Source organism: Hypomesus nipponensis, chromosome 1 (genome assembly GCF_054491055.1).
Source record: "Hypomesus nipponensis isolate SF chromosome 1, ASM5449105v1, whole genome shotgun sequence".
In the NCBI taxonomy this organism is placed as follows: domain Eukaryota; kingdom Metazoa; phylum Chordata; class Actinopteri; order Osmeriformes; family Osmeridae; genus Hypomesus; species Hypomesus nipponensis.
The window spans coordinates 12826861-12894819 of record NC_140361.1 but is presented as its reverse complement, the minus strand read 5'-3'; the positions used below and the strand labels follow the sequence as shown (position 1 = coordinate 12894819).

At 43.3% G+C, this 67959-nt stretch overlaps 8 protein-coding genes and 1 pseudogene across 20 annotated transcripts in view; 3 read left to right on the top strand and 6 right to left on the bottom strand.

Moving 5' to 3' along the window:
• Nucleotides 1-2937, bottom strand: part of LOC146302625 (uncharacterized) — a 3760-nt gene extending 823 nt beyond the window's left edge. Inside the window, exons 1-6 of one of the 10 annotated variants that reach the window (XM_084695460.1) lie at nucleotides 2748-2937; nucleotides 2480-2566; nucleotides 1458-1800; nucleotides 1143-1285; nucleotides 995-1055; nucleotides 1-682 (exon numbers count right to left, since the gene is read on the bottom strand). The exon at nucleotides 1-682 is cut by the window's left edge and continues 823 nt beyond it. In XM_084695460.1, the coding sequence (XP_084551586.1) occupies nucleotides 1-682; nucleotides 995-1055; nucleotides 1143-1285; nucleotides 1458-1758 (1187 nt within the window). In that variant the 5' untranslated portion in view covers nucleotides 1759-1800; nucleotides 2480-2566; nucleotides 2748-2937. Of the gene's footprint in view, nucleotides 683-994; nucleotides 1056-1142; nucleotides 1286-1457; nucleotides 1966-2438 lie in introns of all 10 variants that reach the window. The other 9 variants (XM_084695408.1, XM_084695400.1, XM_084695417.1 and 6 more) reach the window with 9 other exon arrangements.
• A 1737-nt stretch (nucleotides 2938-4674) lies between these two features.
• LOC146302624 (macrophage migration inhibitory factor-like) lies at nucleotides 4675-5729 on the bottom strand. The gene is made up of 4 exons (XM_084699113.1): nucleotides 5559-5729; nucleotides 5345-5468; nucleotides 4924-5096; nucleotides 4675-4826 (listed from the first exon to the last, which is right to left on the bottom strand). Exons 2-4 carry the CDS (start codon nucleotides 5450-5452, stop codon nucleotides 4724-4726), a joined length of 384 nt encoding a protein of 127 aa, XP_084555239.1. The 5' UTR covers nucleotides 5453-5468; nucleotides 5559-5729; the 3' UTR covers nucleotides 4675-4723.
• Nucleotides 5730-7478: 1749 nt separating this feature from the next.
• On the top strand, nucleotides 7479-8119 carry LOC146302623 (uncharacterized; annotated as a pseudogene).
• Nucleotides 8120-9418: 1299 nt separating this feature from the next.
• On the top strand, nucleotides 9419-14329 carry faf2 (Fas associated factor family member 2). Its single transcript, XM_084695388.1, has 11 exons — nucleotides 9419-9610; nucleotides 10244-10312; nucleotides 10525-10659; nucleotides 10851-10927; nucleotides 11045-11183; nucleotides 11354-11439; nucleotides 11569-11660; nucleotides 11856-12033; nucleotides 12450-12621; nucleotides 12703-12846; nucleotides 13016-14329. Exons 1-11 carry the CDS (start codon nucleotides 9419-9421, stop codon nucleotides 13196-13198), a joined length of 1467 nt encoding a protein of 488 aa, XP_084551514.1. The 3' UTR covers nucleotides 13199-14329.
• Nucleotides 14330-14432: 103 nt separating this feature from the next.
• rnf44 (ring finger protein 44) lies at nucleotides 14433-24622 on the bottom strand. Of its 4 annotated transcripts, XM_084695379.1 has the most exons (12): nucleotides 24555-24622; nucleotides 24317-24409; nucleotides 21776-21969; nucleotides 21428-21662; nucleotides 21038-21205; nucleotides 20377-20550; nucleotides 20106-20267; nucleotides 19807-19922; nucleotides 19509-19596; nucleotides 19207-19328; nucleotides 19004-19103; nucleotides 14433-18911 (listed from the first exon to the last, which is right to left on the bottom strand). In XM_084695379.1, the coding sequence occupies exons 3-12, from the start codon at nucleotides 21880-21882 to the stop codon at nucleotides 18849-18851; spliced, it is 1335 nt and encodes a 444-aa protein (XP_084551505.1). In that variant the 5' UTR covers nucleotides 21883-21969; nucleotides 24317-24409; nucleotides 24555-24622; the 3' UTR covers nucleotides 14433-18848. The 4 variants fall into 4 exon arrangements, with proteins under 4 accessions (XP_084551505.1, XP_084551506.1, XP_084551504.1 ...); XM_084695380.1 differs by lacking the exons at nucleotides 24317-24409; nucleotides 24555-24622 and adding an exon at nucleotides 22692-23168; XM_084695378.1 differs by lacking the exons at nucleotides 24317-24409; nucleotides 24555-24622 and adding an exon at nucleotides 22696-23161.
• Nucleotides 24623-29023: 4401 nt separating this feature from the next.
• On the top strand, nucleotides 29024-39077 carry cdhr2 (cadherin related family member 2). The gene is made up of 30 exons (XM_084699112.1): nucleotides 29024-29081; nucleotides 29388-29453; nucleotides 29549-29688; nucleotides 29783-29833; nucleotides 29935-30024; nucleotides 30390-30479; nucleotides 30562-30678; nucleotides 30864-31007; nucleotides 31270-31345; nucleotides 31429-31547; nucleotides 31642-31848; nucleotides 31967-32122; nucleotides 32695-32859; nucleotides 33013-33074; nucleotides 33168-33423; nucleotides 33833-34072; nucleotides 34306-34375; nucleotides 34502-35095; nucleotides 35243-35314; nucleotides 35614-35663; nucleotides 35746-35897; nucleotides 36048-36144; nucleotides 36393-36481; nucleotides 36675-36743; nucleotides 37099-37234; nucleotides 37471-37592; nucleotides 37693-37809; nucleotides 37949-38032; nucleotides 38573-38630; nucleotides 38759-39077. The coding sequence occupies exons 1-30, from the start codon at nucleotides 29024-29026 to the stop codon at nucleotides 38903-38905; spliced, it is 3894 nt and encodes a 1297-aa protein (XP_084555238.1). The 3' UTR covers nucleotides 38906-39077.
• A 1726-nt stretch (nucleotides 39078-40803) lies between these two features.
• gprin1 (G protein regulated inducer of neurite outgrowth 1) lies at nucleotides 40804-43737 on the bottom strand. Its single transcript, XM_084699050.1, has 3 exons — nucleotides 41680-43737; nucleotides 41455-41595; nucleotides 40804-41235 (listed from the first exon to the last, which is right to left on the bottom strand). The coding sequence occupies exons 1-3, from the start codon at nucleotides 43735-43737 to the stop codon at nucleotides 40804-40806; spliced, it is 2631 nt and encodes an 876-aa protein (XP_084555176.1).
• A 2986-nt stretch (nucleotides 43738-46723) lies between these two features.
• adirf (adipogenesis regulatory factor) lies at nucleotides 46724-47554 on the bottom strand. The gene is made up of 3 exons (XM_084689979.1): nucleotides 47476-47554; nucleotides 47115-47177; nucleotides 46724-46827 (listed from the first exon to the last, which is right to left on the bottom strand). The coding sequence occupies exons 1-3, from the start codon at nucleotides 47552-47554 to the stop codon at nucleotides 46724-46726; spliced, it is 246 nt and encodes an 81-aa protein (XP_084546105.1).
• Nucleotides 47555-48014: 460 nt separating this feature from the next.
• On the bottom strand, nucleotides 48015-57478 carry sncb (synuclein, beta). The gene is made up of 6 exons (XM_084699111.1): nucleotides 57383-57478; nucleotides 56262-56395; nucleotides 52872-52901; nucleotides 52509-52615; nucleotides 50582-50671; nucleotides 48015-48741 (listed from the first exon to the last, which is right to left on the bottom strand). The coding sequence occupies exons 2-6, from the start codon at nucleotides 56380-56382 to the stop codon at nucleotides 48709-48711; spliced, it is 381 nt and encodes a 126-aa protein (XP_084555237.1). The 5' UTR covers nucleotides 56383-56395; nucleotides 57383-57478; the 3' UTR covers nucleotides 48015-48708.
• Between the last annotated feature and the right edge of the window lie 10481 nt (nucleotides 57479-67959).

The window sequence follows — 67959 nt, the reverse complement described above, 5'->3', positions numbered from 1 at the left end:
TCCTCGAAAGGGACGGTCCAGGCCAGGTCTCTCTTCCTTCCGGGATACTTCCATGGTTCGTCGTGGAAGTTTTTCACATGCATCCTTAAATAGGCCTTTGTTCGGAACTTGCGATGGCAATGTTTGCAGGTGTGCTGTTTTGGGGAGTTTGCTGAGGTAGTTCCCTCGTTCGCCAGGTAGTCGGGGAGATTCTTCTTCTTCTTGCGTGGAGAGCTAGGGGTAACGGTTTGACTGCTGGTGTTCGGTTTCCTTTCTGTTGTCTCCGTCTCCTCTTTTACCCGGCAGCACATCTTAATATGCCTTCGGAGAATACTTGGGAAGGGGAATATGTCGTGGCAGTTTGGACACTTCTTGTGAAACCATGAGTGCACTTTCAGGCCGACTTCTGTCTCAAAAATTCTCTTGCAAAATTTGCATTTATAACTAATTTGTCCTTCAATTAAGTTTGGCGGTTTCATCTGTGACATGTTGGTATTTTGGGATCTTTTGTGGTGCTTCGATTTGCGCCTTCTTTTATGCTTTGGTGCTTCAGAGTTGATGGTGGTTTCACACTCTTCTTGCTTGATCCTACCTAACATTGCCTGATTTTGACCACAGGCATACTCTGCCGCGATCAGAGGAAGGTTGAGCTGTTGGATGCTGTCTCTGAGTCGCCCCTCCAGGCCACAGTCTGCTTCCATCCCTAGGGAGAAAGGAGAGAAAGAAAATCAGTCAAATTACCTACTAGTACTCAATTATTGATTGGTATTTCCCTTCCTTCTCTTCTAACATGAAAAGATTTTGTATTTGTGTTAGATATTTTCTTCACTTCTCTCCATACAGATATGACCAAGGCCTTTAGCTGTCTTGGTATTATCAGAACAGATATGAAAGAACAGTCTAGTTAACCTGACCCTTGAGTAAGTACAGAGCATAAATATACGAGCAATATGTGGATTTAATTCAGAACGTATGTTGCAAATATATATATCAAGTAATAAACTGAGGAACTCACTTATACCAGGAGGACGTGTTGTAAGGGCTGTTATCAGGTGGGGTTCAAAGTCATCTTCGACCTGAAAACATAAATAATACAAATTCCTAACTATTCCTTAAATTCAAATGACTCCTGAGATGACCACCTGTCATTGTTAGTCACAGACCTCCTGTTTGATGTCGGGCATGCGCCACAGTGTCACAGTCAGCGGCTTTAGCGTCACACTGGGACACTCGTTCTCCTGTCCGGCATTGGAGGACGAGGCCACGAGCTCATCACTCTGGACAGGAGCGCACCAGTAGTCAGGAACTGTGTGCGCACACACGTCGCGCACACACACACAAGTGTGAGTGTCAAAAAGAAAGTGAAACAGACGAAATGTCAAAAAGGCAAAAGTGATATGCGTAACGGACCAAGTGTGGAATTACTCCAACCAGCCCATCCATCACCGAATAACGACAGAAGAAGCGTTTCAAATTACCATCATCTCGTGTATCTGGATCTGTCATCATCATGTTTTTGCTAAAGGTCTCCACGTCAACATGCAGTTCCACTGCTGGTATCTGTTTCCCCTCTTCAGCATCGCCCCTCAGCCTCCTCTCTGCCTTGTCCAGCTTGCCCCGGAGCATAGAGATCTCCTCCACATGCTGAGTCAGCTCCAACTGCTGCTCACACAGGCTGCTCTCGAAGATCTTGGCGATCTCACACACGGCAGTCTTCATAACGGCATCCATGATGGTCCCCAACTGCATCCTAAACGCCCTCCTGGCATAGTCTGACATCTTGACGAGCTGTGTGACTTTGCTGGCGGCAGAGCTGTCAAACTAAGTTAGTTCTGGCATTAAAAGATGGTAATATTAAGCCATACATATAAGTGTGATGCTGGTTTGCTGCCCTACCTCATTGTATAGTGAGGTTTATGTATCTGGTCATGTTTACTGTGGCCCTGAGAGCTCCATGCATTGCAACTTTTTCCCAAAAAACTAATGCTAAATAGACAAAACGTTCAGCATTTAGAAACCGCGGTCCAAATTCAGACAACAGACAACATGACACATTACAGGCAACACAACACATGACAGAAATGTGCTACAAATATTAACACAACACATTACAGACAACCCAATAACGCGTTACAATTATAACAAACGACATGGGAGGTGTTTTCAGAGGACACTTATGTAATGAACACGTAATACTTATTTTTAAGATACATTTTAGCACACACACCACTGACTTTTGATCATGAGCGGTTGTAAGTCACTACGTATCCTTTTTTGTTGTCTGTAATTGCTGTGCGTTTCTGTAATGTCGTGTTGTCTGAATTTCACGGGCGTTTTCTAAATGCTATTTTCTTTTTCTTTCATTTCTTAAATTCCTTGTGTTTATGTTCCTTGTTTTGTTTATTTGCGTTCTTAAATGGCAGTGCGTAGAGTTCCGTACTGGCTGGCATGAAGCCTACCTGTGCGTTAATTGGGTACCAGGGCCACTGTAGATACGTACCACTATGGAATGAAGCTGGTTAGAGCTACGTCTGCAGTTAGCCTAGCTAACCCCTGGCTGGTTAGATTTTTGAATGTTTCACTATGGCTGAAATGTTCATTCAAATGCAAAAAAAACAAACATACATAATCAGATTTCAAAGTTAGTTATAAAATCTAAGCCAGCTATAGCATCCACGCACGCTACGTAAACAGCTAGCAAATACATTGTTGTTGAACCCCTAGAGTACAGTATCAGCTAGCCTATTCAATAATAAAATAAAACATACACCTGATAGAATAAAGACCGTAGAAGACGCTGCACTTTAGAGTTTGTCGTCGACGTTTAGATATATCAGAAGCCAACATTAACCACGAACTACACTAATTTCACATTTTAACAGTCCCAGAAATTCGGTCACCCCACTGTCCCTCCGTTTTCCATGTGTTAGCTTCTTCTGTCTTCTTCCAATTCTTCGACGTTATGTTGCGTTACCGCCACCAACTGGGCTTTCCAGAAAAATGCATGCATGGTGCCTCCTACGTTTGAACGTTCTGACTTATTCTGTCAAATATACAGTTTATGCCGATTGCTAACATACTTGTTGCGGAATTTGTGTAACACAGTTAGATGGGTTCAGATTGTGTCAAAACTACAAACAAGTCAAATAACCATAACACTTGGAGGTAAACATAGGCTTTTACATCTCTGTCAAAAAGACTGCCATCAAAACCTGTCAAGGGATTGGCCTTACTGGCTCCATTGAAAATGAATGGAAGGCATTGCGTCACTCGCAGAGTCCCTGTAGTGGACATGCACTTTAAGGGGGACAGTATCAATTGAAAAAGACAGTCACACCTGTCCAAGAAACTTTCTAAAGTTGCACCATTATTATGAGCACATAACTTCCCAATTCCAAGATAGCACGAGTAGAATTGAAGTATGTATCTTGCGGTAACACGTACGGTCCAATCAGTTCGTTGTGGATGTATCACAATCAAGGATGGGAACAATCCGTTTTAGAATGTTTTTTTGTTGTTGTTCCAGAGACATTCTCTGGTTGTCCCCAAAAAGGGCAATGTTTCCGCAATCAACACGACAAGGGAGACATTTGTCAAACCATTACGACCGTTAAAATGCGTAAATTTACCAGATCAACGTAACAACTATATGCATTTAGGCCTACTGATAATAAGCGTAATTTAATGAGCTGTCTGAAACCGTTCTGATCATAGACATTGGTTCTGACAATAGCCTATGGACAATATTCTCAACAGGAGATTCATAATAATAGCCCAAAAAAGAACGTGGCAGCAATTGAAAATTGTAGGATAAAATTCAAAACACTGAAGACGCCATGATTAATGTTTTTGTCTTCACATCTAGGAACAAAAATTATAAATTACTTCAAAATAACTTTGCCACACACATGTATTAACTGATAGGCTAAATGCTGAGATTAAAAATAAAAGGGAAAGAACCATGACTACAATAGGGATTCACTGAAATGTATTATTGCACAGATCGAGCACAAACTTTCAGATCAGAAGGTGAATCAGGCATTATTATTTGCAAAAACACCAAGCAGCATATGAGAGGTGGGGGCAGGGTGACAACCAGCCCCAACACCAAGCAGCATTCTTGGAAAGACAAGTAAAATAACACAAATACCACTGCTACTACTGCTACTACTTCAAATAATAATTATAATACTACTGCTACTACTACTTTTGTCTTCTAGTACATAATTTTTTTGTTCTTTTTTGGGGGGTTAAACATCTTGAAATAAAAATCAAGCATTATTGTTTGCAATAACACCAAGCAGCATATGAGGTGGGGGCAGGGTGATTCCCAGCTACAACACCAAGCAGTATTCTTGGAAAGATAAGTATAATAATACAAATACCACTGCTACTACTGCTGCTACTACTACTAATAATAATTATAATAAGATGCATACAAATTAAATCAATTCAAATAACAAACATACAACAATCATTTAATAAGGGCTAATCTATGCCATTTTATGTCACAAACCAATGTGAGTTGCTAACAACATATGTTAAGGTTTTGATGCTTTAGTCTGAGCATTCACTTTTAGTGTATAAGCAGTCGACAAAAACGGTTATTCAATTGGGTTCTGTGTTCTTGAGCACAGACAATGATTAGTAGTTTACTTATATTTAAATATAAAACTTCACATGAATGATTTGATGAATGAATTTTATTACATATCTGGAACTGAGATACCAAATCATTTTGGTGTTATTCACATAAAGGTATGGGGTTGGTGGATAATATCACGCTGAAAACTGAGTTGTCATGGGCCACATTCTGGGGATTGAAGTCAAAGAAGTCGATGTACATCCTAAAACAAAGGTTGACAATTTTTGTGAATGTACAGGTGAGAGAATGTGAGTGGGTTACTTTAAAGGGTTAAAGATAAATAAGGAGGAGGAGTGTACCTGTTAGATGGAATACCAAGGTGTTTCTTTAGCAATCCACACAACAGTTTTGAGTACTTCATGTTCTGTTCCTCATTAATTCTCCCAATAGTACGGATGTCACAGTGGGCACAGGGCTCTGACGTTCCCCCAAAAGTCATGGTCTGGCTTCCAATGATGTTGATGCAAAAGTACTAATGGGGATAAAGCACATAGGAGACAACTGAACAGAATGTTTGGCTCTTATCCAGCACATAGTTGGCCTTGTGGATATAAGGTCAATTTAAGGTTACAAAAGAAGTGGCAACTGCAGTTACAAAGTGAATCACAACTGTGAACTATGGACTATTATCCCTTGTATTAGTAGGATTTCAGAAGAGCAGCATGTACAAGAGCTAGGCATATCTAAAAGCAGCCTCGCTCACAGGATTAGGAAACTCACCTTTTCTGGTAAACACATGGCTTTGGCCAGTTCCACGGTCGCCTCAGAATAAAGTTCTTGCGGGACGTCTTCTTTGGCCACATTGGTATGCACAACGAAAATAGGCATTATTGCTGTTATGATACTGAAACACAGCCAGGTAAGACAAACAGTTTAGAGTTGTTTGAAGCATCCTATTTAAATGTTGGCATGTGGGTAAGGAGTGATGTCAGACCTGGTCAATCCACCAATCGAAGTTTTGTATTAGCGGGCAGTAATATGCAAACCTGTACATCTTGTTTCGAGTTGGGTTTGGAAATAATGTCAGTTCAGGACAAACAGGTTAAAACACTTCATGTCACGGCCACAGCCGTGCCCCCCTGGTTTTTGGTTTTGCCCTGCCCTAGTGTTTCCCTGTCTCATTGTCTTCACGTGTCTCGTTGAGTTCTCGTTAGTTTCATTGTGTCCACCTGTGTCTTGTTTGTTTCTGTGTATTTAGGTTCCCGTTTTGTATCCAGTCTTTGTCTTAGCATTACCCTTTGTCGCTGCGTGATACCCTGTCTGTGTCTCAGTTTTTGAGTATTAAACTAGTGATGGGGGAAACGAAGCTTTTCGAAGCAACGAGCTATTTGACACAATTGTCTCGAAAAAGTATCGCTTTTTAGAAGCGTTTGATACATCTTCTCCATAGGGACATCTGCTGGTCAGTTTGTGATATGGCGACTGTATCGAGCGATGGAAGGAATCAAGTGACGTCAAGTCCTCGAGACGTCAGTCTCATAATCGTCATTGACAACTTGATAAATAAAGGTTATGTGACAAATGTTTCGATTTGCAAGTGTTAAAAATATGTTATCATATATATTGTTGTATTATAAACAACGTAACGTCTTTGCTACCTTACGTTTTTGAAATTTAGTTTTAGGTTCTTATTACATTACTTTCACATAGTCCAATTGCGAATGGCCTCGTGGTAAGAGCGCAACCCTTCAATCAGATGTAGTGAAATCGCATCCCCCCATCCCGTTTAGTAGAAGTATATTCTAATAGAATATATTATTGTATGACAATGTAAGCTAGCGGTTAAGGTTTAGGAACATGCTTTTGCAACCGGGAAAGGGATGGCCACATTTGAAGGCTGGTAAAACTAGAGAAAGATGTAGGTTATATGCTTGTGTACACCTACTATCTCATATCTGTATTTATCTCTGTCTATCTAGCTCTGGCAATCTATCTGTATCTGGTTCTGTCAATGAATGTAGTGTCCGTAAATAGGCCCATGTCACCTCTTTATAACCTACGAATATTAGTGATGTCTGATGTCTGTGAGCCTCGCTCACAGGATTTGGAAACTCACCTTTTCTGGTAAACACATGGCTTTGGCCAGTTCCACGGTCGCCTCAGAATAAAGTTCTTGCGGGACGTCTTCTTTGGCCACATTGGTATGCACAACGAAAATAGGCATTATTGCTGTTATGATACTGAAACATAGCCAGGTAAGATGAACAGTTTACAGTTATGTTTGAAGCAACCTATTTAAATGTTGGCATGTGGGAACAGGGAAGGAGTGACGTCAGACCTGGTAAATCCACCAATCGACACCCGAGTTATGTGTTAATGTGGCAGTAATATGCAAACATGTTTCATCTTGTTTCTAGTCGGGTTTGGAAAGAATGTCAGAATCAGACTCAAAATGTGTTTTTATTTCAATCTAACTTTACACTAACACTGAAATTAATGTGGCAGGATGGTACATACAATAAACATATACAGATCATAAAACAATATGTAAGATGTAACATGTATGATGATAAGATGTAAGAAAAAATATAACATAGGTTAAAAGACTTCAGGCCTATTTAGGGACACCTGCAGGCATTGTGTGTGTGCTTGTGGAGGGAGGCAGGGGTAAAACCTGCCACGTAATTTTGTATTTATTTTAAATTTTCATATAAATGTAGTTATGGAATTTTAAGAAGTTGAAGGTGAGGTGTACAATATTTGTAAATGTTACATAAAAAATGGAAACAAATATTTTAGAATAAAGTGCCACTCAACCTCATATTATTTAAACCTAACATCAAATATTCATTTATTTAATCATGTATTCACACAATTTTGTTGTTGTTTGTCTTTGTGTCTTTGTCTGAAATAACAATCGGGCATTATCATCTTCAACACCTCCCTAGAGACATACCATGTGCCAGCCTGTCCCAAGTCCTCCACCATCATCCCTGTGACCAAAAAGCCCGGGCCAACTGGACATAATGACCACAGACCCATCGCACTGACCTCTGTAGTAATGAAGTCTTTTAAACGTCTGGCGCTGGCACACCTTAAATCCATCAAAGACCCTCTACTGGACCCCCTGCAGTTTGCGTACAGAGCCAACAGGTCTGTGGACGATGCAGTTAATATGGCCCTCCACTTCACCCTACAGCACCTTGACTCCCCAGCATCCTATGCCAGGATCCTGTTTGTGGATTTCAGCTCTGCCTTTAATACCATCATCCCCGCTCTGCTTCAGGACAAGCTCTCCCAGCTGAACGTGCCTGATTCCACCTGTCGGTGGATCACAGACTTCCTGTCTGACAGGAAGCAGTGCGTTAAGCTGGGAACACAAGTCTCTGATTCCCGGTCCATCAGCACTAGATCTCCCCAAGGCTGCGTCCTTTCTCCTCTGCTCTTCTCCCTGTACACCAACAGCTGCACCTCCAGTCATCCGTCCGTGAAACTCCTGAAGTTTGCGGACAACACTACCCTCATTGGGCTCATCTCTGGTGGAGACGAGTCTGATTATAGGTGGGAAGCGGACAACCTGGTGACCTGGTGCAGCCAGAACAACCTAGAGCTCAATGCTCTCAAGATAGTGGAGATGGTTGTGGACTTCAGGAAGAACACCCCCCCCACTCACCCCCATCCCCCTGTGTGACTCCCCAGTCAACACTATGGAGTCCTTCCGCTTCCTTGGCACTATCCTCTGCCAGGACCTCAAGTGGGAACTGAACATCAGCTCCCTCACCAAGAAAGCACAACAGAGGATGTACTTCCTGAGGCAGCTAAAGAAATTCAACCTGCCAAAGACAATGATGGTGCACTTCTACACAGCCATCATTGAGTCCATCCTGACCTCCTCCATCACCCACCCTGGACACTCTGTTTAAGTCACTCCCCTCCGGCAGAAGGCTGAGGTCCATCAGGACCAAAACCTCACGCCACACAAACAGTTTATTCCCTTCCGCTGGCCTCTCAACAAGGCCAAGAGCTCACACTGACTTTAATGACTTCATGAAAACTATTTACATTTACATGTTTATGAAAACTATTTACATTTTGCACTACATTCAATTCCTGTAATATTTGTATTTTATATTGTAGTTTATATTGTAAATTGGCAACATATATTTTATTTTATGGCAACTTATATTTTATTGTATATTTGAGTTTAATTGTATTCCACTTAGTATTGCTAGGTAATGTACCCTTAGTATAGTTTGACCACATATTAAAATTTAAGATTTAATGAGAAGCCCTCAGGAGATGAAGAATCCACAGAACAATGCTTCACAATTCCCTTTATACCCAAGAACAACTGCAATCACACCACATCTTGACCCTTATTTATCAACATATGATTAGCAATGCTACAGTAAGTACGCAATGAGGTATGTAAGCCATCAAGTAGAGACTCCGTCCAGCAACTCCATATTTTTGCATATGAGAGGTGGGGGAAGTGTGACACACAGCCACAACACAAAGCAGCATTCTTGGAAAGATAAGTAGAATAATGCAAATACTACTACTACTACTACTACTACTACTACTACTACTACTACTACTACTGCTACTGCTACTACTACTACTACTACTACTGCTACTACTAATATTAATACTACTACTTCCACACAAAAAAAACATAAAGATACATAAACATAAAGACAAATAAAGATACATACAAATTAAATACATACATATTACAAACATACAGCAATCATTTGACAGGGGTTAATCTATGCACTCTTCTTTTCCAATAGCTTTAAAGACAAGTTATATATAACATGTTGTATTGAGATTTAGTTTTTATGTCACAAACCAATGTCATTTAGACAAGGTGTCCAATTATGTATGCACGCCTCCCATCTGATAGGTGGCAGTAGTGCATTTGCCTTTGACCACCGAGAACGCTTACGCTTGTACGTTTCGGTAAGGGATTGGCGAGGTAAGATGGCGGCGCCAGAGGAGCAAGAATTATCTCAGGCGCAGACTGAGAAACTACTTCAGTTTCAGGTAGACAGACCCATTTCCCTTAACATTGCCACCTGTAACATTCCATTTACAATAAATATGCATTGTGTATGTTACACTGTTGTGTTCAAGCTAAGTCACAAATGTTAAACCTGTTTTTGCTCAGATAATTTCGATACCCCTAGCTAGGCTATCGCTAGCTATGTCAATCTAGATGGCTAAGCTAGCTAGCTACAGACAAGCTGTCAGATAGCAAGCTATATTGGAGCTACAGTGACTTGCCATATAGAAAGGAACTCCGAAATGTAGTCTAACTGCAGATTTGAGAGGCTACTAAACTTTTCCTTCACTACAATTGCTTGAAAATATATATATCGGCTAACTGGTGCTGCTAAGCACACTTAAAAATAATTTGAAGTCGTGTACATTGAGCTAATCAGCATATTTAGCGATCTGGCTAAAGTTAGTGAAGCTAGCTCTAGAGAACCTAACGCACCTGTCAAGGGAAAATGCATTGTCAGTTAGTGACTGGTTACCGTTAGACCGCTTGTCACCTCTGGTCTCTATCTTAATTCATTTGGCATTATTATCCGTATTTGAGGTTAGCTTCCTAGCTAGTGTCTTTGTAGTTGAGTCGAGTTTTGCAATAAGTCTCTTCATTTGTTCAATTAACAGGACTTGACAGGCTTGGAGTCTATGGACCAATGTCGTCGCACATTAGAACAACACAATTGGAACATAGAGGTAAAGTACCTCAAGCTTCTGACTCGCAAGCTTGGCGACAGGGCAAAGTGGACAATTAGCTGTTTGAGTCCATCCATTAATTTGTTACTGCATAGTATTTTGGGGTTAGTACCTTGTGTCGATAAATTGGTAGCTATACACTTTGTATTGCTTTAATTAGACGAATACATCCTTTGACAACTTCACACAATGCATGTACCCCTCTATTTCAGGCAGCTGTACAGGACAGACTCAACGAGCAGGAAGGAGTTCCTAGTGTGTTTAACCCTCCACCTTCCAGACCCTTACAGGTCAACACAGCAGACCACAGAGTGTACAGCTACATAGTCTCCAGACCACAACCCAGAGTACGGTCATCATATTTATCACACTTAATAATAACCACGAAACATTTACATTTTTTTTATTTTTTTTATTCAACATTGTTTCCTTCTTGCCCATCTTATCACATACTGCCTGTTTAAGGTCACATGTCCCTGACTTCTTATGACTTTATTTGAACAACTTGTTTTTCCTCGTGGGAATTTGTATTTTTCAGGGATTGCTAGGATGGAGTTATTACATGATAATGCTACCGTTCAGATTTACCTATTACACTCTTCTGGACATATTCAGGTACTAAAAAGAGGAAACATAAATCCCCCCTCCCCCCTTAAGGAAGACAAATCAATCAATCCATCCTGCACATGTTTCGAGCCACAGGACAGTGGTTATGATGTTTCCTCTTGCTAGGTTTGCTCTGCGGTTCGTCCGACCGGACCCTCGCGGCCGTGTCACGGACCCTGTGGGAGATGTCGTGTCTTTCATGCATAGTTTTGAAGAGAAGTATGGTGGAGCTCACCCGGTATTTTACCAGGGTACATATAGTCAGGTGGGTCCCCTTTTAGACCCCCTTGCACTGAACCACTGACTCAGAACAACTGACTAGAGTTACACAAACCTCAGCGTGTACTGCCGTCCATCCACTGATCAATTGATGTGCAAATCTGTTGTTTGTGGGGTTGTTGCCACTCTGTTGTTATTAATCCCTGTGGCTTGTAGGCGCTGAATGATGCCAAACGTGAGCTACGCTACCTGTTGGTGTATCTTCATGGAGAAGACCACCAGGACACGGATGAGTTCTGCCGGTGAGCATTCTCTATGTTGCATCATTGGCTACTGTTCTGGATATTCCCCCCCATTATATTTACTTATTAGCATTTTTTTTTGTATTTGTATTTTTTAAATCGATATCTCTGTGATCTATGTTTTTCTAGTTCCACGTTATGTACGGAAGAGGTCATCACCTTCCTCAATGCACGAATGCTGTTCTGGGCCTGCTCCACCAGCAAGCCTGAGGGATACAGAGGTAGCCTGATGAAAATAAATATTCTGTCTCTCTCCCTTTCTCTCTGTCACGGTGTTCATCTGGAAAAACTGTTGAATAGTATGTGGGACAGGAAACTTAATATGCTATGCTAACTCTCGTATCCTCTCAGCCACGATGTAACCTTTTGGAGGGAATGTTTAATTGAAGAGTCCTGCCCCCTGTGTTGTGTGACAGTCTCCCAGGCCCTTAGGGAGAACACCTATCCGTTCCTGGCCATGATCATGCTGAAGGACCGGAAGATGACCGTGGTGGGGAGGCTTGAAGGCCTGATCCAGCCGGAAGACCTCATCAACCAGCTGACCTTCATCATGGAGGCCAACCAAACATATCTGATGTCAGAGCGACTTGAGCGGTAGGGACTCCGGCTGAATAGACTCCACTCAGTGTGGGACTCAACCTTCAACCCTGCCCGAGGCTTCAGATTTGAACAGTCAACGTGTTTGTTACAGAGCTATGTCTTATTGCAAACCCCCTCTGTCCTGGCAGTTCAGTTTCTCTTTTTAATTCGTTTTCAGTCCTCTCTTCTTTTTTTTTTTTTATGAGCAACTGAATTAAACCTGAGAAACTGGGTTAATGGCATGGACCAATGGGAACACAGGGAACCGGCAGACACTATCCCTTTTGACGTGTTAGTTGCAATACAGTGTTTGCTAGCATTCAGAAGGATTCGTTGCAGGGATGAGAGGAACCAGACACCCTTGTTGTGTAGTGGCACCAGACGACTTTCCATAAAGTGGATGTCCGTGTGTGTGTGTGCCTGTGTCCCAGGGAGGAGAGGAACCAGACGCAGGTGCTCAGGCAGCAGCAGGACGAGGCCTACCTGGTGTCTCTGAGGGCCGACCAGGAGAAGGACCGCAAGAGGAGAGAAGAGCAGGAGCAGAAGAGGCTCGAAGAGGAGAAGGTCCAACAGACTGTCCTCGCCGAGGAGAGGAGACGAAGGGTGAGAAGGCGTTCCGTCCTTCATCTATCTCTGCTGCCAACCCGTTGTCGATGTGCAAACGGCCGACTGCTTTCGTTTCAGAACCTGGAGGAAGAGAAGGAGCGGAAGTCGGAATGCCTGCCCCAGGAGCCTCCAGTAGATGACCCAGACAGTGTCAAAATAGTGTTCAAACTGCCCAACGACACTCGAGTAGAAAGGAGATTCCTCTTCGGACAGTCTTTGACGGTGAGTTTTATGTCGGTTGGACTGAATCACAGCATTGGGTGTCGTAGAACATCATTCTTGCATGCATGAATGAGGATAGCAGTAGAGACTGGGCATGAGTCTGTGCCCCCAGCTGAAAACTGTCACTTGAACTGCTTTCTAACCCTAACCGTTTTGTTTTTGTGGTCAGGTAATATATGACTTCCTGTTCTCGTTGAAAGAAACCCCGGAGAAATTTCAGATAGTCACAAACTTCCCCCGCCGCGTGCTGCCCTGCCTCCCCACCGAGGAGCAGCCCAACCCCCCCACGCTGAAGGAGGCTGGGCTCAGCCGCTCAGAGGTCCTGTTCGTTCAGGACCTCACGGACGATTAACACCCATCGATACCTCCTCTATGTGGAACTTTTTCTTTCTTGCCCCCCTTTATGTTTTATTTCCCTTTGTAAAATCGCCATTGTACGCAAGGGATCACAGACAACAATCTTACCTGGAAGAGTGTAGGTGCCCCCACCCCCATCCAGTCCAAATTTGGTTATGTTTACAGGGTTCCCACCAACCTGGAAAGTTCTTGAATTTTAAGAAAGAAATAAATAAATATTAAAAACTTGGACTTGTAAGTCCCTCTTTGTAGGCATCAGTGTGTGTTTGGTAGGTAGTGTCCTCCCTCTACCTGCAGTAAGCAGACCTCTCTCCTTGCCAGTTTACCCCCCCCCCCCCCCCCTGGCTTAGCTGCCAGTATTTTAAGTAGTACTATTGTTTTAACATACTTACTGGACTTGAAATCCATTCTGGCCATACAATACCATACTATGATTTTGTATGAAAACATGTTTTATCTAATAATGTTTTCACTCATAAAGGCTGGACCTCCTGTTGGTCAGTCCCTAAAACACTTCCCGGGTCAATCAACTGCCGTTGGTCAAGGAGAGCAGACAAGCCAGCCCATCACTGGTCTCAGCAGATGTCCTGGTCCTAGTGTCCTAAGTGTTCAAAGAACAGTGTTGTTACAGAATGACCGCATTTAACAACCATCAAGGGGCAGTTTAACCTTTTTTTGGAAACATGTTTGCTAACATGGTGTATGTCTGTGGTGTGGGAGCCCTGGTTTGAGAGGAGGGCTAACATGACCCCCTTCACATGCCCTGTACATAGGTTAGATGTCTAAGAACAAGCCTAAAATTCACTTTTGCTTTTTATTTTATTGTGTTTTCAGTTTTTTATGCAATCAAGTTGACTATATAATGTAATTGTTATGAAACGACCAAATAAGGGTTGATTGGTATGTCAGAGAGAAGTGGGCGGCCTGCAGTTTCTTTTGAAGTTTTAAAAAAGACAAAAAGATGCCACAGCTTTTCTATGTGGCTGTATCTATAGTAACAGTACAAGTCTGCCCATAGTGTGCCTGTGGTTATTCATAGATGCCTATTTTGCCTGTCTAACAACTGAATGGGCTGGTCATGTAAAGATGTAATTTTCCAACTATAAATTAAACATTTTAAAATGTTGTGGTACTTTTCATTGATATGTCAGGACCAGCATGGTGATGCGTTTTACCTCATGTTGTGGTATTCTCACAATTTAAACATTTAACATTGAAATGCTGACATCTTTACAGTGTGCAAATAAGTTTAATAACAACCAGATAACAAAAGCCACATAAGCCGGATGTGTAAGATGGAATAGTGTAATACTGGGCCTTTTAATCAGTCCAGTATGTAGCTTTCTTCAGAGTAGTGTCCTCTCAGGGAAGCTTCATCTTCACTCCATAATCACTGACATGCTGAGATACTCGTTTTAAGGTGGAATACAATGTTTACTGTTGGTTATAAATTCTGTGACTGTAAGTGAAACTAGACAGTGATAAGTGAAACTAGACAGTAGCAGTTATGTTGGTATACACGTCATACATTTATTAGTGAACAACCCTCTCAAATCAGCCACAACAATTAAAAAAAATATGATTGCACTACTCGATAAAGCAGAACTAGCAACTTTCATTTAAAAAAAGTACAAATCTTAAAAATTTCAATCAGTATACAGATGTATATATAATACACTATAACTAGTTAGAATTATGTTGAATGCTACAAACAATAGGATTCCAATGGAATGAAAAATTCTAGCATTAATAAGAACCATTTTCCTATATATAATATATATTAGCTTTGTTTTGTTTTTTATCTTCTCCAAATACAAACATGGCAAAATGAGGTAACTGTAAATGTGCAAGTACCAAAGCAAAAATATCTTCCTAACACAGAGAACACATGCCCCCAGGCCTGTTGGCAGGTGGCTAGCCAGAAAAATCAGGATAAGACTATTAGGGGCCAGGGAGAGTAGGAACAGTATACCAGTATACAAACCACTATCCCACCACAGCAAAAAAAGAAATAAACACAAAATAGTAAAAGAATCATTGGTATCTACGGAGCAATCAATAAATCACAAGTCCTAAATAACTGGTTTTAACTGCTTATTGGAACACGATTATTTGCACCACACAAGCTGTGAGATATTTCAATAATTGGGCAACAGAAAGACTACAAGACTATTTTATTTGTTCTTTTTTAATTTAGGTTATTACTAGATATTGCCAATCCCCTCCAAACCCCTTGAGTGCTGTTTTTCTGAATAGGATGTCTAGATGTTAAAAGTACATTTACAATATTAACAGTTAGAACAAGAGGTTACTAGGCAGGTGAAAATTAGCAATACTGAAATATGTATGACAACCTTTTTTTAGAGTTTTTTTTATTATTCCCTTAAAATATGATTGTAACCGACCATGTTCAGGGGTATAAGTACAACATGCTTCAAGAATACATAAGATCCATTGCAAACTATTGCATTCCTGCAAGTGACAGTATAATACCTAAACGGAACATCTAGCACCATTTCACTATATGGCTTTTAATTAACTATAGTTGTTTCAAAGCGTGAAGGCTAATTTTCAGTCTCTGTGGCAATAACAGTAACACAAATATACTCTTAAATCCCAGTTTCTTCCTAGTTTACAAGTTCAGGCATTATTCTTGTTTTTTCCTTATAAAATTAACTTAGCGTAATAAAATCTTGTAGTCATCCAGATCGATTACAAATGTGTGCAGTACAATGCATGGCAGTAATCAGCTGAGCAGTAAGATCCAAACCCCCGAACCCAAAGCCAACTAGAGCTAAACACCAGCTGGGAGCTGGTCAGACATGCAAGAATATTGTGCACCAATAAATAGGTCTGAACCCATTTCTAGATATCTTTCACTGAAAATACACACTTTTATTTGACTTTTTTTTTTCTTTTTCATGCAAACACCTTGAGTAGTTTGGAAGAGATTTAGGTAGGATAGTGTGCACCATGGCACATTTAAAACTGGATCACAACCGCTATGTCAGAACATGTGGTTCAAGTACAAGAACACAAACAAAATGTTTAACAGGTTTGAATAATACACTTGTAATGGTTTGCAGTGTACACATTGCCTCTTTTCTGTCAATAGTCATAGCTTCTCTATTTTCAACTCATTTTTTCTAGCATGCCTGTCTTTAAATGATGTAATATCCACCACATCTGGCAAAATTGGTATTAGTTAAATTGATTACATTAAAATATCTATGGCCTGAGGAAAACAGCCAGATGTAAATACACCCCTTTCATGGCATCCTTTCCACTGTAAATTGACTGTTTTCCTTTTTTCATATATACTGAGAGGCCCTGAGTGCTTTTATATATTTTTTTCAAACTCACAATATATGCCAGTGAACAGATATGTACACATAGAATATTTCTCAAAGCTGTGGGTTTAACTAAATTTAAAATGGCTTTTTTTTCTTAAGGTGGCACAAACGTCACAAAGAGACTCACATTCGCTATAAAACATGGCAAGGTCCCTTTACACAAGAAAGCAAGTCTCTGACCCAAGGGTTGCCTCATCAGTGCTTATTGGGGCAGGAATAGAAAGGAGTCTCCTACTTATACAATACATAGGAAAACACCCCAGATTAACATGTCGACTCTCTCTCTCTCTCTCCCCCCCCCCCTCCCCCCGAACTAGATTCAGTTTTGGAAGCCTGACCAAGATGAGCCATGAGCTGGATGTACAACAGTGTATTACACTACAAAACACTCAAGCTCCCACTTTGTCACTTGAATCCCTTCCTGATCAACATAGTTACAGTCAGCTGGCATGAGCGCCGCCCAGGACTTTTAAAAGGAGTTTCAACATTCTTATGTCTTCAAAACAAGACGATTATCTAAAAACCATTCACACTGAAGCTATGCAGAAGCTTATCTTTTAAAACACCAATACCATAGCCTAAGACCTGACCAATTTGCCAGAATAAAACACATACCATACACAATGTTAGTGCTCTAATATCCTTCACTCTGTTCTCGCTAAAAGATAAAATCAATAAATAACACCATTTAAAACCAGACTCATAGAACACGTGGAAAGTGTTTTTTTCTTTTTTTTTTCTTTAAGATTAGTAATAGGTTTGTGCTTGTCAAGGTCTTGAAGGCAGGTCTGAAATATTGAAGAGTATATATATATATATATATATATATATATGTATATATATATTGAATATTTGGCTCACAAACAAAGAGAAAAAAGCCTGGTCTTCCAAAAACAGGAAGCAAATGTTCACTTTAAAACTAGTCACTCATTGCACATATTGCTTCTGCACATACCAACCACCCACCACCCCCAAGTCTTCCAACAGCAATCTGTAGGGTAACTTCTCCTCACCAATACAAAGGTGAAAACACATGCTCACCTTGAGTTCTGGATCCCTCTGGCTAAGCTAGCAGTCATTTTTTTTGTTTGCTAGTTTTTTTTTCTCCATAATCTGATAAATATGGTGGCAATGCTTGGTTAAAATATTGCTAGTCTGAATCAACAGTCCATGCAAATCCTACTGTGCTGCCCTGAATCCAGTGGTCATACAATGCATTGTCTCTATGGACAGGAAAACACACGCGCGCAAACACACACACACACACACACACACACACAACAGGGGGACAATGAGAAGGTGGATGTGGCACTTGTAGTGAGGTTTGATGACCCCAGAAAGAGGGGTACGGTCCCCTCCTCTCTTCAGGGCCGAACTGAGGGAGGACTCCCATCACATCTCCACCCTTCCCATCCCTCCATCCAAGGTTTCATTTGGGAACGTGTAGAGAGGGAGGGGAGACCACTGAAACCACAGATGCATGTCCATCCTGTGCAGTCCATAACCTCAGGCTTAAGAGAAGCAGTACTACGAACCAGAGCAAGTCATACCTTCACAAAAGCATTCGCAGATTTGAAAGAAAAAAAGAAGAAGAAAAAAAGGATAGAACTATTGAAATCATCAATACATTATTGCGAAACATACATTATTAACAAGTCACTTGGCCTGTCTCCTACGCAAACATGCATCCATGAAGGTCTGGATTCTCCTCCAGCCAGTGGAATGGCCCAGTTTCCTACAGCCATGGTGAAGTATTCCTATTATTCGTCTGCTAATTGCACAATGTGTCCAGCCCACGTCACACCACCATCATAACAATTCCCATCAATCATGAAGAGCAATCAAAACCACCACATAAAAAAAAAAAAAAAAAAACTTATAACCCCCACCCGCAAAAAATGTAAACGGAAAATAAAAACACATCATAGGTAAAATCTTTGGAATCTGCAACACGGCGGGCAGAATAGGAGGAGAATGGCCACCCCGGGACTGGAGCTGTGCAGCTTCAGCAGACAGGAGCTCTCAGGAGACAATGAAGCACAGCAGAGGTACAGTACAACAAGCTCCAAGCACAATCCTAGATTGCTTATAGTTGAGGTGGGGCAAGAGTGGTGGGATCGGGTGGCATCTCTTTTTCTCGTTGTGTTTATTTCGTTTGTTTGTTCGTGTTGTTTTTTTTTGTTGTTGCCGGAGGCCCACGGTGAGGTGGGCAGGCGCGCACCAGGCTTGTGACAACTTTCTGGTTGGGTGTGGCTTGTTCATCAAGCGCTCGGAGCCCGGCCTCACTTGGCCTCACTCGGCCTCGCGGTGCACCTCGGACGCGTCCGCTCGGCAGATTGGACAGGTGCGGTTGGTCTGGAAGGCAAGGTCATCCAGGTGAGCCTCGTAACAGCACCCGGTGGAGCGGAGTGGGGTGTGTGTGTGAGGGGGGGGGGGGGTCTGCTTACCTTTAACCATTTGTCGACACACTTGGCGTGGAACTCATGGTTGCACGGTAACACCCGGAGCAGCTGCCTACACTCAAAGTCGCTAAAGCACACAACACACCTGAGACACACACACAGGGAGAGAGAAGGACCAGTGATATAGCATGGTGACGACTGTGATATCAGAGTAGCATGTTGGGAGTGGGAGACTTAGCGGGGCTCACAGCGTTTGTTCAGACTGATGGTTCTCCAAATTAAGCCTGTAGGACGGAAGCTGCTCTATGTCGGCCTTGGTGAGTCCGCGAGGCTTGGCTTCCCCGAGCCGCTCGGCCAGGTTCAGTAGTGCCTGGGGGAGAAGACCCAGGTTAGGACGAGACCCAGCCACACACCAACACACAGCATAACCCCAGAGAGAGAGTGAGTCAGCCCCCCCCCCCCCCCCCCAACATGCAGCTTTTCAGCTCTCGGAACATTCCAGAACTGCACGAGGAGGAGCAAAGGAGTGGAGACTTGAGGCCTAATGTACCTCGTAGTTCTCCATCTCCACATCGTCCACGTCCAGGTCCAGGCTGATGGCTGGACCCACAGCAGTAGGAGGCACAGGAAGCATCGACCTGAGGGAGGACAGGGCATTGAAACACCAGCCACACAGAAGGCTCTTCAGAAGAGCAACGCACGGCTCACAATCTGGCGGAACCCTGATGATGTGGAGATAAGTTCACAGACTGTACCTGTGGCTCCAAATGCACTACTGCATGGTTGTACTGTCAAGGGTGAACATTTGGCACGAGTTGTAACGTGTGTTTGTAGGATGAAGTACTTACAGGAAGTAGGGCAGAAAGCCAGGGTAGTAGGGCGGAGGGGGCGGGGGAGGGGGCAGAGGTTGCTGCAACCGATATCTCTGGCCACTCACTCGTCGGGGCAGCATGTGAGGATATGGCTGAGGACAGACAATTGCATCAATGCAATGGAATCCACTATAGATTTGACTGGTTTTTGCTGTCACTACCAACTGTTCCTAGGTGCTTTCAGCTAGACCAACAGACATTCCTTTACAAATATATACTGGAGCCAAACGGCATGCACTGTAATGAGTCAAACATGAAGGAAAGGGGGGTCTCACCACTCCAAAGGGCAGCTCCTGGTGCAGGGGTTCCTGGGGGAGATACTGGAGAGGCAGGGAGGGAGGCATCGCTGGTGGGTGGTGGGAGGGAGGGTAAGAGAAGGTCCCTATGGGGTGCTGGTCCCCTCGTAACTCCACGTCATTCTCCCCCCTCTGGAGAGGCTGAAGAGGCACACACACACGCCAGGACTGGATATTAACCCCACGTTCTACAGAGTGCTGGGGTCCTCCCGGTGATGTTGTGTGTCTGTGTCCAGGTCGCTGTACTTACCATGCGTGGGTGCTGAGGTTGTAAAGGGAGAAACTGGCTCAGAGGAGTAAGGTGTGGTGGCTGGTGGGGGGGTACGGGGGGGCTAGGGTGCAATATAAAATGCTCACTGGAGATCAGGGGTGGGAAGGCTTGGTAAGACACTGGCAAATGCTGCATTGTGCATGCTTGGATGAGCTGGAGAGAACAAGGGGGGGGGGGGGGGTGACAAGAAGAAAACCACAAAATAATACTGTTCATTAATAGAGTTGAGGGCCAACCAACATGGAAGCCAGGAACATACTACTTTCCCCTAAACTCTCTAAGCCAGTTGAATTCACAGTTGGCCATTATGAAGCTCTCTGAACATTGCATGGCAGGTGGAAGCATGTGGTAAAGCATTATGCATCACGGAACAAAGAAATACAGGACATGTTGTTAGGCCAGCTAAATGATGGTTCACCTTTCCAACTTCCCACTGACAACAATGCATAAAGCATAAAGCCATCCAAAAATGAATAACCCTCTACACAGCATGAAGCAAGGCATGTTGACTCAGGCTAAACAAAGTAGCTGAAACTAGCTACTACTTCTCCCTAAGGGCAGTGAGATAGTGAGGCATTGGGGTGGTATGGTACGCTATGTGGATGCCCCTGACATTCACGCTCTTCCTTTTCAAACTCACTGGAGGAGGAAGGCAGCAGAGCAGAGAGAGCTGTCCGCTGAACATTACCGAGCATGCTGGGAGCTGCTGAGCGTTGCACCCTGGGATTGGCTGCCCGGCGTGGATGGGGAAACCGTGGGTTGTCACCGTGGTAACTGTGTAAGATATCGGGACAGATCCTTGGTGCATCTTTGAGGAAGAAGGAAGAAGAAAGGGGATAAAGTTATGGGAGGATGAAGCACAAAACAAAATGACTATGCATTCAATGTACTGAGGAAAAGCCCAGTGTCTCCAAGTCTCTTTTAACCAGCACCCATTTTGGTGGGGAAGGCCAGGAGGGGGGGGGGGGGGATTGTACGTCTTTTAAAAGCATGATTGCCCCTGCTTTTGTTGCTTCCTGCTTTCGGTTACCTGCTCGTGTAGATCCACCATGATGGGGTTCTGCTGAGGGGGGGGTGCGGCAGGGTGAAGCATGCGTGGTGGTGCGCTGGTGTGGCTGTACTGACTGGAGTCATCTATAGGAACCTGCTGATGTTGCTGCTGCTGCTGCTGGGAGAAGAGTGAGTGGTGGAAGTTCTCATCCTGGAGCAAGGAACTGTGAAGCACAGGTCTGTCTCGTCTACCCCACTGTTGTCTCACTGGCGGGCTGGGAGAGATGCAACACTCCTCAATTAGCATAATTGATGGGTGGCGTTTATTATGAGCATGGTTGCTGGTTCTTAAGAAGTGTGTGCTGCTCGCCTTTGGCCAAATATTCACCTTCTCCTGAGATGCACGGGAGTGTTGCAGGGGTCTCCTAGGAACCGCCTCTGGTTTAAGGGGGCTGTGGGTGGCCGCCTATTCACTGCTATTTCCCATGGTCGCATTGGTGACGTCGTGGGGACGAGTCACGCTCTAGAAAAGGAGACCAGTGGCGCTGGAGGCACTTCTGTTTGGTAACCGATTGTCTTAACCTTGTAAAATGAGGAAAACCACGTTACATCATTGAATCGCATATTTACAGTAATTTATCATCAACAAAGTGCGATCTGCTCATTTAATTTATTTAGTAGAGAATTAAATTCACCATTTACTTGGTGCTGGCTAAGGCAAACACCGATTTCTGTTGAAGTCATTACAAGCAAATTGACAAAAGGGGGCGCTGTGGTCAACTTAAACAAAAACAAGGAGGGCCATGTGCTCGGGGAAGAAACAAAGCAAGCAACAACAAAGGATGAAGAATATTAACGTTAGCTAGACTGGCAATCTAGTTAGCTCGCCACATAACGTATAGACACATGTTCTGCATAGCAAATCATAGTAAACCCTTCCAATTCCATTTTCACGTTATGTGCAAAACAAGTTATCGACTTAGCTAACCTATATGGCCTACAAGCAAAGTGAACTATTAGCTACTGTACTGTTTCTGCCCAGCAGTGAATTCAATGTTGCTTCCACTGGCGACAACCATACGCAGAACGCTAGCTGGCAAGCTGTAATTGGGTTTCATTTAAAAGGTAGCTCTAGTTAGTTAATAAATACGTTTTTAGAATCACAAGTAAACTAACGTTAACTACTCAATATGAAAATTGCAAGCCAGCTAGCCTATGTGACTCTCGCCTTCCAGCTACCAGTACACAGACATTACCAGCTGGCCATTACTAATAATCAGCAACAATAAGCCAACTTCAGCTACCTACACTTGAGAGATGAGATCGAAGTGTTGTTTTGCAATTGCCTTTTTATCCTCTTTGTCTTGGAGTTTCAGTTGCGGAGACTGACAGGCAAAGGTGGAGTGGATACTTGTCCGATGTGCTAGCTTATTTGGCTAGCACTAGCTAGAAAGACGGAGCGAGCAAGTCTATTCTAATGACAGAGCTAGCCTAACATTAGCGTTCACTAGCTATTTGTTTACATAGACTTCCGTCCTATTGGTTGGCAAATAATAAAGTCAACTTTTGCAAGCTATGTAATAGCTTTCTTCCAGTTAACAAATAAATGTTAACGTTACTTTTCAGAATGAGTAAATATTCATACATTCCGATAAAAATTTAATTGGCAACATTCCTACGCGCGTGTGGTCACTAAAAGTAAACTGCATTGTTGTGATGAAGCCACTCCTCCTCTATCCAACTAATGCGCACAACCAATCACAAGGCAGCCACTATCCCAACACAACTTGGCTATGAAGTATCTAAACAAAACTTTACAAATCATGTTTATATCTCACATCTAAAACCATTGGTTTCAATCATCATAATTGACGGGGCAATAACCCATGCAACACATGTTTTTCTAGACTTGCCTGTGTGCAACAATAAGCTACGCTGTGATACAAATAAAACAATCCAATTAGCCCATTGCAATTTAATATATGATCATTAAATATTTATAAATAATTATGATACTCATATGGTATGGTACCTATGGTACTCGTATTTAGTTTGTGACGTTTTAAAATGTGTATAGGCCTACATGTTGTGGGATGTGATACTATGAACATATTACCCTTAATTGTGGAAATAGAATACATTAAAAATAATACAGACAATGTTTCTGTTCCATTGGTGTAGGCCTAGTCTTCATATTAGTTATGCTTGATTCCAAGAAATGTTACCCAGGGTCTGCGGTACGAGGTAGTATGCAACATAAACTTGATAACCTAGCCAAACCTCTGGATCCACCAATTATGTAAAAATGAACAGCACTCGTTGTTTGCCTCGATATAGCACGGGCTTTGTCTTAAGTGACAATAGTCTAAACCCACATTGCACTTATTGAAGAAAAGGGGTTTATCTTTCTAAAGCATTATTACATGCGTATCCGGTTCGCTTCACTGGGTGAACGGTTATTCAAAGACTAATGTGAGGATCTAAGGGAATCGGTTTTACAACTTTCCGTTCTTCGTGAATGTTTGCACAATCACAATCAAATCATCAATATTTTGCACCTGCATGAGGCCTGACAATTTCCTTCACTGCAGATCACTGCAATGAGGCAGACCGAACACACTGGGACATTTTGTCTCGTGAAAATATTTAGGCCTTGCCATAAATGTGGGCCTGACTGTAGCCTACATCAGACAGTATCTGAAGATTGATGATTATTAAGAGCAAGGGGCTACTTTCTACTCTGGGCTGAATGTAAACATAACGTCGCTCTCAAGCAAGCTGCAAAACAAGGAGGGGCTGGAAAGACATGGGGGAAAAGACGAACAGCAAAGCCCAGCACGTAGCTCCAGGAATAACTGAGAACAAGCTATCAGACACTGAAAAGCTACGAAACCTGTAGAGAGGGAGAAAAAGAGTCCCGCTTCGTTACCTGATTGTTAGTAAGCAAGCATTTGATTCACTGATATTTCCCCTTGTAATCCTTCACATCTCGTTCATATATTCGGTGCGGCATTGTCGTCAGCTGTTCAAGTATGGAACATTCGGTGGGTTTCACCATTATTGTAAAGAAAGGTACAAACATGAGACTTGCTACTTCAAAAACATATTTAAAGAAAATATGATATTGTACTTCACGATAGCAAGTGTATGCGATATTAGCTACCTACTCTAGACGATTGTTTATGACTGGTAAAGCAACCGGACACTTGTTTGGAGTTTCGGCAGGAAAACGTTGTACCCCCATTTAGCTGTTATTGTGAGAGAGCGCTTCATCCTGTCAATTTTACCGTAATGACTGTATTAGGGTGATAACAGCGCCACAATGTCATGTACAAGCAGATTGCAAATTCTCAGAGGACATTCACTTTATTTTCTATATCGTTGTCAAAAAACCGTAGCGTAATTGTCTTGTTATTTTACGGAGCCTATTTGGAGATCAATCTATTATCACCTATTATCGTTTGTTCAATTTTTACAATTCAACACAGTTTCATCACAGATATTTCATATACTAAATTAAAAAATGCAACAAAATACAGCACATGAGAAAATAAATCAGTTGTTGGTTATTTGAATTAAAAATAATAATTAAAAAAACGAATAAAAGGTGTCTTTGCTTCCCTCTAGCGGGAATGTTTTAAACTTTTCTTTGAATAAAGGTGAATAATCGGCCTTTATATCAGATAATTAAAGTGTATTTTTCGCCATCACATTGGTTTTATTCGCCATGAAAGTTTGCACAGACAATGAATTTGATTTGGTAGGAAGGTGCATACATTAAACATATAGGAATCTTAAATTAAAATACGAGGACTAACTATACTAAGGGTACATAATTAGCAATACTAAGTGGAACACAAATGTAAGTATAATATACAATAAAATATAAAATAAAATACCACCTCCACTTGACCTGAAATTAGCTGCTTGTATAGGCCTACAATAAATAGATATAACAAAATGATTCCTCAGTTTCCATCAGTTACACCTGACCCCTCCCATCATATATCTGAGATAGGCTGGTGTTGGCAACAGAAGCCATGACATTTCTATTTTACAGTAGTTGGAGACATGCATAAAACCAAGTAACAACTTAAATGATAAGATAATACCACAGTGGAGGAATGACAACAATTCTGAAAGTCTGTTTGGTATAGACCTTTTTCGTATATACAGTATACAGATTTAAAAAAAAAAAACACCAACAGAAAATCTGAGAATCAAATAAAAAAATAAAAAAAATAATGATGTGTGTGTATTTGGGGGAAAGTAGTTTGATTACTGTTTAAAAGTGAACCAAATATTAAATGATGTCACTACAGGAGTGGTTCACAGGCTGTAATTATGGTTTGTATAAGTGGGTCTTATGGTGTGGACCTTTGGTCTGCAGAATGGCGGGTCACTGTTGCCTGTCATAAAATGACAACAGTCAACAAAACAACAATGAAGTTGCCTGTCTTTTGGCTCAGGAATGGATATTACCTCAAAGCTTAAAATGGCACGGCGTACACATTTAACAAATCAGCTGGAAATCACATCTTGGTCAATGAAGTCTGTATATATATATATATATTTTTTTTTTGAGTCTTTGTTTCTGTTTACCGGAAAATGAGTGTTGACTGCCCATACTCTTTTATTTCCAGGCACCACCCATGTTCACACTGAGGGGAGTGGCAGGATGTGTCAGGAGCCAAAGTCTAATAGGATAAGATTAGACATGACAGTATTGGCAGTTCCTCTAAAACACTATAAGATCAGAATGGGTTTGTTAGCAATGGGGTAGCAGTCACAATCTTTCCCAACATTTTGACATTGCATGCCTTTTTTATTTTATTTTACACATTGACCTGTGGTTGAAATTTTTAGGGTGATATGTTTTGGTAGTACCCAGTACCTGGTACGTACTTCCTGTAGTTGTTGAGCGAGCCACATTACAGAAGGATGATCTCTCCCAAAGCGTCAACAAACAAACTTATTTTCTCTAAGCTCCTCTCAAAGCCATTAGTCTTAATAGGATGATTGACCTATAAGTACAAGTGGACTCGCATGGTACTTAGCATCATCTCTAGAATTTGACCCCCAAGGTCAACACAGTTTTCCCTTGACCTGCAAAGTTATTTTCTCTCATTAAACTCTGGTAATTTAAACTCATACAACTATTTAAATGTTTCATTTTTAATTTGGAAACATCTAATTTGTCGGAATAGAGCTAATTTATTAGTGTGCACCCACACAATACATTTACTTTGTTACATTTACATTTAGTAGACGCTTTTATCCAGAGCGACTTACAGTAAGTACAGGGACATTCCCCCCGAGGCAAGTAGGGTGAAGTGCCTTGCCCAAGAACACACTGTCATTTTGGCTTGGCCAGGAATCGATCCAGCAACCTTCAGATTACTAGCCCGATTCCCTAACCCCTCAGCCACCTGACTCTTTGTTGCAATTGATCAGACCAACTGAAATCGTGTTAGTCCTCAGATTAGCCAAAGGTGGATACCTATTTCCATAGTTGAACTGACTCCTCTCAGAAGTAAACCGAGGGGTTCATCACCTAATATTGTCTGTGTTCAATACTGTACATTTGGTCTGGAGACATTGTTGTCCTCCCTCGCCACAAAAAATGTGTCCAGCATCGCTTTTGTTTCAAAGAGAATTTCTGGCAATGAGCACAGGACAGTGCAGAGGATAATCCTTTGTGTGGCTCATGTTAATTATGAGGAGAGGTGAAAGAGGGAAAGGGGGTTTATGGGGGAAAGCTCATTAGTGTGGTAGGAGGGTCTTTACCAGTTGAGAGAGAGATAGTGGCCTGCTTGGTAGCCATTCAGTCTGTAGGATTTTTCATGACCCATTATGTTCTCAAACTGGATGTAAACACCACCCAGGGACAATGGAAACAACTCTTCAGACAAAAGAGGACTCCTACTCATCCTGGTGCACTGGTATGTGCCTGGACTATGGACCAGGGTAACATGACATGGCAAACAAACAGCTAGTGTCTTAGTGAAGGGTTATGAGTAGGGACTCATCCTCCCTGTACACCCATGGATACCTTTGAAATCAAGGGTGATTTGTGTGCACAGACAAGTGGTAAATGCTCATTTTCCATGGTGTGAAAGTAACGTTAGTAGAAGGTTTGTGTTAACTTGACTGTAGCTGCTGGTAAGTATCGCTGTGTCTGCGATGAACACCGATTTAGGAACAGAGATCTCATGTTCACTCTAATCAGCTTTGGCGTGGATGTACACTCACTGTGAGAGGAGTGCTGTGCTCTACCTTCAGTGTATGTTTGTGTTAATCATTCACATTTACAGCCTAAGGACCACAATCTCCTGAGCAGCAGAAACAGGCAAAGGTCTCATCGACGCACCTGAACTGTCCTATCATTCTGGGAGAAGCACCTGTCTGGTAGGTCTCAACGCTCTGTCATCTAGGTTTTACTATTTGTGTTTCACTCTTAAGGAAAAATAACTGTGACTTTTTGAACACCATGTCTGAGCAAATTGCTCCTTGGGTTAAGAGGTGGGTGTTTTGGTCGGGATGGTGGAACTTTTGAGAGTTATGAAGTATAGGATTATTTTTTATTCCATGAATAGATTGGATTGTTGGATGCTAGTTGATTAAAAAAAACTTTTTTATATCATATCAGAGGCAATTTAAAAGCCATTTCTGAAGAAGGCTTTAATCAGACTAGTGTACGTATACTCATGGCTGTACTTCCACATGCACATGCTGAAAAAAATAATTTGTATTGTTAATTAGAAATAAGAATATCAGGGGTATGACTTATACATGGAAACATTTTATAAGGCCTTGATATGCTGCTTGGTAACCTAGTCAAATATTAACTCCCATATAGCAGACTTTATAGCTGATCTCTGTCATCAAGATTTACTGATACTACATTGACCTGACTGACATTCATTTTGTGGGAGAAGCTTTCATGTAGCCTCTCAATGTTGAAGATTTGAATATCAAACACATTAGTTTGTCTAGATGTGAGTGGGCCCTACACATTTTCAAATCATGTTATCACTTTTCAGTGGGTTACCCACATAAATGTAGTCCATATTTGACTTCAGTATGGTAATAGGCTTGACAAAGGATTCTGGCAGGCGATACCGTAGCATTCAGTCTCGCACACGCAGACTGGACAACAGTTTCTTTCCAAGGGCCATCAGGCTTCTGAATAGACATTGAGATGGATTCACCTCACACTGGTCACTTTATACACTATCACTTTCAGCTACTGGTTGCACTATCAGTAATATTGCACGATTGTACTTATCTTGTCTTAGGCTACAATAGGTTTTAAAGGTTAGTATAGGTTATTATGTGTATTAGAGGTTTAGTATATTGTATAGCATATGATATATTATCTGTATATTTAGGAGGTTTACTTATTTAGCATTGATGTAATCTATGTTCTATGTACTTATATGTCATGTTATGCTAGGTTGCCTTGCATTGTCTTGCCCTAAGAATTTCTGTACCTTGTGTTGTTCTGTGCATCTGACAATAAAAGACTTGGACTTGAACTTGAGGATTCACACAGCTGTGATTCCCCTTGTGAAATGTGGTAATGCCAAAGTGAGATGTACACTGTATCGTTAACATAGGTATTTTTGCAGTGTCGATGGCAGGGATGAAGGGAAGCATTTTTCTACTCTGTGTCTCAGTCCTTCTTGCATGTGGTGAGTACACACTTACCATCCTTTATAGACATTCTGTTAACATGTCAGCCAAATTCAGATGTTCATGACAGTAGATCTCAATGTAATAGGAAACACAGTCAACGTATGATGCCTTGGTACATTTACTAGTGGTGTCTACTACTGGTGTCTTTTTTACTTACTTAACTTATTAAACTTATTATTATAACTAAATTATTTTGCCCAAGGCATTTAATGAACACAGGAATATTTTTACAGTGAAGGCATTGTTTCACAAAATAATAATGATTAGTCCTTTCTTATGCGGGTTTTATGCATTTTCAACAGCTCAAGCCAATGTCAGTCCTGACGTAATATTAACTCCCATCTCGTTAAGGGAAGACCTGGCTATAAGTAGGTGTTTCTGCCCTTGACACTTGAAATATCAGTTGGTATGGTGTTTATGTTTGAACTGCCACATCAAACATTTTCTCTGTTTCTCCCAACAGATGCTTTTGCATTTCAAATACAAGCTACAGATGCAGATGGAGATATCTTAACATACCAAATTCAAGGAGTAAATGCAATCTACTTCAATTGCGACTTAAACTCTGGGGCCGTAACAATTCGGACCTCTTTGGACAGAGAAGTGGGTCTTCCTTGAATGGGTTAGTTCTTATCTGAACCTGACCATGTATGTTGTAGTATAACATTCATTTTGTTTTGTGGGTTATCTTCTCTAGAATGAACCAACGTTCTTTATCACAGTTGTTGTTTCAGATGGATCATACAACGTGAGTAAACACAATTCTTTTAACCATTGAAAGCCCCATATAACCCATCAAACACATGAAAATGTCTTTAACCTTGTCCTATATTACCTTGTTTCCTTTAGGAACCAAAGAGCCTCTTAATTATTTTAATGGATGCCAATGACAATAGGCCCATATTTCAAGATGCACCATACAATACAGAAATCAGAGAGGTAAGTGAATACCTGGATCTTTACCATGGTAACACAGTGCATCGTTTTCCACTCACATTATTAAGTACGGTTTTATTGTCAGTATAACATGTACTTAACATTTAAGCAAATTGTGTAAAAGCCTCCAATCACATACAAACAGTTGCAAAGCACCACTCTTTCTCAGCCTCATATTCAGTGGTAGTGAGGCTCTTTCCTATTGGTATATCACTATATTTACTACTATTGTATTTGCAACATTGTAAATGATAGGAATTATTGATGTAATTACAAGTTCAGTACATTTGACTTCATTTTAAAAGCCTTTTTTGCTTGATAAGTTGACAGTATAACATCCTGAAAATCCTGAAAATGTGTGTTACTAGGACACTGTTGTAGGCACGGTGCTGTTTAAAGTGACTGCCACTGACGCCGACACAGGTTCATCTTCCATTGTGTCATACAATATTGATGAAGTAAGTGATTATTGCTCAATTGGTCAAACTTATTTAGAACTCTGATATGAAAATGTAATATATTATTTGATGTGTCCATTAGGTTGTCCCGATTGGATCCAACCCATTTCAGATTGCAAGGACTGGAGATGTCAAACTGGTTTCAAAATTGAATTACAACAGTCTAAGTACCTTCTACCAGTTAAAGATAAATGCCTCTGTAAGTAGGCTTCTGAAATCTGTCAGTTCAAAAAAAAAAAATCATTTTACTAATGTAACTAACCCAGTATGTCATACAGTTTGTAACAATGTTATGAAATTATAATGATTTTAAATGTTACATAATTAGGAATTGTAAGAGACTATTATGTTTCGGACTTGCCATGATTGTGTATTTCATAACAGGATGGTGGAGGAATTCTGAATGGTGAACATGTAGTCCAGTCCAGCTTGGCCTTTGCCTTTATCACTGTGGTGGATGTTCCAGACCTCAACCCACAGTTTCTGAGCCTTCCTTACACAGCAGGGGTCAAGGAGCACTCCCCTGGGGTACGGCTCATCCTCAACACTGACTTCACCAGTGAATGAGTGTGTAGCTGTAAATGGAATTTGTGGTCGGGGCTCGATTTGAAATCAAGATGCCATCTCTCCTCCTTTCTTCTCTAGCTATGGGAAAACAGTTGACTGTGAACTAAACACATTGGTGTTGCTGAATCCTAAGAAAACACAGCATTTGTTTCGATTCTACAGAACATGTTTTCCATCTCCTTCCACATCCTATTTCTGAAACCTTGTCTTGATTTCCTCCCAGGGGACGTCTGTGATTACCGTGCGTGCCATTGACAGGGACACAGGCATCAATGATGATATCAGCTACAGCATTGAAAGTGAGATCTTTTTTTCACAGTGTTTTCTGAAAGGCTTTCGGTTGGCTAGATTGTGATAGCTAATGCTGGTGTTTGCTTAACAGGTTCCAATGCAGCAGATTTGTTTGACATCTCAGAGACTGATGGAACCATAACTGTCAAAGGAGACATTGACCGCGAGGCTTTGCTTGACATAAATTACGAAGTAGTCCTTGTTGTGAAGGTGAAGTTAAACTATGTTTGATTCTTGATATTAGTATTATATCTTGATTATATTATTGAATCTTCATCTACCATTTTAAACATGTGCATTCCAGGCCACTGAGGCTAATCCAAACATTGAAGGGTTCCGGGCCAACATCTCTGCTGAAGTGTCTATCTCCATCAGCGACATTAATGACAACAAACCCCGGTTCTACAGCTGTGACGCGGACAGCTGCAATGAGACCAACACTTTCACCGTTGATGTCCCGGAGCACTCCTCGGGGGCTGTACTCACTATCACAGTCAAAGACCCGGATCAGGTCAGACTCAACACAGAAAATACGTCTTCTATGTTACTGTCATTAGGCATGCCTTTATTGTAAGGACATTTTTGCTTCGGTTCTCGCTTGATGCAAAACACCGACTGTGTTTCTTCAGGGAACGAATGGCAGGTTTGTGCTATCGCTGGATGGAGCTGACAAGCAGCCTTTTGCCGTGACTCCTTCAAACGGAATCTCAGAGGGTCTGATTCAGATTGTGATCCGGAGCCCCGAGGAGGTGGACTATGAGAAGACGACCTCCATGGTTTTCCAGGTACATGAGAGAGAAGGAAGAGTCATACGATGTATTTATTTTGATGACGCGACCAATCCTTATTTTACTGAATTAAATAACCACCATTCAGACATGCCTCCAATGTTGTTTTATGTGTTCAAAAACATTGGTTCTGAGTCATTTGGAACTGGAATCAAAACAACTTCTTCCAAATGGGGGTAGAGATATGAAACAGACTGACTCTGTTATACAACAGGTGGTCAAAACAAACAAAGTGGTTGGATGTTGCCCAATGCCAGAATTATCCCCGCTCAACTGCGATAGGCATTACCAGGATAAGATGAGCAAAGCACTTGAGATCGATTTTACCTAAGGTGATTAAAGAGGTTAAGAGGAAAGTGTCGCACGCTTCACACTTGGTTGAATGCTCCACAGTGGAGATGTACTGTAGGTCCAATAGTCATGTCTGTGTTGTCACTTGACAGAATGACAGGCTATGTACAGTATATGTTACTGGCAAGACTGTGAAGCTGACACATTGTAACACATGCATGTGTTAAATGGATTATTGCGTCCAATCTTAAACTCCCAGCATGTTTTCATCTCTGCAGGTGATTGCCACAGACCCCGAAAACACCGTTGACTGCTGCTCCACGGCAACTGTCACCATACGGATCCAAGACATCAACGACAACAACCCCTCATTTAGGCAGGACACCTACAACCTGAAGCTGAATGAACACAGCCCCAATGGAACCACCGTGACCACCATAACAGTGAGTCCAAAATCATAACATCAGTGATTTATAAAGTAAAAATGCAATTTCATGTGTCGATTGCTGTGTGGTCATACCCACCATTGGCCACATGTCCGCTTGTTACAACAATTTTCCAAACTGTGTGGTTAGGTTTGATTTTTTTTTGCACAGGCAGAGGATCCAGACACTATGGATGTTGACAATATTCTCTACAGACTTCTTCCAGATAGCATGTATGTAACCAATGCAAAAACAATTATCATTTTGTACACAGAGTAGTACTATTCATTCTTAAATTTGTATGTTTCCCCACTTTATATTTTCAGATTGAAACGTTTTAACGTGGAACCAAAAACAGGGAGAATATTTGTGGTAAACAGTGATCTGATTGACCGTGAGGTAAACTCACTGTACTCTGCAACGTTGCAAGCAAGAGACCAAGCCAACAACACTGGGACCACAGTTCTGGAGATTACACTTACAGACATCAATGACCAGCCACCAATCATCATCAGAGATTTCTACAACGAATTTGTGAAAGAGGGACCAGGCAAAGATGGGGAGCTGGAGATTTCCATATTCGTAAGCAAATGTTCTACTGTACCTTGCCTGCCATGTAAACAGTACTTTAGTTCTTTAAATTACAGGTTCCTTATGAGGTTTGTCTGTGCGAAAGAAACCTCAGGTAAAATAACTGTTGAAACCCTTTACATGTTATAGTTCTAAGTTCCAAGAAAATCCCGTAAGGGTTTTCAATTCTCCCATGAATCTTTTTAAGGATTCTATGTAAAACATATATATCTGAGAGAGTAGTTTCCATTTCTACATTGCCATAAGTGAGCAAACTTGGCAATTTTGTAGTTTCTTCAGCAATAAGCTTTGACCGAGTTCAAGATTAGATAACTGCAGTGGTTTGTTGTTTTGAGGAGACATAGCTTCAGAATGAATTTTCTGGATGTTCATGCATGGCTCTGTTTTGAAACCATGTCAGGCTACTGATGCAGATGATGCAGACTTGCCCAACAGCCATATCCGGTATGCCATTGTAAACAGTGAGTACAGTGGTAACTTCACCATCGATCCCATCACCGGCGTACTGAAGAACAACGCATTACTGGATCGGGAATCTATTGATCCAGACCTGAATGGGAAGATTGAGCTGAATGTGACAGCTACTGACCTGGGTGTGCCAGCACTGTCAACCTGGGTCAGAGTTCTCATCAATGTGGAGGTGAGTCCACAGAGGGACCACACACACAGTGTGATACATAACCACCCCCGAACACTGCTCTGTGAAATGATCTATTGAATTACTGTATATTCTAATATTGTGATGTCAATGGTGATCATGTTAAGAAGATGCGAAAAAGGCTTAGTTTGTATGATTTTTCTCGTGAAATAACGATTGTAAAATGTCTATATTGAAACTTCAAGAGGTGTTCACTCTTTTGCTTTGGATTTCAGGACATAAATGACAACTCTCCGATGTTTAATGAAACTTCATATACATTCACAGTCGATGAAGGAATGAAAGGTACAGACTGATTTGTTTGAACCCAACATTTACATGTGTCTACCAAATGTTCATCCGAAACCAGCCCCATGCTCTCGTCGCAGGCCACAATTTTGCCTGCTGAATCTGTTTCTTTCCACTGAACAGGTGTCTTTGTTGGCTCTGTCCTGGCTGAGGATCACGACCAAACCAAGGAAAACAACCGGATCTCCTTCAGCATCCTCGACGGCAGCTTTGGCAGCTTCATCATCAAGACAGAAGCGATCGCAGACGGAGTCTACAAAGGCGGCATTTTCGTTGATCCGGACGTCCAGCTGGACTACGAGAGCATCCACAAGTCCTACTCGTTGCGGGTGAGGGCGGAAGACCTGGGCCTGAGCACAGCCACTGTGATGGTGGAGGTGATCGTGGATGACGTCAACGACGAGAGGCCCGTGTTCAAACCCTCCGTGCCCCTCAGCGTCAAAGAGAACACCACCTACACTGGGGCTTTGGGGAGGTTCAATGCAACGGACCCGGACACCAACCACTCTCTGGTGTACCAGCTGGTGTCCACCCAGTGTCGCTGCCTGGGCCTTCTGGGCCCCTGCAAGGAGGACTGGTTCACCCTGGAGCCCTCGGGGGAGATCCTGCTCAACGAGGACTTTGTGATTGACTACGAGAGCTGTCAGGAGGTGTTGATAGAAGCCCAGGTGGTGGATGTTTACACAGAGCAAGGAGACAACAGCAGCATCACTACTGGTCAGCCTGAGATTTGTTTATGAAAAAAAAGGAGGTGTTCATTGATGTATTTCCCTTTGCCATTTTTCTATTTATATGTACTGTTTAGAACAAATGTATGAAGTTCTTCACATGCATGTATACACATACACTGTTCTTGTATTTCAGGAAAACTGGTGGTCAATATTTTAGACATCAATGACAATGCCCCAGAGTTCATAGAATCAGACAATGTTTTGGGTAAGTCATTTTACAACACCGTTTTGGATTACCATGGTAATCCACCATTTATGGGTTTAGGTGGAAATTACATTTGTAATTTTGCAATTTATCAGACATGATGTATTTGCTGTTTTACAATGACTGAATGATGTATCAATTATAACTGTTTACCTTTTTTACTGTATATCTGTTGACATTTGACTAAAGTATAATTGTTCAGGGTTTTTTTATGCTTTTAATGTTTTTAAACACATTAAACAATTGCATTTGGTATGTTGGGTTTCACGGTGTGTTAACCAAACCTTTTGGCCCTCCAGTTATAGTGTCAGAGAGCGCTAACAAAGGCACCACGGTCGCAGACGTTAGTGTGAGTATATCTTTGAAACACATTCATTGCACATCTGTCTTGCGGACTAGATATGAATTCAAGTTACTCTCCTCCAAAACAGGCACGTGATCGGGATTCTGGAATCAATAAACAAATGACCTTTGAGGTAACAGATGTGAAATTCCTGGATTCGAACAATCACACAACCCCCATGAGCAACGTTTTTGGAGCCCGCACCACACAGGAAGGGGACATATTTGTTGGAATTATTCAGTAAGTGTCCAACAATACCAATACAATACCATATCATGAAAACATGTTAAACAGATAAACGCTATGTGAGTAAGTCTTATGAAAGGAAAGACACAGCAAAGATACAACAAAGTAACATGCGAGTGAATGACAAACATTTGAACCACACAGATCTCTCCAGGCGCTTGATATTGAGCTTAAGGGGAAGTACTTGGTAACTGTGTCAGCTACTGACAGTGGGAAACTGTCCACTGACACCGTTTTAGAGGTGAGCTCCCCTGAGACACAGCTATGTTATGTGTCTCCTTATTTACCTCTTTCTTTTCTTATTTCTTTCTCTCTCTCTCTCTCTCTCTCTCTCTCTCTCTCTCTCTCTCTCTCTCTCTCTCTCTCTTTCTCTCTCTCTCTCTCTCTCTCTCTCTCTCTCTCTCTCTCTTTCTCTCTGTCTCTTTCTCTCTCTCTCACACACACACATGTATATTTGCTCTCTCCCTGATAAGATGCTTCTTTTTCCAGATTTTCACAATTGATATATCTTTCAAGATCGAACTTCGATTCAGTACTTCGTTGGCTTATGTCAATGAAAACCTCAACCCGATCAAGATGTGAGAATACAAGTTATCCTCTTTAGACTGTCACATTACATTACAGTACAATTTAAACACTAAGCATGCTTACTCAACCTTAAAGTGGTTGTTATTAACAATACCAATACTGTACTATGTATCTGTAAAAGGATACAACTCAAATTGCTGCACTTTGTTCTGGTCATTTATATTTGTAATGTTGTCGTTTCAGCGCTCTCACAGCTGCCACAAAAGCAGCTGTTCAGGTGTTCACCATTAGGGAAGAGGTAACCTCTTCAAGGTCTGTGTTCGAAGTTCAGGGACATTGCACCTTTTTACAATGAAGCTAAACAATATGACAAAATGATTTTCATTTTGATATTGTACATCTTCTTCAGCTTTGTTGAATTTTAAGATTTCCTCATTACGTTGAATTTTAAGATTTCCTCATTAAAGAATTGCTTGATAATCACAGTCATGATTAGGATTTTCCACCAGGTGGTGCTAATATCGACCCACTTGTGAATGAATGAATGTATGTATGTATGTATGTATGTATGTATGTATGTACGTATGTCAACATAGTCACATAAACAGTATGTTCATATATTTATGTTGTAACAGTCTCCTGACGTCATGCCATTATCTTTCTCCAGGGCTGCAGGGGACACTATCATGGAGGTGTATGTTGTGTATCCTAACGGGACCGCCCTTACCTCTACAACTGTGGAAAACATGCTGTCTGTCCCTGAGCACGCAGCCATCCTCAGTCAGTTTGGCCTCAAGCACATAGTAAGCTCATAGATTCAGAGCACTTCTAATTTCATTAGACATTCAGCCGATCCTTTACTCATAGTCCATCTTTGTTGATGGACATAGATTGGAATGGCTTGACGTTTAAATGAGTCCAGAACGCTGAACACTGCCGGGTTCTCCCTTAAGAGGAACCTGTCTGACCCTTCTGGTGTGACAGTGTGTGTGAGATGCCACTTCTTGTCTCAGCCTGTGTCCTTCCTGCCACATCTCAGGGGACAGGAGTCCAGGACCCAAAGAAGATCGACCCGTTTCTCTTTGGTCTACTGGGCCTGGTGGCGGGCCTTCTCATTGTCCTGGTTGTCTTGACAACCTCCCTGGTGTGCATGCGAAGGAGGTGAGTCAGATAGTCAGTCAGACCATCAGTCAGTCAGACAGTCAGCCAGTTCTGACCTACATGCGACCGCTTTTCTAACTTACTGAGGGCTCTATCCTAGCTACCAGACCAAGCTGAAGGCAGCGAAGGCCATGAAATCTGCCGCTGCCATGTCTGACAATAAGAACCAGAAGACTGGGCCTGTGGTCCCTGGAACCAACAAGTACACCATGGAGGGGTGAGGACAGAGATTCTAGCATTTTAGGGTTAAGAACCTTCTAGAATCCTCAGTATCAGGGTCCTAGTGTATTCTACGGTGACGAGGATCATGATCACAACCTCAGTGTGTGGACCTGACTGTGTGTGTTTGTCACCAGAGCCAACCCCGTGCTCAACCTCAACATAGATACTGCCACCGACCTGGGCTTCGATGAGGAGGGGTCCAGTGCTGACAGAGTCAGGTACACACTGCACAAGCACACACACACATACACACACACACACACAGACATACACACGTACACATTAACAAACACACATAAACACATTCATATTTACAAACATACATACACACACACACACACACACACACACACACACACACACACAGGGAGAGAACTGCTTATATATTTACTGCCTGCATGCAGTGATTAAAGCTGGGAGATCCACACTATGGTTAGAGGTCACTGAACGGGACACATTCCAGTTTGACATTCTGTCACAGTAAGACCCAACAGCATGGCTTCTGTGGTGAGATGGAGAACTGGCAGACACTAAGTGACTTTTCACCCAACCTCCATTTTGTTCCACACAGTTGTCCCTTCTGTGACCATGAGCAAAACCATTTTCCTCTTCTTAAGGGAGCAATACCATTTCAACGAATGTATCTACTTGTAATGATCTTGTATGAAAACAAACCACAACATTACTGTAACATGTAAAGCCTTCCTGTTATGACTCTAATTCAGCCTTTTCCCCCTTCCTTTATTTCCTCATGAAAGTCTCAATTCGTTGGACATTGACATTAACTATTCTGAGAAGGACCCAATGCCTATGACGGTACAGCCTCGTCACACATCTCTCTGTGTACACTCCCTGTCCATGATACCCACAATCCTTAGCAGCTGTGTGGATATGACATGTCCATCTGTGTGAGACTGACCGTGTTTGTGTGTGTGTGTGCCCAGATTATAAAGGAGGAGGACGAGGACAGCTATGTGCCGGACTATATTGAACCTCTGGGGGCAGCGTTGGCCGAGCGAGGGAAGAGGAGAGACGCCGACAGTCCTCTCCTCACCTTCACCAACCCAGCCTTCAGCACCACCGACCTGTAACACACTTACACAGTCAACAGACTGTGAACACTGGCAGGGATTAGCCCCTCCACAATGAACTCTCTCACAAAGACGGCTTTGCCCTACTATTACATCTTAGTCTGTCTTTTTTATGAATTCACTTCAGGTTCTATGAAAATGCTTTTGTCATTTATTTAGCATTTGCTCTGATTATTTTACAGCAATCTTGCATCACTAACTTATTGTACAACATTATTAGATTCATTGATTTGCCAAGCTGTCTTTTTGAAGTCATAATTTCTCTTAACAACAACAGTCAAACTGTTCAAGCAGTAAGAAGCAACGTAAAGGCTTAAAGTATATTGCGGAAAGCAAACAACTTGAAAAGTTAAGCTGCACATGTGAGTTTCTTTATTGATTTAATAATGTCTGAAACAGTTTTTGAAATCATTTGGATTTCCAGTGTCTTTTAATAACTGTCTTTTTCTTTTTGCATTGAAAAAAATAATAAACAAGCAAACATCTGGCACCATATCCTGTAATGAATACACATTTTAAATTTAGTCTCTATATTAGAATTTTGTGATAAATTGTATTAAATGTATTACTCATTGTGTAATACACACATATATATATATATATATATATATATATATATATATATATATATATATATATATATATATATATATATATATATACAGACTGGCCAAACATTCAGCAGAGTGCTTATTTCTAAGATATTCCTGTGCTTGGGGCCTGAGACAGTTCTAAACGACCTTGCCAACCTTTTTCTGTGTTGAATTCGGTATAAAATTGGCCTAGATATCTATATATACATATTTGAATATATGTAGGGCAAGTGCAATTGAATAAACAGGTTTTCTCTACATGTGCATTTCCAAATTATTAACACATAAAACACCACAGAAAGATCCACACAGCTTAAACAGGAATGATGTACACATACAGGTATTAAGAATTATTTCACTTCACAATTAGCCACAGGTGACCACAATAAAAATAAATAAAATAAATAACACAATGAATGTGTAACTTTGTTTTGATTGTTATTTCTCAAGAACATTACCATGATTGTTCGATTGCCAATAAACACCTTATAAAATGTATCTGTATCACAATAACACACTCACATTTTAATATGAAACACAATAGCCACACACTGTACCAAAATATATGACACAGGACATCTAAAATGCACTGTTTCATGGCTAGAAGATGCCTCTCATGTTTACACTGTGAATCATCAAACCCTCTCCAAAACATGACCTGATCTGACTGAGATTGTGAAAAGGTGGCAAAGTTTGTTCAGTGACAGACTGTCATTCTCCTGGAACGCACACTCAAACACCCTTAATCTCTTCAATTCTTGATCTGTGAGGACTAAAGACTGAACCCACACCGAGTACTTCTTTGTCTACCTTTCCACAGGAGAGACATGAGCGATGGACACACAGCTGCATGCAAACTTTCAGAGCACAATGAAAAGTATCTGAAATGAGAAAGTACATTTCTGTAGCTCAAAGTAAGCGAAAATGTTCAGAAGCAACACAGATAAACACAATCAAATAAAGTCACCTTTCTGTCCCTGTCTGTCACTGTCTTTCTGAGTCCCTGATTCGAAGTCGATCAAACAAAGAGTTTGAAGTTGATTGAAATGAATTACCATGGCATTGTGCTCTTTGACGCTCTCAAGCCTCCTCCCCGTTACATGGACTGTACACTATTAAAATTGATTGATTGATTCTTTTCCTACCTTTGGTCAGACATCTTTAGTCAGCTAGCCTGAGCTGTAAACCTTCTCTTGAGATAGCATGTTACACCTGCAGTCAGTTGTAATGACATCCCAGGACCTGTGTCTGAGGTGGAGGGTGTGTGACGACGCCGCTGGCCTGTGCTCTCCTCTCTCCTCAGAGTCACTCCGTGGCGTGGGCTCTGGAGCAGCAGTGAGGCTGCTGCATGTTCTGCAACAACAGGCGGAAAGGGTTGCGCCTCTGGCGTCCTCTCTTCGCCTCCCCTCTCCTCCCAGCCCTGCTTTTCCCCTCTCCCCCCTGGCCGGGGCCTCCGGCGGGAGGTGGCGTGGAGGGGAGGGGAGTGGCGGAGGGACTGAGAGGGGGAGGGGGAGGTAGGGCGGAGGACGGCTGCTTCTTGTGTTTCTTCACCTGCTTCTCCAGGTGCTTCTGGATGGCCGAGCCCAACACGGCCACCTCCACCACGGCTCCGTACACCTCCCAGGTCATCCCCTTCTCGTCCCAGCACACCTCCTGCACCAGCTCCTCGGAGTTCGCCTCAGACTTCTGCTCTGCTTGCTTCTCCTGCTCTCCTCCTGGCTCTCCCTCTTTCGCTTTCTCTTTCTCTCCCTCTTTCTCTCTCTCTTTTTCTCCCTCTTTCTCTCTTTCTTTCTCTCCTACTTTCTCTCCCTCTTTCTCACCCTCTTTCTCCGTCTCTTTCTCCCTCTCTTTCTCTCCCTCTTTCTCTCTCTCTTTCTCTCTTTCTTTCTCTCCCACTTTCTCTCCCTCTTTCTCTCTCTCTTTCTCTCTTTCTTTCTCTCCCACTTTCTCTCCTACTTTCTCTCCCACTTTCTCTCCTTTTTTCTCTCCCTCTTTCTCTCCCTCTTTGTCCCTCTCTTTTTTTCCCTCTTTTGCTCTCTCTTTCTTTCTCTCTTTCTCTCCCACTTTCTCTCCCACTTTTTCTCCCACTTTCTCTCCCTCTTTCTCTTTCTCTCCCTTTTTCTCTCCCTCTTCCTCTCTCTCTTTCTTCACCTCTTTCTTCATGGTTTTGTTTGGCTCTACTGCTTTCTCTCCCTCTTTATCCTTTGATGTCTCATTCACCTTTCTCTGGAGGGAAAGCTCTTTCTCGTCCTCTTTGCCGTCAGTATTCTCTTTTGTTTGGAAATTGATTCTTTCTTTTCCTTCCTTCTGTGCCTCCTTTTCAGATCCCTCGTCTGCTTTTTCTTTTTTCTCATCCTCTGACCCCCACTCTTTTACATCCATTTCCCCTTCTGCCCCCTCCTCCACTCTCCTGTCCTCCATCTCCACTCGCTCTCTCTCGCTGGTGTCTGGGAAGGCGAGGGCGGTGGGCGTCCTGGGGGTCATGGGAGCCGTGGCGACAGAGCGGTACTCCACCTTCCGACCCGCATGCATCTCAACGCCCCCGGTCTCCACGTCAGCGGCCCCCAGCTTGGTGGAGGAGTACAGGAAGTGGAAGGCGCCGGCCCCCTCAGGGGGGGTCATGGGGCTGGTGGCCACAGACTGACACTGGACCACCTCCAGACTGACCTGGGTCTGGATGTGCTGCAGTCTGGCTGGAGATCCAGGGACCTGGTCAAGCTTCTGCAGTCTAGCACCTAGCCCCGTGCCCTCACTGGAACATGCTGTCTTCTTCATTCCTTTGCCTTCTGCATGCTCTAAAGATTCATTTTGATTTGGGGACTGCAGCACCACATGGTCTTTGTCTGTTTGGAGGTGTTCACTTGAGTTAGGGGAGGACTTCTCCTTCTGGAGCGTGTCATTCTCATCTGTTGGCGGGGTTTTCCTTGTCTCATGGATCATCATGTCTTCCCCGGTTCCTGTAGCTGCCTGCTCTGTCGTTGCTACGCCAACCACTGCACTGTTAACCTCCATGGGGCTGTCTTCAGCGTTCAGCTCCCCATGTTCATCTACCCTCCGCAGGTCAGGTTCGGCAGAGACAGTCTGCTGTCCTGCCCCTCCCTCTTCCTCCTTAGCCTCCTCCTGGTCCTCAGGGCTGTCATGGTGGGTCACCAGGATGGTGATATCTTGATCCATGGTTCCCATCCTCTGCAGGTGTTGATGTGGCTCTTCCTCTGCAGGGTCTTCAACACTGGAGTCGCAACATCCGTTGGAATCTGCCGCCTCGGTTCGGGGGCGGTTCACCGAGGTGGCTGACGGCGGGTCGGAGTTCGAGGCGGTCTGTTTGGTCCCCTTTCTTGGAGTGGTGCATTTGGCGGCAGGAGCTAAGTCCAGTTGAGGATACATCTCCATGTGGCTCGTCTCCCATTCAGACACACGCTTGATCTTCTCCCCTTCTGAATTCTCCTCCGCCCCCTCCTCCACTGTCCTCTCTTCTGTCTGCACTCGCTCTCTCTCGCTGGTTTCTGGGAAGGCGAGGGCGGTGGGCGTCCTGGGGGTCATGGGAGCCGTGGCGACAGAGCGGTACTCCACCTTCCGACCCGCATGCATCTCAACGCCCCCGGTCTCCACGTCAGCGGCCCCCAGCTTGGTGGAGGAGTACAGGAAGTGGAAGGCGCCGGCCCCCTCAGGGGGGGTCATGGGGCTGGTGGCCACAGACTGACACTGGACCACCTCCAGACTGACCTGGGTCTGGATGTGCTGCAGTCTGGCTGGAGATCCAGGGACCTGGTGCTCTCTGGACGACCCCCCCACCACCTTCTCTCTCTCTGCCTCTGTGTCTATCTCCTGGCTCCTTTGTTTCTCCGTGGTACAATGGAAGGTCTCCTTCTGAATGCCACTGTCCGCATGTGAGGCGTCGGTCTCGGGGAGCTGTTCCAGAGATGCCCGGGGGCTGCCTGGTTCCCCTGCCTCCGTAGTGTCTGCTGGGGTTGGCAGCTCCACCGCCGAGTCTGGAGGTCCCACCTCAGGCTGATCTGCTGCTGGGCCACTGCTGGTCTGAGTGACGTGCTCCACGCAGGCAGAGTCCAGCTCTGGGCCCTCTGGAGGTTCCTCAGGAGCAGGGGTGATGGTGATGTCGCAACCGCTCCAGCCATCTCCACGGGGAGCACAGGAAGCGCTGGGAGAGCTGGGGTCCTCTGCCGGCTCAGGTTCAAAGAGGGCTTCAGCTGGACTTCTCGTCTCGTCTTTGAGGCTTCCCATCCCCGCTGACGCCACGGCGACTCAACCCACGCTCACCTGCACACACACACACACACGACAGGAAGGAGCACACGCAGGCACTTGGTTTGGACCACTTCACTATGACAACAGACACGATGTCAACACGATCCGAATGGTGACATGTGACAACATCGAATGAGAGCGAGGAAGAAAAAGGGTCATTGTTTTGACAATTCTACATCTCAGAGACTTTCTTAATGCCTACGTATGTGTACCACGTCACAACTAGTCTGAAGGCACCCCATGTGGAGCTGCTGCATTCAGTGTGAATGAGAACAATGATTTTCTGCCATCGCACCCATTTCTATTTGCATAATGCTGTTCTCCATATTTCAGAACAGCTGATGTCAAGGCTCCAGTGTTGTTTGGAACTTAGCAGAAGATAGCAGAAGCCTTCTGTCGGTTGAGTAGGTACACATCCAAAATTACAACCTGTGACTGGCCTTATCGTCTAGCACGTACTGTCAAATATCACATCGTTAGATTCCAAGTGTTTTAGGTGTGAGCTGAATGTAACAAAACCTGGAACAGTCAAATTAAACAGTATCATCACAGCCTAAAAAGTAATCCAGCCAAAACATGATTCTGGTACAAATGCAGTGGACAAAGACAACATTGGATCTATTTTTGGATGACTCGCAATTAGACGCTGAAATGATACATACCTCAACACTCAAACCAAATATGAAGTCCGTCCATGTTACAGTGAGAGGCTTGAGATCAAAGTCCGTTAAACATCTATCTGTAAATCAACACGTATCTTCTTCCCTCTATTTTTCTGTCTGTCTCACTCTCTCTCTTCTCTCTTTCTCTCTCTCTCTCTCTCTCTCTCTCTCTCTCTCTCTCTCTCTCTCTCTCTCTCTCTCACTCTCTCTTTCTCTCTCTCTTTCTCTCTCTCTTTCTCTCTGTGCTTCTTTCTCTCCTGTTGATGGCTGTTGATTGTAGCTACATGTTTGGTTTCTGGAAGAATCTTTGTGTAAAAGGCAATCCTTGGGTTGATGCTGTGGCTGGGAGTATTGAAAAGATTCAGGCTTCCAGTTTCCTTGGAAACCGCTGTGGGTTTCTGGCAGTGAAAGGTAATGGAGATGACAAAGTCTCTCTGCCTCCCGCTCTCATCAACAGCAAATGATAGTAATTAATGTCAGGTTCTCATAGCAACACTATAGTTTTGGAGTATGATTGTGCTACATGATTAGAAGAAACAAGTTAACCCTGTAGGGATCTATAGATTACATAGATACATTCCCCAGCAATACAGAGAAAACCTGGGCTGGTGACTTGGATGTCTCTGATCAATTACAAAAGCCAACACTTCCTGCTGTGCAAGGCAGTGCAGGCCACACTGGTGAACGGCTGCATTCCCACTCTGTATGCAGGGAGAGGCAGAGACTATGGGGATAGAAACATATCAATGCAAAAACATATAGAGAGCGATGAGGCTTTCCTCTTGGGAGACCAAACGATACAAAGACACACTGTGTGTGTGTGTGTGTGTGCATTCATGTGTGTGTGCATATGTGTGTGCGTGTGTATACTTGTGTGTGCATTCATGGGTGCGTGTTTGCTTGTGTATAATTGGTGATGCAAATGGTTTCCAAAGTGCTCGAGCATTGGGCCCAATGCTTTCAAGAAGGGATGGGATAATGTCACCGTTTTTTTTAATAAGGAATGTGCGTGTAAAATCGGCATTCATACAGTATGTGTGGACATTCATGAATAACGCTGTTGAGCGTGTGTGTGTGTGTGAAAGTGTGTTTGTGAGTTTGTGTGCATTTGTTGCGTGCATGCATGTGTGTTTGAGTATGTGTGTGCGTGTGTGTGTGTGTGAAAACACACAAAACACCATGCTCATTGGGAATCTGGTGGGGGAGGGCCTTAGAGGGATGAATATACAGTAGCCTATGTCATCACCCACGCACACAAGCTTCTCTACAAAACACCAAACAACAGTGCACAGTTTTGTGTCATTTCTCCAGACAAGTGGATTTTGAGAAATTGGTTGCACATAGCTATCACATTTCTACACATGTTGTTGTGAAATTGTGTAGGAAGCTTTTGATCCTTGCTTTTCCCCGTTTCTGACGTCTTCTTCAGCAGCTCTGAGCGAGTGTTGGCTTGGCCAGAACACTGCGTTCTGCCAATAGAGTTCTCACCATCATTTCCAAGGCCTCCACCAATCCCTGGTCGTCTCTGAGTTCTGTTTCCTAGCAACCGCTAGTGTGATGTAGGGAGGTGAGCTGGCGAGGGCCAAGGTAAACTGTTGTGATAGAACAGAGATCTGGAGCCGTGTTGAACACTCCAGTCTGTATCATTGCAGGGATGGTTATGGTGATGGTGCTGCACTGATAAACTGCCCTCAGCAGGAATGCTAATTATTTGTCACGCTAACTGATTTTTTGGTTGTCCATCTTCATTGACTGTCATTTGTACCTTCATTTTATTTCTCTTTGGATGAAATCACAGTTTCTCATCCAACACAGACAATTTGAATGTGCCGTGCTAAATGGACTGTATCATGTCTGTCAGCACTGTCTTTCTTTATTTGTCTGTCAAAAACTGAGGTATGACATTGAACATTGTGTGACATTTAAAAAGTAACACCTCGAACAAGAGAATATCTATGTTTATTATGGATCAATTAGATATTGCAATTTGGAACTGCAGTTCAGATTTAACACTCGATAATGAGGCAAGTGGAAAAACGGCTGTGGAGTCAGAGAGTAATGGATTGGGTCCTCTGTGTCACAGAGACAGTTTCTTTCCCCTCCTCACCCACATCTTTCCTCCATCAATGTCGCCAGACTCACATCTAAAACCAGACATACTTTTTAGGTGTGTGTGCACTTCTGTGCATTTGAGCACAATAATTGGCATAGAGTGCACAAATATGTGCTTGCATGTGCGCGTGTGTATCTATGTGTGTCCATGTGTGTCCATGTGTGTCCATGTGTGTACTCTCTGGAAGCTATTTCGTCCCCAGTTTCTGTCCGAACTCCTTGATGGCGTCGGTGGCTTTGTCTGCAGCAGTTCCAATGGTTGTCTGTGTCTGTCTGCAGGCCTCTTGGGAAGCTGGGCGGGTCAGGACACACAGCGGAGTTATTAACCAGTAGGACACGTGTCCTCATTACAACTCTGCATGATCTCACCAAAAAACGCCTCTGGAATCCCGGTAGACATTTGTCACATTTGTAACGCTAACAGGTGTAATCTCTTTTCATGGGGGGGGGGGGGGGGTGAGGGGGGCATTTTCACTCATAAAAAAGATTTCAGTGAGTGCGATCAGATCCGTTTTTTTGTACTGGTGTTGGGCATTGTCAGTAATTAGCTGCAGGTCTCAGATCAGCGATGTTCTTTACCTAAGTGGGTGGTCTCCTTGGAAGACTCTGCCACCTGCTGCACGGCGTCTTGAGCTGCCTGGACTGCAAGCACATCACACATGGGATTCAGATCACTTCATTCACATGATTCATATTCGCAACAGAGTCACACGGGATTCATGTTCACACAAATCACTGCTGATTCAGATTCCAACGATTCCTATTCGCATTCGTCACAGACAATTACAATTCAAACCAAACCATCAATCATATACAGGATTTACATTCACACCACAGTCACACAAGATTCAGATCCATGCAACTCATGCACCGCACATTGTCCACATTTCTTTGAATACCACTCTTACCACCAAGTCTTTTTCAGGTCATGTTACTGTACCTGCACTCTCTGTCACTCCTTTCGTTGCTGACTGTGTGGTGCTTTTCAGTCCATCAAAAGACTTCTTGAACGAGGCCATGGCTGTGGTCACTGCCTGTGTTCTACCGGAGGCTGGACACAGTCTGGACTAGTGGTGGGAGGAGAGGCAGTTTAGTACCCTCTGTTTAGGTCTGACACCTCCCAGGTCTGCACACGCCAGCTGGATTAGCCAGATAAAACCCTGCCACAGAGGGAAGATCAGACAGGCATCCCAGCTATGGCACAGACCTGGCACGAGGACAATGCTCTCTCTCCTCCCCTCAAACCACCTCAGCAAATTCTACACATCCCCTCGGCAGACAGTTTTTTGTGTTTGTGTGTGTGAGAGAGAAAGAGAGAGAGGGAGACACAGAGAGAAAGAAAGAACAAGAAAAAGTAAGAAAAAAGGAAAGAAAAAAGAATAAACTAACAAACAAACGGGTTGTTATCTTTTCTCTCACGTTTTATTTACAGAGGATTTGTTGTCTGGCTTGACACATAAATATATTGACAATTCCTGCATTTTAAAGCACATATTGATCTGACAACCATTATGATTTCAAGACATATTATACTGACTTTAACTTGTTAAAATCTTCACACAAACACACGCACACACAAACATGTATCCATTTCTAACAGATAGTTCACTGGAATGATTTCACAAGCAACTATAAAGATACAATGTATAAAACCTTTACTTGAAAAACTTTAAATAAATAACTTGCTTTCAAAATAAATGCAAAAGAGAAACCCACAAACAGGCATTGTATACACTTATAGGATATTATTGGAATCATATCTGCTTTCAAACGGACTTTTTTTTCATTCCCAACATCTTGTTGGAAAATGACATACATCTATCGCACATTTATGAATACAGATACACACAAGTACAAAGTCACAAGGCTGGCACTGGTCTCACTTCGTTGGGAGGGAATCAAGGAAGTGAGACCGAGGACGAGCGCACATCTCTATAGATACCTACACCCAACACATTACAGAAGTAACATGACATTTACATTAAGTATCATAATAAAAGATCTGTCTTGGAGGAAGAACATTATTATTCTCTGGGAATGCTTGTCGTATGTTTGTTTGTTTTTTGTACTTTTTTGCAGCAGGGTTTTTATTGTGATCGTTTCAGCGCTTGTCCTTGATATTGTTAGAAACGTATTGTGCTTCTGGTTAGACGCCAACGTGGAATGGGTGGACTTATGCTTCTGGCTCGTAGTCCTGGGTCTGCTCCTGTCAAGAGAGGAACACCATGATCAGAACCACACTCAGAATCTACTGAAACGTGATAAGAGTGGGGGAGGTTCCACATCCACAGATCACACCATGACCAAAAGATAATACACTTTTTTATATTGGGAATGATAGCTTGACTGTCGATTTTCGGTGTTTTCAGCCCCCAACAGCGCCTTCCAGGCAGCGAGGGGATGGGTAGGTTTAAGGTTGAGGTTAGCTGCCTCCATTGGGGGCTTAAAACACCGTCGAGCCAATTGGTCAGCCATTATTTGGCTGCTGTGTCAATGTATCACATTGGCCACTAGAGGGCAGGATCGAGCTGCACCACAGCACAGTTCCAAGGACATGCCTTGGCATACACACATCTCCTTACTAGCCCCTATTAACACACTGGTGTCAGTCACCGATATGATATACAATGGCTTTGGGGTGTTTATTCAGAACGAAGGAATGCGATTACTCCTGGATGCATTGTATTTTCCTCCCCTGTGGCTTGGCAATAGGAGATGAAGTGGAATTCTTTCTACAGCTGGGAGCATCCATATTCACATCAATGCAGGGAAGACCTGGCTCTACCCACAATGCACTGCGACATACGGCGTGTCACCACCACACCCATTCAGGCAGCACGAGCACACTGCCTGTGCATGAGTGGGGGGAGGGGAGAGGGGGAGGAGAGATGGAGAGATGGAGGGGAGGAGGAACAGGAGGGATGGGGCAGACATTACTGCCTGTGTGAAATACGATGCTACACGGCGTAACGATTCAGGAGTCATTTGCATCTCGAGCTCCAATAGCCTTTTTCTCTGCCATTGATTGGAAGATTCCAATCTCGAGGGAGGAAATGACAGCATCTTTGTGGACGGAGAAGGCACACCACATCTAATGATTCAAGACATGAAATATCTATTGTGCAGAACAGTGTTGTCTACTCGAGGTGCGTGTGTGTGCACACCCAGTCCACAGGCAGGGTTTTAAACCAAGTGAACAGCACACCACTCGAACTCAATGGTCTCAAAATTCGGAACAGTGTATTAACACAATCAATATTTAAAAGACACACGCAACAGACACACCTAACGGATGCCTTCTTGCCAAATACATTTCAAAAGCAATAATAGAAACAGGATATTCGATTTTTCTTCGAGAAAATGCGATGTTTCGTGTCAGTAGTGTAGGATCTACAGTGGCTTCCTGGCTGGCGGCCATGGTGTGCTGGTTCATTAGTTGTGAGCCCGGACTCAGGTTTCAATGATATGAGCTCAGTAGAGTACTTCTTGCCCTTGAGAGATGCCTTCCAAAAATAACCATGTGTCTCACACACACACACACACATACAAACACACAAAGACACATGAACATGCACACAAACACAAAGACACATGAACACGCAGACTCTGACACATGGACACACACAAACACACACACATGCAAACATACACACACACACACACCATGTAAACACAAACACACACACACACACTCCAATTCACTTGTCGACCCTTTATTTCTACAAACCTCAGGCTGTTAGCTACTGTTCAGACTGAGAAGTAGGAACAGATGGTAGAGACACCATTGGCAGGAATCTACAACAATAACTGGTGGGGTGATGGATGAGTCGCTCATCCATCCTCAATCATTCGATCCTATCGCACAGCCATTTTAGCCATCAACCAATCATAACACGTTGTGAAACCCAATGAATCAATCCTAACACATGGTAAAAACCAATCCACCAATCCTAACACATGGTCAAAACCGATCCACCAATCCTAACACATGGTCAAAACCGATCCACCAATCCTAATGCATGGCCAGGTCAGACCAGAGTTCTTACCTGCTGGGTCTCGTCGTACGTTCCTCCTTCTGGATCCATCAGTGCCTCTCCCTGTGCCTCCTCCATGGCCTCCTGCCCATACTCCTCAGGCTGTGGACACACACACACACACACATACACACACACACCATGCACACACACACACACACACACACACACCATGCACACACACGCACACACACACACACACACACACACACACCATGCACACACACGCACACACACAGACACACACACACACCATGCACACACACGCACACACACACACACACACACACACACCATGCACACACACGCACACACACACACACACACCATGCACACACACACACACCCGCACACACACACACACACACACCATGCACACGCACACACACGCACACACCATGCACACACACACACACACACACCATGCACACACACACACGCACACGCCATGCACACACACACACACACACACACACGCACACAATAGACATATGCACCATGCACACAAAACACAAAAAATTGGTATTATCCACATCTTTACAAGTGTAAGATTTACTAATCTAGTTGCATCCGGCCATCTTGGAGCCACGATGGAGGGTGCAGGGCAATCATAATAATGGCTTTAGCTCAGATGGTTAGAACGGTACCTCATACCATCAGCCCTGTGAATAATGCTAGTGGGTCAGAACAAAGGTATTTTTAAACCCTCCGTTTAATTCAATTAGGTCAGAGAAGAACTGAGCATAATCCAATGTGCTCCATTAAAGCTAGCATAGTGCCCCCACCTGCACCACACACCCACAGAGGCTGTGAGATCAGCCCTGACTGGAGGCAAAGTTGCTGCGCACATCAGCTAGTGGGTGCCAAGAGGCTGGTCCAGCCTTGGTGTACCTATTTAGATCAATCACTGAGAAGTCTCTCTCTCTCTCTCTCTCTCTCGCTCTCTCTCTCTCTCTCTCTCTCTCTCTCTCTCTCTCTCTCTCTCTCTCTCTCTCTCTCTCTCTCTCTCTCTCTCTCTCTCTCTCTCTCTTTCTCTCTCTGTGTCTCTCTGTCTCACTCTCTCCCTCTCTCTCTCGGCATGTGTAAATCCATGCTTTCTCTGTCTGAGCTAGTTGTTCAGACCACGCAGCCCTCACCAGAAGCTTCTTAAGACAGGCCAGGAGAGATTACTAGCTTAGTGAGTTATCGGGGGGATTCTCCTGGTGAGAGGGTTGGGGTGTGGTGTGGTGAGGTGGGGGTGGGGAGGAGAGGGTGTGAGTGGACACACATGTAGGTGACCGACCGCTACAGCTCTGCTGTGGTTTTCAATAGATCATCCTATGGTGAAACAGCTACTGGTGGGCAAACATATAGAACTGGGCTTGGAGGGAGCTAGTGATCCTAAACTCTGTCGAGGCCTCATGTTCTGCTTGAACATGGGTTGTATTTTGGGGGGTGATCTACACTATTGAAATCCCAATACTATAACTCTGGGTGATCATTTCCTCCTGCCCCCTCCTGCCCCTCCTTTCTGTGTTTGAACTGAGAGTCAGCTGAGCGTGGAGGTGATGACTTTGGGCAAGGTCACCCGGGGAGCCGGGGGCCGGTGGGGGAGGGGGGAGAGGTGAGATGATAGTCCCACAGAGAGACCAGCAAGGTCAATAAATGCTACCTGGACATTTACACTGTGGCTCCTCAATGTGTCTCCCAGCCCTCTGCCCCCTCCTCTATGTGTCTGCGTTTCTCCTGTCTTTGAAATCCTTCGGGGGATACGTCTTAAAATGGTGAGTGGCCAGTCAGCTCTGTCGTCCGCCCCACTCATGGTGTGAATGGAAATATGAAAGCAGGGATGGATGACATCCACAGCATGAGATTTGCTGCGCTCATCTCTCAGGAGATCAATGGTGGGTTAGAGAGATCATGCGTGTTATATGTGCGTGCGTGTGTGTGTCGGACATACATTCATGTCAGTGGGGAACTCGTCCTTCTTCACCAGGCCAGTGGCAGCAGCTATGTTCCCCATGGCTCCACCAAAATTAGAGGCCTGCTCCTTCATTTTCTCAGCCCCTATCACACACACACACACACACAAAGATAAACAAAAGCAGTGCAATCAGATGCAGCCATACATAGAAATACTTGCATGCAAACAGTCTAAAAAAGACACACACACACACTACCCTATCTCACGGCAAACACAACAGTAAACAATAAACCAGTGGCTTACTACTCTCATTTTCGATTCAAGGCTGGCTAACTTCCTAAGCGTCTTATCCTCCGACACACCTGACATCTTAGTCAGAGTACGACACGGTAGACTTACCGGAGCCAACGCTGTCTTTGGCCTTGGTGCCTGTAGACAGAGAGGAAATATCAGTTACCGCCTGTACTATAAACAAACAATCAGCTCAACTGCATGATGGAGAACTTTCTTTACAGATGACTTATCAAGTATGATATGCAAACAAACTGCATGCAGCTCGCTATACGAGGATGTTTGGCCACACGTCATGCAATTGAATTGCATAGCAATTCTTGTGTATCAATGTTTTTTTCACAAGAGATATTGCTTTGTAGCTCCATGGTAGCGTAAAGTGTAGGGTCTACTTGTAGTGTACCTAACAGCACTTTCATGGTACATACATTTTCGAAATGGGGTTAATCCTCAAGAGAGAGTGCTAAGAGTGCAGTTGCAGTTGAACGGAGGTCTGTTGAAGGAGGAACAGTCATCTGGGTCTGGGGCAGGATTTACTACGTTGTTAGTTCCAAACCTGGAACTGAGGTTTATCACAAACAAATCTGATGTGCTGAGTTATTGAAAAGATAACTCAGCAGGTCCCAGCCCTGTCATAACAACTCTGAGTTGCATCCTGATTCACAGTAAATGAAGTAGACTCAGTAGTGATGTACAACAGAGACCGTGAGCTCAGATTGACTTCCTTGAGGCATTACAAGGTAGCAGGAGAAGTGGTTCAACTACAAGGCTACCTGCCATACTTTTCCTGTGTCACAGCTGCTTCCAAGCATTCCTTCCAGTCCCACGTTCTTGATACAACCATGGATTAAATATCGGCCATTTGTAATATTAGGTACCATAACCTTCACTAGATTTATCACCATTGGTTTTTCTGAACCTTAAAAAGGTTGATGTCAAATCCTTGGTAACCTTTGACATACTCCATTTCATAACACAGCGCCTCAACTGCTCATGGGGGTGCAGCCCTGCCGTCCTGGCCGGTCCTACTTAGTCATCCACTCTGTCTGTCCTGTCCCACATCGCTCACGGCACCCTCAGGCCACGGAGAGCCGGTATAGGAGGAGAAAGCAGGATAAAACCGTCTCTTTCTACAGCGGAGAGCCATTGCCAGTAGCCACAGGCACATCTGAGAGAAGCTTCTACTGAAGGAGTGGCTTTGTTAAATGAGGCAGAGAGTAGATCTTGTACGCCCTGGTTGACGACCCTGGCAGACCGGAGAAGAGACCAGCTATCTCTCAGGCTGGAGACTCTCTCTGGAAGCGAGGAGGGGCAATCCCCTCACCGTGACATCCCAGGGTGACGGGGGGCGTGGGGGTTCGAATGAGCTCCTCAGTGCAGTAGCCTCTCACAGGAGCATCCTCACTCAAATCCCAAAACAGGGAATACACGGTCTGAGATTGCAAAGCCCCCCCCCCCACCCCGAGTGTCCCAAACATATAACCGCGAGGCAGTATATCTACTGCCAGATATATGCATGGTTTAACTAAATGATTGACGTCCACCAAAAGGAAATCTTAAATCTCGATAAAACCTTTGGGATGTTTAACATGTGATTGCCCCCCCCCCCCCCCCCCCAGACAGACGACCCTGCGGCCATGTGGTGGTGGTGGAGGAGGGTGTGTTCCTCCCCCTCGCCGGGGAGTCTGACTGCTCAGCTGGGTGGGCGGCCTGCCACTGTCACAGCTGCGCAGCTGTCAACGCTGCGGCGTCAGACGGATCAGCTCCTTCTCACCCCTCCCCCACCAGGGGCCTCGAGGCGGATCCAGCCATGCTTTCTAGGGGCACCCCCACCGCCACTCCCATCACGCTCAACATGCAGGAGTAGACAGAGGCCCCGAGGAGGGAGGGAGGCTGGAGGAGGCCTTTCCCAGCCACAGAGGAGGACGCTGGGCAGAGGAGCACAGAGAGACCGGCCTACACAAGTACAGACTGCAGGCTCACATGTTTTCTGGGGCTGACACTGTCTTAAATATTGAGGCTAATTGGATGCCATCTCGCTGGGGATAGGTTGCTTGAAATAGAGAACGTGTCTCTCATTCAGCAGAAAAATAGAGTGGGATTATATCACATGTTGAGTACTTGTATAACAGACTTCATAGAATACTGTCATTGTGTAAATAGACTGATGAACTGTATAAGATTGAGTCTGAATGATTTCAAGAATGCAATTAAAGGAGAACTCGGCTTGTATAGGGGGACACAATGATGCTGAGGGCATATTTGCACACATGCCATTGAAAGGATGACAAAGGTGGAGCTGAGCTGTGGTAGTGTTCACAGTGCCATGAATAGGCGCGTCTCTGTGACTCCGACTGCTTCTAATTAGGCAGCCCAACAGAGGACAACATATAGGATGTCGTCTGTGTCCCTCTGGTCCTCAGGAGGGGATCACTCGGGTCCCTGCTCCACAATCTGTCACCATGACACCATAGAGTCAGTGACATGTGGCACTAAAACTCCCCCCCCGCCCCAAACTCCATGGAGCCACTCCCCCCCCCCCATCCCACATTTTCCAGTCAGTTTTTGTTGTTTTATTTTGTTAGCACAGCTATTACATATCATGCTAGTGTTCATAGGGTGTCTGTGTAAAAGAGACCTAATGTCTCAGGGACTATAAATAGGATATAAAGAAATAAACGTTCATGTGTGTATTGGATCCCAAAGCACTGGATTAGCAGTATTCAAATAACTTTGTGTTAGTTTCATCAAGCGGCAGGTTAAATGAAGCAATTATAGTATACAGTATGTTTTACATACATACACAGCTATTACATTACGGCATTCTATCAAGGAGACAGTAGCCCCTTGGTAATGTCCAGTTACTGCTTAGACACAAGAGGAGGGGGGAAGGGAGGTCATCAGAGCATGGTCAACATCTAACACATTTCCAGTGATATCAGCCCCTCGACAATGTCAAGTACAGTATAGCCTAGTCTACTACGGCAGGGTTTCATTTGTACTGAACTTGCCATAGAATCACTTGCAAGTGCCCCATTACGATGACATATGAGTGCAATCATCTTTCCGATATGAACCGAATGATGGTGTGGATTCCGTTTCAATGTTACTGTTATATCAGCGGTGGAATAATTGTTCGCATAGTTAGTATTTGACATTTAACTTAAAGTGATTTCATTATGAATGAAACAGTCAAGAGCGACATATTAAACCGCTGTAAATTAATTTTGGAATCTCGAGCTCTACAACTTCAAAAGAGGGCCAAACGTGAGGGTTTACTTCTGGGGTGTGGGGGGAATACCCCACCCCTTTACCAGCCAATGAACGAAGACTACAACTAACAGTGGACCTATGAAGTATCTGCTTGAGCTAGAGCGTACTGTCAGCTGATTCGTTACCTCTCCCCCGGAGCAATCGCTGTCAAACACGACATACCAGCAGTAAGTGTGCTTGGAATTGCGTTGAATCCACCTAATTCGGACACATTCTGAATCTTACCGACAAACATTACTCCTTCTTTGGTCTTCTCTGCCGCTACCGCAACGCCTTCCTTGGTTTTCTCTGCGGCCACCGCCATGCCTTCTTTCGCTTTAGACAGCCCCTTCATAAACACATCCATCTTGGCCCAGCTGCTGTGGAGACATGTGTTGGACCCGTGATGAGCACTCACAATTCATCCTATCTGATCTTTGTGGAGGCGATGTGAATCTATTTATTCTAGTGATTATTTAATGGGTGTGTTCGTTAGTATCACAGAAGAAACCGCTGAAGCTGTCACTTTCCAGTCAAGCTTCTTATTGCACAAGTAGCTATTATAGTGGCTTGGCTGTGACAACGACGACTGTAGCAACGCCTCCTATGGCTGGTTGTAGTGGCTACAATCCAGCCATTATAGTAAAAAACCTTTTTTCGCGCGTTCCCCCTCACACTCAAAGCATGAAATATTCAGAGGAAAAATATTTCAATGAAATGGTTAATGGTGCACGCGCTCATTAATTATTACTCACTTCTGATATTACTCTCAGTGGCCGCGAGTAGGCTGTAAGCCCGTGCCTTTTAAATAGCGTCCAATGTATAAAACAAAATCTGATGCCATATGTTTTTATTGTATATTTTGTTTTATGTGCATCCTATGTATTTCATTGAAGTGGGATAAAATGTATGTATATCATATTTGATGTACACGATTTTTTTCATCACATTTGATTATATAGGCCTATAAGTCCATATTGCCTAAATATCTTTATATTTATGGAAGACAATTCGAACGACCATTTTTTCTGCTATAGTTTTGATTGGATTATGTCGTAATTGCGACCACTCACAAGGTGTCACCTTTGAGACCCCTACAAAGCAAATAATGAAGCGGTCTACAATTACCAATGAATGCAACAATTGTTGTCTCGATCATTCATTGTGTTCTCATTCAACTGATGTAGACTCAACTTACATAACAGCGGATATATTTGATTTAGGCTGTAAGTATTTGTTGTAGTTTCCATTGCCTTTGTAATATCATCCCGTTACAAGGTAGTAATATCATATATGCTCTCAAAGTGCGCTTATTTCTCGACGACGCCAAGTGTCGTAGTAAAAACATGCATGCAAAGTGTTCTTACCTTTTACAAATCTGACGCGTCCCCTTATACTTCGATTGCACAGTTGATTCAAATATCGTCTGAACGTGAGATATCTGCGAACGATCACTAGGTGGGCCTTCCTCCGGATCCTCTCCACCAATAGGGACGCCCTCTAGACTGCGCGCCTGAGACAATCACGTAGCCACCATTGAACACAGGAAGATGTCAGAGGCTGAGCACGGGAACGCGTCGTGTATGCCTGGACGGGGACGATGGCTTAGTAAGCTTAGTGTAACTGGTGAACACCAAGTCCTCAATTTAAAACGATCCGCCTTGTTGGAGAAAGGAATGTGGTTTCCTACACCATGTGGCAATTTAATGGTGTAATGGCAGCTATTGTGCTAACTGTACACCTTGAAGCGAGGAAACCAATTGCCGCCCAAACAAAGTGATTCTGTGTATTTGTGGCTTAGCATAGGCTACGTGTTTGTGTAGCACATGAAACACGTTTATATTGTAAAAGAAAAAAACACAAGTATGTGTCACTCAGTGTACATTTTGAGATCCCATGACGCATACGTCATCATTTCCTGCACAGGAACATGCAATGACTAATAAGGGAAACACAAGGAAGAGATTACGCTGCATAGGGGAACACTTGGGGAACGAGTGGCCTTGCATAGACTGGCACACACAGTATACTTTTAATTGAGCAACATTCAGGATCATTTCAACAGAGAATTTGTTTTTTCCGCATTCTTTCCAGATATAGGTATTAGATAGTTATTCTATACATTAATCTGATCCGGCGTTTCAGCGGACATTTAGTCATCTTTTAACGGTGTCTACGCTCCCAAATTGTTGCTGATTTCAGATCCTGCCGAAAGCTCTCCAGGGTCCTGAAAGCCACTGGACAAGATCCCAAGTGGGACAGAACAGTCAGCGGCCTTTGCCGCTCTCCATGGTCCTGATCTGCTCAAAGGTTTTATGTGCTCACTAGTGCTGTTACAGTTTTTCACAATTGTTAACACACATTTCTCAAACAATAACGGCTTTCTCAAAACTGCACACACAAAACTGAAAACGTCACACACAAAATGCTAAACCTGACACTCCCTTTGCAAGATGACTCTTTGCCATCAAATCTCTTACCTGTCCACACAATGGAACTTTAGTTCTTATTTGGTACACACAGCCATATTTTCAAATGACAAACACATACCATTCACAACAGTACACACAACTAAGCATTTGCTGCACACTACCAAGCATTCACAGCACACTGTAGTGCAAAATTGAAAACACAATTATAGAAATGGAACACACCATATGAATGACAATGACTCTGGAGAATGAGCCATTTCTCCTTATGGAATCTCTCCTTAAATTGTCTCAGTGTAGGCCTACTTTTTTCATAGTCAAAGATAAAACAGCACACATATGCAGCAAAAAAAGTTTTATTTCTGAACAATACAGTACTGTCAATGGGCCTGCTCAACCCATTGCCCATTGACTTGTATTCATTGCATTATCATGCTGTCTGTTTCAACGAATCCAGGAGTCATGCTCCTGGATTCGTTGAAACAGACAGCATGATAATGCAAGTTATAGTATGGACACAGAAAGGTCAACACAGTGGGCTACAGTTGGACACTGTAGAACAGGAACAATATAGGATTACAGGTACAATACATGCATGTGTCAGTGCTGAATGTATGGGACTTACAAGCACAAACTCTTGCCATAACTCCTTGATGTGGTCTGTGTTCCGGTCAAATGGGACCCCGTACACTTGTTTCATCCGCATGGCATTCCTGCGGAGAACACGGTCCAGAGTAGAGAGGCTGACGGTCTAGATGTTTCTGAATGTGGCATGGTCAGCCAGGATCCTGGTTTGTATCTGTCGGAAGTGTGATAGTGCTGTTTTTACAAACCATTTTCACAATGTCAGTCTCCTGTTTGGCTGTGTTCTTCCTCCACTGTGTGGTTCTCTTTCAGTCCAAATACCAAATACAAATACTGTGCGCACACTATTTTGTATTGATATGCAATATTTCAGTACACAAGGCAAATAGAATTCATACTCATACTCCATTTTAAAGGTTCTAATGATGGCAGCAACTGTGGAGCGGCTGAGATTTGGTTGGAACCTCTGGCCAGCCTCCCACATGTTCCATGGTTGAGCACATGGTCAACCACGGTGGCCCAAATCTCGTTAGAGATCACCGTTCTCCTTCTTCTTTCTCCTCCTCCTTCTTCTTCTCATCGTCTTCTTCCTCTTCCTTCTTCTTGTCGTCCTCCTCCACATCCTTCTTGTCCTCCTCCTTGTCCTCCTCATTGTCCTCCTCTTCCTCCTCTTCTCACTCTTAACCCTCTCCTTCTCTGGTTGTTGATATGTTATAAGTTCTCCATTGTTCACCAAACAAAACAAAGGCTTAAGGCCCTTTTTAATGCTGCAGTCCTGATTGTAAATTGCTCACCAGACCTGAGTATTTAGAGAAATGAATATTTGTATCCCGTCGGTTGATGGTTTGAGGCTTTTTCTTGAGTTGACACAAGTATGTGCAACAACTGAACATTGTGTGTGGTGTTTTGACAACAAGGTGATGTGTAATAGACATCAGTGTGTAAACAAGGAGAGTCAGAGTCTAATGCAGATAAGGGAGTGTGAAGCAGTGCCAAATTGGGTCGAGTAATTGGTACATGAAGTTAAGGTTGTGAAAATTGTGCCAAATTTGTGCTTTTTGTGTGTTAACATTGGTGAAAAACTCTAACTGGAAGGAATTGGACTATTGAAGATTTATCTTATAATGACACAAACTGTCATTATAATTCCTCCGCCAGGACAGGACGAGGCCTATTGTGTTTATTGGGTTTTCTTCTTCTTCTTCTTATACTAGTACCCTCTTTGGCCCAATAACTCAAAATAAATAAATAACTCAAAATATACTTCTCTTGATCCATGGGTCCAATTGACTTGAAATGTCGTACACGTGTATAATTGATGTATTTACATTTCTTATTTAGGAAAAATGAATACAATACATTGGCTTAACGGAGTGTGTTTATGTAAATGTACATATTACCTCAATATCTGTGTTAATACATAAAATGTAATTTTGGCTGATGGTTGTTCCCAACCAAACAGGCTTCAAGATGACATCCCTCTGAAATGCCATACACAATTTCACCTTGATATGTTTACAGATGACTGAATTACAGCTGTTTAGAATTGAACAAAATATTACAATACTTTCCATAGGAGAAACTGCATTTCACAGCATTTTTGACATCTCTTGACAGTTGATGTCCATTTGAAATTATATCTTGACAAAATATCAGCCTTCTGGACACTGGACACTCATTTGATAATATATCTGGACAAAATGTAAACCTTCCGGACATTGGCCATTAATTTGATATCACAGCTCTGGACAAAATTGAATTGAAATGAATGTCCAGTGTCCACAAGGCTGACATTTTGTTCATATATATATATATAAAGTTTTGAGTGAGGAACAGAAGGGTTCAACTTGCAGTTGCCTCTTAAATTGAAACCTTCTGTTCCTCACTCAAAATGTCCCTTTTCTACTAAATGACAGCCTTCTGAACACTGGCCATTCATTTGATATCATATCTTGACAAAATATAACCTTCTAGACACTGGCCATTCATTTGATATCATATCTTGACAAAATATAACCCTCTAGACACTGGCCATTCATTTGATACTATATCTGGGCAAATATCAGCCTTCTGGACACTGGCCGTTTATTAGATATTGCATCTTGACAAACTGTCACCTTGCACTGGCCAGTGATTTGATATTATATCTGGACAGTGTGTGAGCCCTCTGGACACTAGCCATTCAATAGGATTCCTCCATCAGCATGCCTTATTGTTCATGGGGAACAACAACGTCTTAAGAAACCATCATGTCTGCAGCATGGATTTTTCTTTACAGTGACAATTTTGAAAGAATTTCAAAAAATAACTTAGTCAGCCATTGCTCCAATTGACCTTAAATGTTGTGTACATGTATGAAATATATGCCCTTTTCATGTCAATTTTGAAATGATTCACAATGTAGGGGAGCAATCCGCCATTGCTGCTCGCAGCTATTTTTTTAAATTTGTATTGCTGGCAATTGTTCTAACCCTAAGCAAAACCAGATGTTAAATGTACAGTGCAGCTGCCTGTGTCATTGCTTTCTGGTTGTCTCCACAGGTCTTAATTATCAAGTGATTGCTGCCATCTAGTGGTACCTTGCTGACTGGACTACATCAAGAACATGTTTTTTGCCAGCCCCCCATCTTAGATTCTTATTTTCATCTTACAATATAGATGTTTTGCATTACAGTCATGTACTCAGTATTTCCCCATGTCTGAGACCTGGAGGGACCTGGAAGGAAGCTGTCAGGACCATATATGAGATCATGTACAAGGACTGCATTTTTGTATTGACCAGCCTTCATTTCTTTAAACCAGCTATTGTTCTGTGTTCATTATAAAAAATAATATCGCTGACCTTCATGCCTCATATATATTTTGCAACAGACCACATCTCACATCCAGTCATTGTTTTGGTCTGCCGTTCCTTTCTTTCCTCTCAGCTGACTGACACGTACTCAATTATAATACCAATATAATAATTTGTTCATCTCAAAACCTCAATCAGTGCCCTCAAATGTTAAGGATTGTCTAGTTCCTACTTAGCTGTGTATAGCATACCCCCAAACACTGTACTCTGTACAAGTCCTACCATGTCCTTCTAATACTCTGATAGTTCTTATTCAAGCCCACTGTGGCTCATGTTTTGAAACAGTCTTCACAGTATCTTAGCTGTTTGTGCAATTGTTTGATGGGACATCACTGCTCTAATCTACGTTTGGCCTAGTCGTTTGCTATTGTGTATCAAGCAAAGATTGATTGCTGACATTGTGGCCCTTCTTACATAAAGCTGTCCTCTCTCACCTGCCTCCATTGTAAGACCATAGTTTATGACATGGTCCACAGATGTGGCTCTGATTACATCAGGAACTCTTATTCTTTGCCTTCTACATCTTCCTCTATCATGTCTTCCTCTAACACCACTACCAGGCATTCTTACCCGCCCTCTTACTCCTCCTCCACCAGCGTGGAGCTGTGATGTGGCCAAGCTCCACTTGCTTCAAAACTACATTGATTATTCAGATTGTGATTCCCATTTCATTACTGTGTCACCAGGCAGACACATTTACTTGAGCAAACATCACAAACATTCCATGCCATACATTTATGGAATATACATGTACTGTATGTCTCACGAGTTTTGATCATCAAATAGTGGACGCTTCGGCTCACATGAACGAATGTTTAGAACTTGTGGAGGGTATGACAATTTCACTGAGAATCAACTTATCCGTTTGGATCAGCAAACCATGTGCATGTAGAAATTGTACAAATTCTAGACAATTACACTTACGCTTTTGCACTTGTGGCAGAACTTGTTAAACTTGCTTATGTGAATAAATAAGAAATCCTAATTTGGTGTAAACCAGAAAGACATTGTTCTCCCAACACCTCCCCCCCCCCCAGCAGAGGAACAGAAGATAAGGCTGTGTCCTAACCACACATCCGAGCGAGGCTGATGGTGAACGGTAAGGGCTCATTTCCATCTGCCCCAGCAGCAAGGCGTGCCGGGTCGTAAACCAGAGCAGGTCTAATCTCCCCGGTCAGCCAGAGATTCTCACCTCCATCCCACTGCTCCTCACTATGGGATGTTTACGACGGCTGCCTCTGCCTGACGCTTTTACTTGGGATCCATTGAGCGGAGTCAATCAGACAGGGCCTGGGCATCATTTACTTAACATCAATCCACCTTCTAAAACCTAGACAGGAGCTGAGGCCACACACTGTCTGGGATTTACAGCAGGCCGGGTCTCATCTCCCAATGACAGGTGCACACACAGCGCATCCACATTCTCCAGGATTAGGCTGCAGAGAGCAGGGAGGGAAAGGGGACAACCCTATATAGTCTTGTGCATCTACATGAGGGTGTGAATGTTAGAACCGGATCCGGAAGCTACAGGGGGTGGATCGACGTCATCAGATACTGAGCATGCACGGTAATGAGGGTTCTAGATAGTGAGAGGGACCGGTCAAAGGATGATGCTGTTCACTCTCACTAGAGGGCGCTACAGACTGTGTGATCCTCGGCTGTGGAGCCCTCCAGACGTGTGCCATGAAAGGGGGAGTTGTTCACCCTAAAACCAGCAACACTGTGTTGATGAGTAAAACTGTGTTTTCCCATGTTTTGTTTTGATTTGGAACCACCGTTTTAATTAGGGTTGAACGCACACATGCCGGCACCAAATGTAATCTAACGCCAATTCATCAGACATCATTGTCAGGGATGGTAGTGGGAAAGAACAGGGGAAAGGGATTTGCCTATTAGGCAAATCACCTGTGTTTAGGAACATCACTTCACTGGTTTCATTCTCTCACACCCACCCATGTGTGTTTTACTGTACAAAGCACGGTCTCAATGATATGGGCCTGTGAATATGAATGCTTGATTGCTTTTGTACGTGATTGGTGCTGTTCATTAGGGCCTGCCCACACTTTCAAGATGGCCTGTCTGGCTGTTTCACTGAGATATCGCTGAGATATCACAGCCACATTCCACAGCGTTGCAGGATTGCGTAGGCAGTCAGTAATTCTCATAAAATATCATTTTTCTAAGGACATCTAAACCAGGTGATGTGTTCAGACTATTAAAGCATTTGAAATGATTTCCCTGTTTATAGGAAATGTGCTTTTCCTACTACCGCTATTCATCTTACATGACTGTAACTGCTTGTTTGTCTATAAAGGCCCTGCAGTGATAATGGATATATTATAATTCAAACTTTTTGTAGATTTTACATGTGAAGGGATAGAAGCAAAACTTGTTATTTATGCAGTCATCGTTCATTTCTTTTCTCAGTGCTTTTCTCTGTTCAATATAACATCACCTGAAGGAATGCTGGCTGTGTGCCGTCTCAGTTTTAACATTCTGGAAAAAAGATAAAAATGAGGTCATGGCAATTTACCGTGTCGACTCAACATACTGAACCTAAAAAATACTAACAAATCAAGCTGATATACATTTAGTACATGTGTCTGTGTGCATTGGTTTATAAGTATGAGCTTGTTTCTGTGGGGGGCGTGTCTTGTGTTTCTCATAAAAGGTTGCCCCTTATCATTTCTGTCATTTTTGGCAGTTACATAATCTCATTCCTTGGCTGGTTGCCTAAACAATTGGCTGCTATTAATGGTCATACATAATTGCGTTACGTAATATGTGTTCTACTGTCTTAGTGAAAAGGCAAACAGCTGTGGCTATTGGCTGTTCCCACTGTACACAGAGACAAGCTGCCTGTACCCGTGTAGTGTGGCAGAAAACAACATGATCACACACAGGATCTGGTTTGAAACCAATACCAACCATCAAAATGTGCCTGAAACGATAAATAACTGTCCAATCTGTAATATTTGATCGTCCAATGATATCCACGGAAGATCTGGTCCCACTGCTTGGAGCCAGGGAAGCGCAGTGAGGCGAAAACATGACCGAGTAAAAACACATTCCATCTGTCCTCCTCTCATCTCGGAGCGGTATCACTTCTTACGGTTGACTGTGTGTGTGTGTGTGTTGGTGGGTATGCCTTCCACCAGAGGGCAACACAGTCTCACCAGGCTTCTGTCAGCGTGGGACAATGATGCAAGAAACACGGTGCTATGCGATGAATGGAGCAGATTCCCACATAGCAACTAATTGGCGAATAAGGTAATACCTCACTCTCACCATCATCACTGTCACATTCTCCTACGGAAACAGATTCCAAAATGACTGCTGTACATCTTTCAACATGTCACATATGGTGTATCTAGCAGGGGGTCGATTAAGAGAAGAACTCCATGTTGAGGGTTTCAAATGGAAATGTGTTCATGTGGCTGCAGTTCCCAATCCAATCAGTAAGATAAATGGGTGTTCCGGTCTGGGTCTAATAAGAATTCCAACCCACAATTTTGACGTGTTTTGTGCGTGTTGTTCCATGATGAAAATGTCAAGTTAGGCTTTCTAGAATCAGACAGGGAAGGGGAGTCGAAGAACAATGTGTTTCATGGTGATAAGTCAGAAGTGTGGGGCAGCATTAGCACTACAAAGAGCACGTTTTGTTTGGATTTGTCAAATGCCAACTAACCCACAATGCTCTAAAGCAGAGTGTGCTGACATGCACTTTTAAAATTCTTCAGACATCTTTGCTAGTGCCAGCTTACCCCTTCTGAAGGAATACAGTAGGCTTCAGTGTGTTCTTCATGTCTGAAAACTAAACAGAGATCACTTTGGGAAATCACGTTGGGGTGCAAAAAACATTTCCACCTTTCTTGTCACAAGCCCCAAAGCAAATGGTTCCTCTTGGGCTATATTTGCCCTCAACTCTCTTTTTATTCAGCCCCTGGGTTGTGTAGGTGGAGGGACAGAGCCTCAATTTAGAATGTAGACTCACTCTTAAAATGGATGTACACAACAACAAAATAGCATCACAAAATAGCATGCGAAGTGGCCATGCATAAATATGCAACATTTCACGTGCTCCCCAAAAATAGAAAGGGGGATTGAGAATGTCATGCACTGCTGGAAGGTCAGAAACAGTTCACAAAATCATATTTTTTTGTGTTATTGTTGAAAGAGAGAAATAACTAGCAGTCTGTGTCTGTAAGAACAAGGAGGATGTCAAAGCTGCATGGGACTGAGGTTTACAGGAAAAACGGAAGCCTTTGAAGTCATGCATGCCTGTTATCTTACGAGTGGTGGGCCGACCGAGCCTTCTGTCAAATAAAACACTCTTGATTGGGAACCTGGTAAGCTAATGAGTTTGCACTTCTATCTTCTCTCATTTGTTCAAGCTTTTGTGCCAAGGCCTTTGAGAGCTTTTTGTGCCAAGCTCTGTAATGGTGTTCTCATTGTTTGCTTGAGAATCTCAGTGATCATAGTTGAACTTGGGGATTCCAAGCGATGAAATGGTTCACATGGGACAGATAATGAGGGAGAGTACAAGGGAGATAATTAGATACGGTTACAGTGAAATTAAGATGACATCAAACCCCTTTCACACCAAATCATCCTCCACAGGTATGTCATTTGAAAATAACGACAGGGCTATTGCAATGCAACCAGCCAGAAGTTCTCCTCTTTTAGAACTTTGCTCCTATCTCCTGCCCCCTCCTCTCCGTGTCTAACTGCATTTGTGCTGTAGACCTGTGGGTTTTCAGCTGTCCATAACCAACTAACAAAATGTTACAGCCGCAGATCAGAGGCTCTGGATGTCATGGCTGTTTTCACTTTGCACTGTTTGCTTAAGCAGGGTTGGGGTGGGGGGTGGAGGGTTTGGGGGGTGGCAGGTAGCCATCATGTCTGTCTGAGCCGACTATGATGCAGGCTAAGATTTGCCTGGAAGCGACTCCTGACCTTGTTGGGGTTCTCCAGGCCTGTCCATTCCCATGTATTCAGCCATTACTGCCTGAGAGAACACTGGGGTGGGGGGGCGACTCAAGGGTTTTCTTCCTCCGAGCTTTACTTCTGCTCCCAGGGCTCTGCTCGGACCCCAGTGTTTATCATCCAACAGAGCAGAGAGCTCTGGAGGTCCTGGTCGCTACTTCTGGATCAACTGGAGTAACTTCATGATGAGTAACACTTTTGTTCGACTAAGATACTACATGGAGCATGTCAATTGCATCAGTGTTTAAACCCTCTGCAGTACATAAACAGTGAATGAATGAGATCCACATCTAGCTATGTGACAAAGAGCACGAACTAGGCTGAATGTAAGATGGTTCTGAGAAAATGTCTGATATTGATGTATTCATCTTGGTTGTTCCTTGTGGAATAAATCACCGTTTATTACTGTGATATTACTGTAACCCCCCCCCCCCAACACATCTCACAGGATGGTGGTGTGTTCTGCGGGACTCAAGGTTGGCGTTCTTTAATAATGAAATATATCAACTTAACCACTGATGTCATGGATCAAAAAGCCAATTCCATTTCTATTATTATGTTAGGTTAGATTGCCCAATGACTTTGTGAGGTTCAGCCTCTTGGTAAACAGATCCAAAGCTGTCCATTAAACCCTGGGAGATTATCAAGGCTCAGTCCAACAATTTGCGGAGATTGTTCTAAACACCTATCTGGTGACCTTCCCCCAGCAATTGAAAGTCAATGGGAAAGATGGCCAGGAGCCCACGGCCAGCACCTCGTTCACTTTAATTACTCTGCCGGCCAGCGATTCCCCCTTTTCTCCTCTCTGTCTTTATATAACCATCTATCCCTATCAATGCCCAGGCTCCACTGATATACTCCAGATGTGCCATAGGCTTAATAGCCCCCAAGATACTGCTATCCGTACTTGGTCGCGACATCCTCTCCCTATGATAGATATGCCAACCGTGAACCCCCACCTCATCGGAATGAATGGCTGAGGCTGCGGACTGGGGGCTGCTGCGGCCCGCTTTACCGCGCTCGCCACTCCCCGACCTCTGAGAGGGATCCTAGGGATCATGTGCCTGATTGTAATCAACTCTGTTGTATT

Excerpts from the sequence above, each read along its gene's own strand:
- rnf44 (XM_084695379.1), bottom strand. The coding sequence starts at position 21,882 with ATGCGACCATGGGAAATAGCAGTGAATAGGCGGCCACCCACAGCCCCC. Across the intron at positions 21,663-21,775 it reads CCCGTGCATCTCAGGAGAAG|CCCGCCAGTGAGACAACAGT; the intron begins GTGAATATTTGG and ends CATCTCTCCCAG. Across the intron at positions 19,597-19,806 it reads GGCTTTCTGCCCTACTTCCT|GTCGATGCTTCCTGTGCCTC; the intron begins GTAAGTACTTCA and ends GTCCTCCCTCAG.
- cdhr2 (XM_084699112.1), top strand. The coding sequence starts at position 29,024 with ATGGCAGGGATGAAGGGAAGCATTTTTCTACTCTGTGTCTCAGTCCTT. Across the intron at positions 29,454-29,548 it reads AAGGGAAGACCTGGCTATAA|ATGCTTTTGCATTTCAAATA; the intron begins GTAGGTGTTTCT and ends TTCTCCCAACAG. Across the intron at positions 30,679-30,863 it reads AGTTAAAGATAAATGCCTCT|GATGGTGGAGGAATTCTGAA; the intron begins GTAAGTAGGCTT and ends ATTTCATAACAG.
- faf2 (XM_084695388.1), top strand. The coding sequence starts at position 9,419 with ATGTCATTTAGACAAGGTGTCCAATTATGTATGCACGCCTCCCATCTG. Across the intron at positions 10,928-11,044 it reads ACTCTTCTGGACATATTCAG|GTTTGCTCTGCGGTTCGTCC; the intron begins GTACTAAAAAGA and ends TCCTCTTGCTAG. Across the intron at positions 11,440-11,568 it reads GACACGGATGAGTTCTGCCG|TTCCACGTTATGTACGGAAG; the intron begins GTGAGCATTCTC and ends ATGTTTTTCTAG.
- LOC146302624 (XM_084699113.1), bottom strand. The coding sequence starts at position 5,452 with ATGCCTATTTTCGTTGTGCATACCAATGTGGCCAAAGAAGACGTCCCG. Across the intron at positions 5,097-5,344 it reads CCATGTGTTTACCAGAAAAG|TACTTTTGCATCAACATCAT; the intron begins GTGAGTTTCCTA and ends TATCCCCATTAG. Across the intron at positions 4,827-4,923 it reads CTTGGTATTCCATCTAACAG|GATGTACATCGACTTCTTTG; the intron begins GTACACTCCTCC and ends CCTTTGTTTTAG.
- adirf (XM_084689979.1), bottom strand. The coding sequence starts at position 47,554 with ATGGCCTCGTTCAAGAAGTCTTTTGATGGACTGAAAAGCACCACACAG. Across the intron at positions 47,178-47,475 it reads AGGAGTGACAGAGAGTGCAG|TCCAGGCAGCTCAAGACGCC; the intron begins GTACAGTAACAT and ends ATGTGCTTGCAG. Across the intron at positions 46,828-47,114 it reads CAAGGAGACCACCCACTTAG|CTTCCCAAGAGGCCTGCAGA; the intron begins GTAAAGAACATC and ends TGACCCGCCCAG.
- gprin1 (XM_084699050.1), bottom strand. The coding sequence starts at position 43,737 with ATGGGAAGCCTCAAAGACGAGACGAGAAGTCCAGCTGAAGCCCTCTTT. Across the intron at positions 41,596-41,679 it reads ATAAAGAGGGAGAGAAAGCA|GGAGAGAAAGTGGGAGAAAA; the intron begins GTAGAGCCAAAC and ends AAAGAGAAAGAG. Across the intron at positions 41,236-41,454 it reads GAGAGAAAGTGGGAGAGAAA|AAAGCGAAAGAGGGAGAGCC; the intron begins GTAGGAGAGAAA and ends GGAGAGAAAGAG.
- sncb (XM_084699111.1), bottom strand. The coding sequence starts at position 56,382 with ATGGATGTGTTTATGAAGGGGCTGTCTAAAGCGAAAGAAGGCATGGCG. Across the intron at positions 52,902-56,261 it reads AGAAGGAGTAATGTTTGTCG|GCACCAAGGCCAAAGACAGC; the intron begins GTAAGATTCAGA and ends CTCTGTCTACAG. Across the intron at positions 50,672-52,508 it reads AGTTCCCCACTGACATGAAT|CCTGAGGAGTATGGGCAGGA; the intron begins GTATGTCCGACA and ends GTGTGTCCACAG.